At 37.7% G+C, this 72,089-nt stretch overlaps 1 protein-coding gene and 1 non-coding gene across 2 annotated transcripts; one reads left to right on the top strand and one right to left on the bottom strand.

The window, feature by feature from the left end:
* Nucleotides 1–39,264: 39,264 nt before the first annotated feature.
* Nucleotides 39,265–40,218, bottom strand: LOC127131474 (uncharacterized). Its single transcript, XM_051060394.1, has 2 exons — nt 39,637–40,218; nt 39,265–39,528 (listed from the first exon to the last, which is right to left on the bottom strand). The coding sequence occupies exons 1-2, from the start codon at nt 40,216–40,218 to the stop codon at nt 39,265–39,267; spliced, it is 846 nt and encodes a 281-aa protein (XP_050916351.1).
* A 9,911-nt stretch (nt 40,219–50,129) lies between these two features.
* LOC127133632 (small nucleolar RNA R71) lies at nt 50,130–50,236 on the top strand. Its single transcript, XR_007807585.1, has one exon. It is a non-coding gene; the product is annotated as a small nucleolar RNA R71 (small nucleolar RNA).
* The last annotated feature ends 21,853 nt before the right edge of the window (nt 50,237–72,089 follow it).

Below are 72,089 nucleotides of genomic sequence, written 5' to 3'. Positions count from 1 at the left end.
TTACTGATAATGGATCTAACTTGAACAACAAGATGATGAAAGAGCTGTGTAGCGAGTTCAAGATCGCACATCATAATTCTTCTCCCTATAGACCCAAGATGAATGGGGTTGTTGAAGCCGCTAACAAGAACATCAAGAGGATTATTTAGAAGATGGTTGTTACGTACAAAGATTGGCATGAGATGCTGCCATTTGCTTTGCTTGGCTATCGTACATTTGTCTCTACTTCAACAGGGGCAACCCCTTTCTCTCTTGTGTATGGCATGGAGGTTGTGCTCCCCGTGGAGGTTGAAATCCCATCAATGAGAGTCTTGATGGAACCCAAGTTGACTGAGGTTGAATGGGTTCAGAGTCATTATGACCAGTTGAATTTGATTGAACAGAAGAGATTAACTGCTATGTGCCATGGTCAGTTATATCAACAAAGAATGAAGAAATACTTTGATAAGAAGGTCAAGCCTCGAGTGTTCTGAGAAGGTGACCTCGTGCTCAAGAAAGTCTTGTCTTTCGCTCCCGATTCCAGGGGCAAGTGGACTCCAAACTATGAAGGTCCATATGTTGTTAAGAGAGCCTTTTCAGGCGGTGCCTTGTTGCTTACAACTATGGATGGGGAGGATTTCACTCGTTCTGTGAATTCAGATGCAGTCAAGAAATACTTCGCCTAAAAATAAAAACAGAATAGCTCGCTAAGTTGAAAACCCGAAAGGGCGACTTAGGCAAAAATGAGCGTCTCGGTGGTTTGAAAACCCGAAAGGGCGGTCCAGGCAAAAGTTAGAGACATAAAAAAAATGAATATACATATCCCGCTAGATTGAGTACCTCACCCTGGGGCAATCTAGGCAAAAATTAGGGATTTGGCAAGTAACTGCATCCTGACAAGAGTTTGTTCTACAACTGTTGTTTGTCAAAGATTCTCGCTCAGTCATCGTCAACTGAAGCTTCGAATACATTGGATTCAAACTTGGTGGAGAAATGGTCATTATGTTCAATGTAGCCCTTTTTTCCAATATATATCACCAATTTCAAATTTGTAAAGATCCATGGAGTCTCGCCATTTGCAGACTACCATTCTATTAAATAAATTTGAGCCTTTATCCAATTCTTGGCACTCTTATTTGTTTCTGTTTAACAGATGTTTGCATGTTTTAATTGATAAATATCATTGTTTTAAATGAATAAAATTTTATAAAACTATTTTTAAACAAAGTGAACATTCACAATGACTAAAAGGATAGTTGGAACGTCTTTAGTGCTCTCCCAAGGATAGCATGATTTCCAAAAAGGGTAAGACATTTGGTCATTTTCTGGCATGTTGTATCCTCTTGATCAGCTTTCAAGTTGTCTCCCCAGCAAGCGCAGAAAAGATTGATACATCATCAGCTTCCCACTAGCATTTGTGTTTTATAAATTATATGTTTGTCATCCCTTGTGTGGACTGACCTAAGATCCCTTATAGATTGATAAAAGTTGATATGCTATCTATTCACGAGGAAGTTTGTCTTTCCCCAGCAAGAGTAGGAATCTCCAGCGGAGTAAGCATGTTTTCCCTGCAGAGATATCTTTCCAGATAATTATCTCCTCAGCAGGAAGTTGCCTAGTGCAGTTGATGAAGGGCTTGAGTCCCTTTTCGTTCCCAGCATGACACGTGTTGACTAAGGATTAGTTTCTGATTCCCTCAATGATATATTTAATTCTTCACACTTCGAACCCCTTAAGTTGCTGAGAGTAGGATTGCCATCCTTTTATAATGCAGTACTTGGGCCTTGTACTTGAATTTCCTAAAATTAAGGTTAAGCAAGTTAACCTAATTTCCACACATTAGGGTGCTAACAAATTAGCTATATGTTAGGTCTCTTAATTTTAGCTCAGCTGTTAGTTTCCTGAAAAACAACCTGTGATAAATACTGAAACATAACAGAAAAACTAACTAGCCTATACTTTTGCATATGCTATCAGGGATGAATGTCATAACATTCAGTTTGACATCCAGAGAATAGGCTATATGCTTGGTCTCTTAATTTTAGCACAACTCTTAGTTTCCTGAAAATCAGCCTGAGATAAATACTGAAACATAACAGAAAAACTAACTAGCCTATACTTTAGTATCTGCTGTCAGGGATGAATGTCATAACATTCAGTTTGACATCCACTGAATCCTGTATTAGCTAATCCTGCAGCATACTACTTAAGCATGTCATGACATCAGTCAAGACATCTAAGTACCAAAAATGTTTTAACACAAAATGCAGCCAATCAAAAACATCTACAAACTCCCCCTTTGCCAAATTTTTGGCTAAAACAACTTGGCATCACAACAGAGTTCACAGCAGCAGAAAGCACACATCCAGGCAGAGAATCAAATTAGCTAATACACTTAGCAAACATAGAAGTTAAACTTCGAACAGCAGCAGCATAAGAGAAGATCAAGCAGATAGCAAACAGCAACATGACCTCTTGTTTAGGAGACCTTCAACTTCAAAGAAATTTGTTGTCCTGGGGCACAAGTGTTACTCCCCCTTTTTGTCAAAAATGTTGCCAAAGCAACACTTAAGATTACAGACCAAAAAAAAAAAATACAAGCAATTATCAGAAACACAATCTTGATTTTACTTCATAGTTTCAATCAAGAATACACACTCTTGATCTTGCTTTATAGATTTGATCAAGACGACACCCACTTGATCTTGCTTCACAGCTTTGATCAAGTAGACACACACTCTTGCTTAACAGCTTTAGAGTGACAAATTACAACCACAAATCAGATCTTCAATCATACATAGATTGCCATTAATTGTGCAATCACAAAACACCAGACATTCACAATGAATGTTCTGTGTACATGATGTCATGACATCGAGTCTGACATCCTGGTAGAATCCTGCATAATTCCATAATTCCTTTTATAACTTCCAGCAGGTACAACCATATCAGATGCCATGACTTTGTGTATGACATCTTGAAACACTCCTGCATGAGCATGTTCTTGAACTCCAGCAGGTACATAGGATATCTCATGTTCAGATAACTCGCATAACATCTTGTGAACACACTTGTTGCAAGTGAAATAACTATTATCTGTTGACCAATCAGAGCACACTTTCAGTTGTTTAATAATTTCAAATATTAAACAGCACATTCCTAACATCCTTAGTTGTTATAATTCCTCAGAAAGACATATTCCCAACTTACCCCTTAAATTTTCAAACTGAGTAGCATCCAAAGCCTTTGTAAATATGTCAGCAAGTTGTAGTTCAGTTGCCACATGTTCCAAGGTAATCACTTTGTCTTCAACCAGATCTCTTATGAAGTGATGTATAATGTCAATATGTTTGGTCCTGCTGTGTTGGATAGGATTCTTTGAAATATTGATGGCACTGAGATTGTTATAGAACAATGTCATGACATTGTGAGAGACATTGTACTCGGTCAGCATCTGTTTCATCCATACTAGTTGGGAACAACTGCTTCCAACTGCTATGTACTCAGCTTCTGCAGTGGATAATGATACACAGTTCTGTTTCTTGCTGAACCACGATATGAGATTGTTTCCCAAGAAGAAACATCCTCCTGATGTGCTTTTTCTGTCATCAGCACTCCCAGCCCAATCAGCATCACAATACCCAGATAAGATAGGCTCAGAGCCATGTGAGTATAGCATACCTTAATTACAAGTTCCATTAATATACTTGATAATCCTCTTGACTTGATTTAAGTGACTCACTTTGGGTTCTGCTTGGTATCTAGCACAGACACCAACTGCATAGGCAATATCAGGTCTAGTAGCAGTTAGATATAGTAGGCTACCTATCATGCTTTTGTACAAGTATTGATCAACACTAGAACCTCCTTCGTCTTTAGTTAACTTTAAATTAGTAGGTGCGAGAGTTCTTTTGTGACTAGCATTATCTATACCAAACTTCTTAACTATGTTCTTGGCATATTTTCTTTGGGAGAGAAACGTAGAATCTTCCATCTGGTTAACTTGTAGTCCAAGAAAATAAGTAAATTCCCCAACCAAACTCATTTTAAATTCAGATTGCATCTGGTTAACAAAATGTTTCACCATTTTATCTGACATTCCACCAAAGACAATATCATCCACATATATTTGGGCAATCATGATTTTGCCATCTTCATCCTTCACAAACAAAGTCTTATCTATCCCTCCTTTTCTGTAACCATTAGTAGTCAGAAATTCAGTCAGTCTCTCATACCAAGCTCTAGGAGCTTTCTTCAACCCATACAGAGCTTTCCTCAACTTGTACACATGTTTTGGTTGATTAGGATCACTGAACCCTTTAGGTTGTTCATCATAGACTTCTTCATTCAAGTAGCCATTTAAAAAGGCACTCTTCACATCCATTTGGAACAATATGAACTTCAGAATGCAGGCAACACCTAACAACAACCTTATTGACTCAAGTCTTGCAACAGGTGCAAAAGTCTCATCAAAATCAACCCCTTCAACTTGAGTATACCCTTGTGCCACTAGTATTGCTTTATTCCTAGTGATTACTCCTTTCTCATCAGACTTGTTCTTGTAAATCCACTTGGTACCAATGATGTTAGTCCCTTCAGGTCTTGGAACTAACTCCCATACTTCATTCCTTTTAAACTGCTCCAGTTCATCTTGCATAGCATTGATCCAATATTCATCAGTCAGAGCTTCTTTCACATTTTTAGGTTCAACCTTGGATACAAAGCAGGAATTTGAGTTATTCTCCCGTGATCTGGTATTCACACCACTATTGGGATCTCCTATGATAAGATCCTTAGGATGGTCTTTCTGAATCCTGATAGAAGGCACCTTGTTGGATGCTTCTAACTCAAGTCCAGGAGGAGTATCCTGTACATCTTCAGTCTTGACTGGTATTTCTGTTGAAGTCTCAAGGAATGTTCCAACATCCTCTATGACATTGGATTCTTCATCTTTATCATCAACAATAACATTTATGGATTCCATCAGGACATTAGTTCTGGAGTTGAAAACTCTGTATGCTCTGCTGTTAGTAGAGTATCCCAGGAATATACCCTCAGCACTTTTGGGGTCCATTTTTCTTCTCTGTTCACGATCTGTAAGAATGTAACATTTGCTTCCAAAGATATGAAAGTACTTCATAGTAGGTTTTCTGCCTTTCCATATTTCATACAGGGTGGAAGAGGTTCCCTTTCTCAAGGTAACTCTGTTGTGAACATAGCAAGCTGTATTCATAGCTTCAGCCCAAAAGTGCATAGGAAACTTCTTTGCATGAATCATAGCTCTAGCAGACTCTTGAATAGTTTTGTTCTTCCTTTCAACTACTCCATTTTGCTGAGGAGTAATAGGTGAGGAAAACTCATGACTTATTCCTTCAGATGAGCAGAAATCCTCAAACTTGGAATTTTTAAACTCCCTTCCATGGTCACTTCTTATTCTGATAACACTACTATCCTTTTCTCTTTGGAGTCTTATGCATAGATCTTTGAAGACATCCAATGCATCTTATTTTTCTCTTATGAAGCTTATCCATGTGTATCTGGAATGGTCATGAATAACCACATAAGCATATCTCTTCCCACTAAGACTTTCAACCTGCATAGGTCCCATTAAGTCCATGTGCAAAAGTTCCATAGTTTTAGATGTTGTAGGATGTCCAAGCTTAGGATGTGACATCTTGGTTTGCTTGCCAACCTGACATTCTCCACAGACTTTTCCTTCATCAATAAGCAGCTTTGGGATTCCTCTAACTGCTTCCTTGGATATGATCTTCTTCATTCCTCTTAAATGAAGATGTCCAAGTCTTCTATGCCACAGCTTCACTTCCTGTTCTTCCTTGGCTAAGAAGCACATTAAGGAGTAGTTTGAGACTTTAGGTTCCCATAGATAGTAGTTATCTTTGGATCTGGATCCTCTCATAACTTCCTTATTTTCTTCATTTTTCACAACACATTCTTCCTTAGTGAACTGTACATTGAAGACTTGATCACATATTTGGCTTATGCTGATGAGATTAGCAGTTAGTCCTTTTACTAACAACACATTATTCAGTTCTGGAACTCCAGGACTGTCCAGCTTACCAATACCTTTGATTTTTCCTTTAGCTCCATCACCAAAGGTCACATAACTGGTAGTATGAGGTTGTATATCTACCAATAAGTTATTCATCCCAGTCATATGTCTTGAGCAACCACTATCAAAATACTAGTCTTCTCTGGTAGATGCCCTTAGAGATGTGTGAGCTAATCTAGCAACCCATTGTTGTTTCTTGATGGGGGCATTATGCTTAGATGCCTTCTACTTAGGTCTGACTTGAGGGGTCTGGTTAGGATAACCATGCACCCTATAACAGAAGGGTTTTATGTGACCAAATCTACCACAGTAGTGGCATCTCCATCTTTGAAATTTCTTCTTTTTATGGTTAATCCTCCGGTTTCCATGATGTTGTGACATTGGTTGTGACTTCTGCTTGATTTTCTGAACTTCAGCCTTTGAGCTTTTGAATTCAAATGAGGATTCCTTACCAAATCCTAAACCAGACATGGTTCCTGATTTCTGTCCCACCTTTAGAATCTCTTCCAACGTGTCAGTTCCTTTATTAAGCATTCTGATGGATTTTGTCATTTGATCTAGCTTAGAGGTCAGCAAGGTTATCTCACCATTTAGACCATTTATGACTGTCAGATGCTTCTTCTTCTCAGATTCCAGCTCCTTGATGAGTTTCTTCTACTTTTCTCCTTGTATACACACTTCTGCACTTTTGACATATAACTTTTTATATGAAGCAGCAAGTTCATCAAATGTAAGTTCATCTCCACTTGAGTCATCATTAGAGGCACAGACACTAGTTAGTGCAGTGACATGTTTTGCAGATTCTCCTTCTGATTCACTCTCAGAGTCTCCATCAGACCAGGTGACAGATAGTCCCTTCTTTTGCTTCTTGAGGAAGGTAGGACATTCAGCTTTAATGTGTCCAAAACCTTCACATCCATGACACTGGATTCCCTTGCCTTGGTTGAACTTTTCTTTAGATGTTGATCTTCTACTGATGTCAGACAAAGTGTTCTTGAAATTTGGTCTACCTTTTTGATCAATCTTCTTTATGAACTTGTTGAACTGTCTTCCAAGCATGGCTATAGCTTCTGATATGCTTTCATCACCTCCAATATTTCCTTCTTCTGGATCCTCTTCAGTATTTGATACAAAAGCTATGATTTTGTTTTTCTTTTCAACATTCTCACACAAGCCCATTTCAAAAGTTTGGAGAGAACCAATAAGCTCATCAACCTTCATATTGCAGATATATTGAGCCTCTTCTATAGCAGTAACCTTCATGGCAAATTTCTTGGGCAATGATCTGAGAATCTTTCTTACAAGTTTTTCTTCAGACATTTTCTCTCCTAAGCCTCCAGAAGTGTTGGCAATTTCAAGAATATTCATGTGGAAGTCATGAGTAGTCTCATCCTCTTTCATCCTCAGATTTTCGAACTTAGTAGTCAACATCTGGAGTTTAGACATCATTACCTTGGAGGTCCTTTCATGAGTTGTTTTGAGAGTATCCCAAACTTCTTTAGCCAGTTCACAGTGATGCACCAGTCTGAAAATGTTCTTATTTATCCCATTGAACAGTGCATTCAAAGCGTTAGAGTTTCCAACGGCTAATGCCTCTTGCTCTTTCTCCCACTCTTCTTCAGGAATTTGCATAATGACTCCATCTTTACCTATCTTCTTTGGATGTTCCCATCCTTTGTTGACAGCTCTCCAGACCTTGCTATCCAGAGACCTCAAGGAAGGCTATCATATGAGGTTTCCAGTCATCATAGTTAGAACTATCCAGCATGGGTGGTCTATTTGAGAATCCTACATCCTTGTCCATGGTACTAGAAAGTAACGTCCCTAGATCTCACCCAGAAATTAACAGACAGGGTGCCTGCTCTGATGCCAATTGAAATTCTAGTAACAGACTATCGATGTCACCCTGGATGTTATGACATCTAATTATGCGCAGAAAGGTAATGTATGCAGAAGGTAAATGTAAAAGGCAGTAAATGACACAGAGAATTGTTTACCCAGTTCGGTGACAAACACACCTACGTCTGTGGGCTACCAAGCCAGGGAGTAAATCCACTATAAGAGCTATTAATTCAGGACTTAAACCACCAGTTTAATCCTATTATTTAAGACCTACCCAATGCAATTTCAATCTAAACTAAGACCTGAGTACCTACTCACTCCCCCTCAATCACAACAGTGATTACAACCTTTAATAATTTTAAAGTCAGTGGTGAAGATATACTTCAAACCAATCTTGATTGTACTTAAAAGCTCTAATCAAAAAACACAGCACTCACGCTTAAAAGCTTAGAGTGACACAATAATTACAACTCAATAAACACCTTAATCCAATGCAATCATCTAGGTGATAATTGCTTGACTCACAAGTAAAACCTAATACAAGACACAATAAATGCACATCAAGGATATATAATGATATATTTAATTCTTCACACTTCGAACCCCTTAAGTTGTTGAGAGTAGGATTGCCATCCTTTTATAATGCAGTACTTAGGCCTTGTACTTGAATTTCCTAAAATTAAGGTTAAGCAAGTTAACCTAATTTCCACACATTAGGGTGCTAACAAATAGGCTATATGTTAGGTCTCTTAGTTTTAGCTCAGCTGTTAATTTCCTGAAAAACTGCCTGAGACAAATACTGAAACATAACAGAAAAACTAACTAGCCTACACTTTAGCATATGTTGTCAGAGATGAATGTCATAACATTCAGTTTAACATCCAGAGAATAGGCTATATGCTAGGTCTCTTAATTTTAGCACAACTGTTAGTTTCCTGAAAATCAACCTGAGATAAATACTGAAACATAACAGAAAAACTAACTAGCCTATACTTTAGTATCTGCTGTCAGGGATGAATGTCATAACATTCAGTTTGACATCCACTGAATCCTGTATTAGCTAATCCTGCACCATACTACTTAAGCATGTCATGACACCAGTCAAGACATCTAAGTACAGCAAGTGTTTTAACACAAAATGCATCCAATCAAAAACATCTACAAACTCCCCCTTTGGCAAATTTTTGGCTAAAACAACTTAGCATCACAACAGAGTTCACAGCAGCAGAAAGCACACATCCAAGCAGAGAATCAAATTAGCTAATACACTTCGCAAACATAGAAGTTAAACTTCAAATAGCAGCAACACAAGAGAAGATCAAGCAGATAGCAAACAACAACATGACCTCTTGTTTAGGAGACCTTCAACTTCAAAGAAATTTGTTGTCCTGGGGTACAGGTGTTACTCCCCCTTTTTGTCAAAAATGTTGCCAAAGCAACACTTAAGATTACAGACCAAAAAATATAAAAATACAAGCAATTATCAGAAAAACAATCTTGTTTTTACTTCAGAGTTTCAATCAAGAATACACACTCTTGATCTTGCTTTACAACTTTGATCAAGACGACACCCACTTAATCTTGCTTCATAACTTTGATCAAGTAGACACACACTCTTGCTTAACAGCTTTAGAGTGACAAATTACAACCACAACTCAGATCTTCAATCATACATAGATTGCCATTAATTGTGCAATCACAAAACACCAGACATTCACAATGAATGTTCTGTGTACAGGATATCATAACATCGGGTCTGACATCCTGGTAGAATCCTGCATAATTCCATAATTCCTTTTATAACTTCCAGCAGGTACACCCATATCAGATGCCATGACTTTGTGTATGACATCTTGACACACTCCTGCATGAGCATGTTCTTGAACTCCAGCAGGTACATAGGATATCTCATGTTCAGATATCCCCCATAACATCTTGTGAACACACTTGTTGCAATTGAAATAACTATTATCTGTTGACCAATCAGAGCACACTTTCAATTGTTTAATAATTTGAAATATTAAAAAGTACATTCCTAACATCCTTAGTTGCTATAACTCACATATGATTCCCATAACCATTCTTGGATCAATTAATGGTTGTGCTCTTTACCATGAGGGTCTCAAACCCTAGATATCAATTTGATAGATCAATTGGAGATCATGCCCTACCTACAAAAGAGTTAGGCAAATGCAAAGACATATTTTTGTATTTTGGTTAGTAAAATGACAATATACAAGTATGATACAATTACATAGTTCTTGGTGATCTCTCCCAAAACAAACCCAATGAAAGAGGGGTAAGGAGGATGCCAATGTATGATCCCAATGTTAATGATTATGATGAAATTGCATGAGGGATCTTAGGGTCAAAATTGGGGTCTTACAGTCATCCAAAATACTACCCTTAATCGCTTTTAGAGACGATATACAATATCATACTCTGATAACAACATCTGCCAACGGGCAATTCTCCCAGTTAAAGTAGGCTTCTCGAAAATATGCATTTTAGGAGGAGTCTCCAATAGAATTGGTGACTCCTCTTAAAACCTACACATAGGCGTCAATTGGATTGGCTAGGGCACCTGCCCTAGCCAATCCAATTGGCGCCTCCATTCAAGTTTTAAGAGGAGTCGCCAATTCAATTGGAGACTCCTCCTAAAAGTGGGGTATTTTGGAATTTTTTTTGAAACCAGGGGTATTTTGGGAATTTCCTTGAAAAACTGAGTTATTTTTGTAAAAAAACCGCACCATGATTTTCCTAATTTCTGATTTTCTATTTTTATTTCAAAAATTCATATCTCTTTCATTTTAAATCCAAAAAATATGGAACCAATTGCATTATTTCCCTTTTTAATTCTAGTTTCTGAAAATGATTTTTAATATTATTTATTTTGTCATTTGTTATTTTTTGTGAATTTTCTCTTTTCTGGTCATTTTTAATTCATTTTAAATAGTTTCCAAAATTCAAAAAATGCAAAAATATTTTCTTAACCTCTTTGAATAATGATGAATCTATGAAAAATATTCTCATCAATTTCTTAATTTATTTGAGATTTATTTGTGATTTTAGTTCAATTAGGTTATTTTTACTCATTTTTAATTGTTTAAAATTAGTTTTTGATTTCCAAAAATGCTGAAATTTTTTGTCAAACCTTGTTTGACCTTGTTGAACTTAGGATGATCCATTTGGACTTTTCCAAGTTGATTTGAAATGGATTTGAAGTTTGACCTTTAATTGTTTATTTTAATTCAAGTATTATTTTAATTCTCAAAAATACCAAAAATATTTTATTTGTTTCTTGACTTCTAAACTTCATCTTTCTTCTGTTTACCATTGGTTGACTTTGATTCTATTCATGTTTGATCAATGTGTGTTGGATATCTCATTTGAATTTCAATTCATGTACATTCTTATTCTTCTTTTTCTTTTTCTTCTTTTCTTTTTGATCAATGAGTTAAAGATTGGTGGTTAGCCTTGACATATGAGAGGCTTAACCTTCCTTGGTTCAAATCTAATTTATCTTGATCAAAGATCAAGTGAATGGCTTTGCATTAAGGATAGGTTGCTTCTTGGTCAAGCAAAAAACCTAAATCAATACAAGATCATTCTTCTTTTCTTTTGGCATGGCAAGTTGTAGGAGCTTGGCTTACTAGTCATGGTCTCTAACTTGTGTTTGTTGCCTATATTTTTATTGACCGGCCTCAGATAGGTGTGACTACTATATGAGTCCACTTACGATTGCTTAACATAGCGCTAAATTGCCTTATGGCGCACTAACACTAACTAATGACCACTAACTTTTAATTAAAGCATTTAATTCTTGCAATTTACTTTTATGTAATTTAATATCTTGTTCATTAATTCATTTGCTTTTCCCCTTTGCTCACTTGAGCTCATGTTTATGTTAATGCAATTTGCCTTTTGCTCACTTGAGCATATTATTGTGTATATACTATTGTGCTTGTTTTGTTTTGATTGTGTGAACCTAATGCAAATGGACAAAAGGACTTAGTTTTTTAGGACCTTACCTATGCAAAAAATGGAGTCAAAGAGCAACTAGGCCTCATGCCTTTAGAATGCTTAAAGCTTGAAGATGAATTGAAAGGACCTAATTCTAAACTCCCTTTTGTCCATTCTTTATTTGTTTTGTGGAACTTTTTTATTTGTGTGTTCTTGTGCTAGGGATCCCAAACTTGCCAAGTAGAAGAACCATTGTCATGAGCATCCAAAGTGAGAGATACAAAAGCCATTGGAAGATTGCTAGGAGCTTGATTATTTGAGTGATTGCTTGAGTTATTTGCTTATTGCTTGCTAAATCTAAAGGAAAGGGAGTTACTTGGATCATCACTATGATCTAAAGAAGGGAACTCCAATGTGGTTTTATTTATATTCCTTCATCTTTGTATGCTTAGGACCTTAGCCATTCTTCTTCTTCTCTCCACTCTAACCCAAGCCAAAACTTTTGTGCAAACATTAACATTGCTTTTCAAAATTAGAAACCTAAGCACTATGCTTTTGATTTTCCAAACTTCTTTACATAACACTTATTTTGAATTGAATTCTAATTCAACTTTGACCTTTTTTTAAATATTCTTCATTGGTAAATACAACTCACTCAATTGTTTTTATGGTTTCAAAGGCCACTTCTTGCCAAAGCTTTCATAAACATTAACTATTAGGTTTGAGTTATCTTAGTGGATGATATAATACTCACCTGTATCCTTAGTGATGGACTATAAGTCTTCCATGCTTATTATAGGGTTAACCCCTCACTAGTATGTTGAAGCTCTCCTCACATGGTGGATTTGTGGTTCTAGGTTGAGTTTTCTCCCTTTGATAACAAAAGACCTTTAAGGCTTTTGACCAATTAATTCACCAACTTCTTTTGAGATTTTTACCCCGAATTACAAGGTTTTGATCCTAATCTTTTTTAAAATGGTACGTAGGCAATGGATTTATCCATTCAAACACAAAATTGTAAATAATTTGTATATTCTTCTCTCATCTCCCCAATCATGTTTGAACAAATAATTTTCACAAATACCAACCTACCTTACAACATTAGTGAAAAGGGCTCCCTTAGAGAACTAAGGATGTTTTGGGTGCTTAAAACCTTCCCATTGCATAACCAACCCCCTTACCCAGATCTCTGATATTTTTATTAGTTTTTGATTTGATAAAACTTCTCGGTTTTTGTTCGCTTTCTAACCTTTCCTTTGGATAAATAGAAGTGAGGTGGCGACTCGAATTGTATGATTTACTTTTGATTTAGTCAATAAATCTAAAGGTAACGAATACCCCGCTACAAATGGGTAACAATTTTCAATATCATGGCCGGGAGCTCCTTGATGAAAGGCGCAACGGAGTTCAAGCTTTTACAACCATGGAAGTAGTTCTGGAATTTGAGGCGGATTTCTTGGTTGAAGCAGGTTCTTGAGAACTAAAAACAGATAGAGTTTGGCATATGACATAGGAATAGGGTCGAAAGAGACCTTTTTCCTCTCGAAACTTTATTGTTATTGATTATTGTGTGTGTTGTCGTAGTTGCGGTGTTATTGACGTTGTTGTTGAACTGGGACTGATTGATTGTTTGAAAATACCAAAATAACGGATGAAACTTGGTAATGATACTGACGCGGTTGCAGATTTCTTTTGACATGAGGCCTTCTCTGCCTCCCCACCGATACTGCATTGGTTTCACATTCCTTCTTTTTGGCAAAGCTGCTTCCATACCTCTTGCTCAATGACACCTCTTCCTTACACAGACGTCCCTCTCGGACTCCTTCCTCTAACCTCATGCCCATGTTTACCATTTCGGTAAAATCACTGGGGGCACTAGAAATCATCCGCTCGTAATAAAACGAACTCAGGGTCTTAAGGAAAATCTTGGTCATCTCCTTCTCTTCCAACAGAGTATTGATCTAAGCAGCAAGCTCTCTCTACCTCTGGGCATACTCTTTGAATGTCTCTTTATCCTTCTAAGACATAGACCTCAGCTGGTATCTATCAGGCACCATGTCCATGTTGTACTTATACTACTTCACAAAAGCTTCGCCCAAATCATTGAATGTGCGAACACTTGCGCTATCTATCCCCATGTACCATCTCAAAGCGGCACCAGTCAGACTGTCTTGGAAATAGTGAATCAGTAATTGATCATTATTAGTTTGAGTTGACATTTTCCTGGCATACATAACAAGATGGCTAAGTGGGCAAGTACTTCCCTTATACTTTTCAAAGTCTGGGACTTTGAACTTCTTCGGGATCTTCACATTTGGTATTAAGCAGAGTTCAGCAGCACTTTTACCGAACAAGTCTTTTCCTCTCAAAGTTTTCAATTCCTTTCGCATATTAAGAAACTGATCCTTCATCTCGTCCATCTTCTCATAAACATCTGGACCTTCAGACGACTCAAAATGGTAGATGGTGTCTTCAACACGAGGCAAAGTATGAACAATTGGAGGCAGAACAAACATGACTGGGCTAGATGCTGACATAGAAGCAAAGATGGGTGTAAACCCTTCAGGAACAAAGTTCGGTGGCATTCCCCACGGGGATCCGGCAGGCATAGTCGCAGCAATAGGCACAGTCGAGGTAGCAACATCTGAGATGACAGTCCTTTGAGGAAGAGGAGTTGTAGGAGTTGGAGAAGACAAATTATGAGCAGCTAGAACAGACTCCATCATAGCAGTCAAAAGAGAAATCTCATCCTTCAGTTCTCTATTCTCTTGCTTTAAGTGTTTCATGATTCTCTGTTGATTGGCGCGAGTGTTGTGTCGGTGAGTGTAGCGGGGTATTCGTTACCATTAGAGATATTGACTAAATCCAAGGTAAATCATACAAGTCGAGTCGCCACTGCACTTCTATTTATCCAAAGGAATGGTTAGAAAGCGAACAAAAACCTAAAAGTTTTATCGAATCAAAAACTAGTAAAAATGTCAGAGATTTGGGTAAGGGGGTTGGTTATGCAATGGGAAGGTATTAGGCACCCAAAGCATCCTAGGTACTCCTAGGGAGCCCTTTTCACATTTGTTGCAAAGGTTGTTGTTTTTTTTTTGAAAATTTATTTGTGCAAACATGATTGAAGGGATGAGAAAAGCGTGTATGTTTATCTAATGTACTACTTACTAAAAGAAGGGTCAAAAGAAAATGACTCGCACGGACGTCGCATCCACTACATACGTATCTCATCTGAATCTGAGAATCAGAGTCTTCGTAGCTCGGCTACCTAGGGGTTAAAGAGGAGTGTGCTCACTAAGACATCGCGTCTTATGCCTACGTATCTCATCTGGGATGAAAATCAGAGCGAAACGTAGTTCGACCACCTATGGGGTAAGGGTTGTGTTTTGGGGTGAACGACGTTACTACGCAATCTACCGGATGCTCGACCTTTGGAGACTTACTCGCCTGTAGTAGAAGGAGATAATGTGTTCTTAGGAGAAGAAAAATCAATGAGTTTGGGGTGTTTAGGGATGCTTATGCAAAAAGGCAGTCCTAGATGAAGGAACCGCGCAACCTTAATTACATGCCACGAGAGGCTATACGAAACCTAAGAAATCGGTAACATGCGGGAAAAGTAAAGGGATCAAGAGATCTACCGTATGGATAAAGATCCGAAGTAACAACAATTATATAGATAAGAAACCCAAAGATCTCTCAAGCTAGCACCATCAAAGAAAGTGAGTCAGTAGAGGTAATCGGAATAAACCTCCAGGTGGTATCCCACAAATAAAGTGGAACACCAGGTAAGCCATCTCTGCAAGAGTCATATGAGCCCTCACAAAACAAAACTCAACAAACAGGTTAGAGAAACAAGATAGGGTAATCAAGAGTTGCCCCCAAATCAAAATGTAACCACATGAATCATGCCATTAAAATTCACAAAAAGCTCACAAAAAGAAACCAAGGGTAGGAGGCCTAAACCTCTCATCAAACACATGCATCAAAAGGGTATCAAATTCACCCATAATACCTCATACATTCAGAGCATTCAAATTAAAAGCATAGAGTAATAGGGATAAGGGCAAACCTGATTGGAGAGACCGATGAAATTGAATGGCACGGTTGGGTTTGCAAAGCACTCTTAGGGTTTATATGAGAGGGAATTAGTTCTTTGCCGATGAGTTCCCTTCAGTCTCTGGAGGTTGCTCTGAACTCTGTTAGCTCTTCTCTCACTATCTTTTTCCTTTCCAGGGTAATAGGAATAGAATGGCCTTTTGTTTCACTGAAACTCTGAATTTATAACCTGATTTTTGTGGACCTGTGGGCTCAAATGAGAGAGGCCCAAGTCCAAAAAATTTCTGTTATATTTTATTTATTTATTTATTCATTTTTTTTTCATTTTTCATTTTTTTTTCTTTAACACGTGGGCTTCGCCTAGCGAGCATGACAGGTCAAGAAATTCCTCTGAGCATAGGTGATTCTGGTGGCTTTTCTTGGGACTCGCTAGGCGACCCATTCTGCTCGCCTAGCGAGCATGACAGCTCATGAACAAACTTTTGCTCCTTCAAGATTAATGTTTTGACTGACGAATAGACCCCATTTGAACCTGTTGGAAGTATCTCAAGCCATTCCCTTGTATTGACTGATCATCTAAATAGAACCCACAAAGTGTCTTGGATGATACTCAAGCTTCAAACAAAAGATGTTAGTGACACATTTTTGTGCTTTTGGTTAGTAAACAAAAGTAAGAGAAACAATGATGTATAATTCAAGCATGCTTGGTGATCTCAAACCAATCACAAGGAGTCCCACCCAAAGGCAAAGGGAACCAAGATGCTAAAGATCCTTGAGGCAATGTAAATGCAATGTTATGATGCCATGAGGGATCTTAGGGTCAAAATTGGGGTCTTAGAGATGCCCCTATTTAAGGTCATTCTAGCCGGAGAAGTGAAGGTTAAAATCTTCGTCTCGACGGGGTAAAATGGGCTTAAATAATAACAAAGAGACGAATTTTGGTCCCTAAGAGACCTCATGATGCAAATGTAGGTATGAAAAATGGTAGCACTCTGTGGAGATATGTGTCCACAAAAGCAAAGAAATCAGAAACCACTGATAATCCATATGAGCAATTCACTCCATGGGACCAAGACCCTGGGGACTCTCCTGGGGATAGAAAAGGGATAAAAATGCGCGAGCAAGTCACGACTCAAAGTGTGGGGAACAGAATTCCAAAGGGAATAAATGCATTGGAAAGACTCGAGCTGACTCGAAGATGCATGTATTGGGGAATATGCCAATACAGAAAAAACTATCCACAACGGATACTTCGGATAAAATCCGGATGAAAACAATCAACTAAGGGACTTCGCTGGGGATGTCTAAAAAGACACTCTTGGGGAAGCAGCGGGACGAGGTATTACCGGTTACTGGGTAATAAGCTCAAAGAGACATGTGATCTGAACGCCAGGTATGAAGGTGAGAGTTACAACATGCTCAGGAAGAGATGAATATCCAAGACCGGTATAAGGGTGAGAGATATCAAGACTTCAAAACATCTGAGGAAGACCTAAAAGGTATATTTCAACTCAGAAACTCTGACTCCACAGGGAACAAAAAGTCATAATAGGGAGCAGAGAGGAAGGAACACCAGGGATACCGGTTACTGGGCATATAATAGGTGACCAACCAAAGCGTGAATTGGGGAACATTCCCAAAACACTCATCATCCAAAAGAGGGCTAAAAAGAAAACTCGATTACAGGACGGATATTCGACTCCACAAAGGGGATACGAATCTTACTCAACTAGGGAAGAACAAAAGGCTTCAGACCCGAGAGTGCATGAGATATACTATATATTACCGTCAGAACATAGATAATATACTCGCATGGGCGATTATCCACAATCGGTTACTGGGTTAATAAAGGATAAATCGACCGAAAAGAAAAGGGATCGGGATACCGAAACTAGGTATATAATGATGACCAATTCAGGGGAGAAACAATTGTTACCAACAACAACAAGGTAGACGAGAGATGACCCGCTGGGGATAAATTACGTAATCAGGGCAATTATCCAAGCAGATGAGGGGATATCATCACCAAATATTGGATGAAGATAACTGTCACCAATTAAAGATGAGCAAAAATAGTTACTTTGCAAAAAGGGAAGAAATAGGGTTTACAACTACCGGTATAAGGGTAGAGAAACACAGACTCTGCCGGGGATAATAATTACTAATTATTGAGTAATTATTCATTTACCACGGGGAAACAGGAAAAGAGTCTCAAGAGACCGATCTAGGATCAAACTAGATAGGCACACCAAATCAAAACTTGTCCCGGTGAGGATATAACTCAATGGGGAAAACCATCCCAGTATATGTGTTGGGAAGGAACAAAAACAATCAACATCCACGAGGATATAACCCGTTGGGGAATATGGAAGAAAGGATATACGCTTTCTGCTTTTGGAGCTGACTCTATATGGAGAGATCAGACACACACATCTGCTCGGGGAAGTATATCACTAAATAGCAGGAGACAACAAACAACGATATATGGCAAAGAATGCAACATGAATATCTGAATGTTATAATTATGCATGAATATGCGTGGTTTATGTATGATGTATGCTGACAGACAGACATATCTAACACAACCAGGTCCAAAAGTTTTCTGTTATATTTTATTTTTTTCTTTTTTTTCTTTTTTTTTCTTTTTTTTTCAATTTTTTTTCGTTTTTCTTTTTTTTTTAACACGTGGGCTTCGCCTAGCGAGCATGACAGTTCAAGAAATTCCGCTGAGCGTAGGTGATTCTGGTGGCTTTTCTTGGGACTCGTTAGGCGACCCATTCTGCTCGCCTAGCGAGCATGACAGCTCATGAACAAACTTTTTCTCCTTCAAGATTAACGTTTTGACAGACGAATAGACCCCATTTGAACCTGTTGGAAGTATCTCAAGCCATTCCCTTGTGTTGACTGATCATCTAAATAGAACCCACAAAGTGTCTTGGATGATACTCAAGCTTCAAACAAAAGATGTTAGTGACATATTTTTGTGCTTTTGGTTAGTAAACAAAAGTAAGAGAAACAATGATGTATAATTCAAGCATGCTTGGTGATCTCAAACCAATCACAAGGAGTCCCACCCAAAGGCAAAGGGAACCAAGATGCTAAAGATCCTTGAGGCAATGCAAATGCAATGTTATGATGCCATGAGGGATCTTAGGGTCAAAATTGGGGTCTTACAGTGAGTCAGCTTGGCTAAAGCACAAAAGAGCAACCGATAAGACATTTGGCAGAAGAAAACCTGTTATGCAAATGATGCATGAAAATGCAATGTTTTGTTTGTTTTTATTTTCAAGGAACATACTATTTTATTTGCAAATATATATAATAATAACAATTTGATTGACCATAAAATCTCTTTTGTTCATATAACTTGGAAGGATTACACTGAGTACAATTTTAGAAACCAAAATACAAATACAAAAGAAAAGGAAACTAATCATCCTAAGGATCCCCTAACAACAGTGTCAGATGATCTGGCTGTAGGCGCATACTTCCTTCGAATACGTCGAATCTCGGATTCGAAGGATGTCTTCATCTGATCCTTCTCGAGGACAAGCTGATCAACCATCTCCTTTCAAGAACCGGAAGGCTGAGGCATACTAGAGGAAGATGGACCCTCTGGTTCTCTCTGTCTCTTCACTACTCGGTCTTTAAGAAGTTCAATAAGCGCATCTTTTTCCTTAGACTCAAGCTGCAACTCCTCATGCTTTCGGCTCAAAGCATGGAACCGCTCTTCCCACATATCCTTCTCTTGCTTCATCTTGGCGAGTGCGTCTTCCAACTCTTCTACATCTTGGTTAGGGAGAGTTAATGGCTCATACACAACCATAAACATAGGTCTCTCACAAGCATAAGGCATCTTCAACTCCAAAGCTCTCTTCTTCACCAAAGAAGTATAAGCCTCTGAAGCTACGCAGTTGTGCGGACCAAGCTCAGATATTCCTTTCTTGTGCACATTATGCCAAGCATGTAACATCTTCTGCTTCAAATGTTTGGGATCTTTACCCTATTCATAGAAAAAACCTTCTAACTGAGTGCTATTAGGTTTGTCTCTCAAGGGGAACCCAAGTTGACGGCGAGCCAAATCAGGGTTGAAGTTGATTCTTCCTTGTGTACCAATGAGGGGCACATTATAGAATTCACCACAACTATCGATAATATCCAAGCTACTCAATGAAGAATCATACCAAACTATATCATCATTAATGAGGGAAATAAATCTTTGATACCACCATAAACATTATTTGTTCTCCATAAAAGCAGGTGCCTGAGGCAAGTGCGAAATAAACCACATGTACAAAAGAGGAACACAACACACAATAGTTCCACCGCCTTTAGAATTCTTCAAGTGAAAAGAGAAGTACATATCTTCTAACAGAGTAGGCACAGGATTCCTAATCAATAATATCCTAATGGTGTTAACATCAACAAAACCGTCAATGTTAGGGAACAAAGCCAAACCATAGATGAGCAACATAAAGATGGCTTCAAAAGCATCCACTCTACCGGCTTGAGAAAAAGCAGTAGCTTTCCCTATGAGAAACTCAGAAGTCAACCCAAACATTCCTCCTTTCTTCACCCAATGTGCCTCAATCTCATACTTCTTCAGATGAAGAGCTTCAACTATAAGATGAGATTGGGGAATCTTCTTCAATCCACTAAAAGGAACTTTGTCAGAAACAGGTATTCCCAAGAGATGGGCATACTCCTCTAACATAGGCATAAGCTTATAATCGGGAAAAGTGAAGCAACGGTACAGAGGGTCATAAAACTGAACCAACACACTCAAGAGTCCTTCAACCACATCAGCAGATAACACAAATAGAAACTTTGTACAAATGATGTTTGCAAACAAATAGAATGGGGGGATGAGAAAAGAATTCATAAATTATATCTTTGTGTTTGACAAGACCTTCGGACTTGTGCCTACGTACCAACATAAAATGAGGGATCAAAACCTCGTAGTTTGTGGTATCAATTTCAAAGTGAGTGAATTGCTTTTAACAAAATTTTAAGTTTTAACAAAGACATAAAAGGCATAAAATGGTTTGAATGAGTGTTAGTTCTTTTTGGCATTTTTGAAAATTTAAGGTCAAGTTTAGTTAAGATTGTCTACAAGTTTGTTTAAGAAAAATGAGTTTGAAAATGCAATGGCATAAGGCCAAGGTTTCTAGTTTGCAATATAGTCTAAGTTTAGAAAAAAAGACACAAGCAAAGAAGATTTTTAAAAGGGGAAGATATTTTGAGATTAAAGAAGTGGGGTGGAGATGAAGAGACTAACCCTAAGCAAAAATTTAAAAGTTGAGAGTTGAAAAGATCTGACCAGTGGGCTGCAATCCAATTGACAAGAATGTCATATTGAAACCCAAATTTCCCTTGGACTTAAGAATCAAGCAATATCAATACACAAATAGAAAGATGAAGAGAAAGACATCAAATAAAGATAGCCAAATCCAAGCATAGCAACTCAATGATATTCTTCAAAATTTCCCATGTATCAGATTACTTCAATGTTTTGTAGAATTCGATTGCTCTTGCTTGGAATCTTGCTTGATCTCACTTAGGAAGCTTGCAGAAGTAGATTGGAATGGAACAAAGGTTTTGGATCCCTGGAGTTTTGAATCTCAAAATAGTGAGATTCAAACTCAATTTTCAAAGAAAATTCTCAGGTTTCTCCTTTCAAATGTGAGGGTTTGGGGTATTGGAGCAAAGCTGACGGGCAGGGGTCTTCAATTCGGATGCTAGACGTCTCTATTTATAGCTGTAGCAAGTGATATTTGCACCTTCAAATTCAACTTCCAAATTTGGAAATGGATGATGCATGCTTGCATGGGAGTGTACAAGCCCATGAAGTCACAAAATTAGGTCAATATTCAAGTGTGAATGAGTCTGAATGCAACTTGGAATGCAAGGAAAATGTGTACAGCTGCTTGAAGTTTTGATCTTGCCAAATGACGATGCCATGTTCAAGCCATGCGCAGACCACTCAAACCTTGTCCAAAATGGACGAAATTGGACTCTTTGGAAAGGTTAGATTAAGAGGAACAACTCTTATGTTGAACATTTTTCCATTTGAAGCTTGTATCATGATGAATTTTGAGGTGGAAGTTTGGAAATTTTAACATATCAAAATAATTTCTAAGTGTCAAGCAATATGTTCACTTATTCCACCTTGGCTAACTTTTTATGTGATCTTTAAATGAGAAAAGTGTATTCATCAAAGTTGTAGCTCTTTCAAAATCCTTAAAATGGTCACAAATTTGACCTCAATTTTGATCAGATGAATTCCTCTGGTCAACGACCATCAACCAACTTGCTAGCTTGCAATTATCTTGACTTTTGGGACTCATGGGAGATCATATATGCATAAGATGATGAAATTTGAAATGTCCCTTGAAATCTTTGATCAATTGTTGAAGAAGATTGTTGAAGAAGTTACACAAGGTACCCAGATGAACTAGGGTTTCCAAGGCAACCTAATTACAAACTCTTGAAGAATTCTTGATCAAAATATCATGCAAAGATCATGGGGACTCATATATGATTCCTTAGAGCCATTGTGGATCATGTCTTGGTTGAGCTCTTAGCAATGAGGATCTTAAACCCTAAATGTGAGCTTGATAGATCAAAGATGATCATGTGCCCTACCTACAAAAGATTTAGACAAATGCAAAGACATATTTTTGGTATTTTGGTTAGTAAAGATGATAAAATACAAAGTATGATACAATCACATAATGCATGGTGATCTCTCCCAATACAAACCCAATGGATGAGGGGTAAGGAGGATGCCAAGGTGTGATCCCAATGCTAATGCATATGATGAGATAGTGATCGCAACTCTGGTAAGTCTATGTGAATCATGACTGCAAGTACACAATCATATCACATAGTTTTAAAGATTATCGAACCCACAAGGACTAATAATCGAACGTATCATGGTCTGAGGTTACTCTGTAAGTCTAAGGTGAATGATTATTCTAAGATTAGAGGGATGAAGAGAAATAACTCTAGAATAGAATAAAGATAAAGATATAAGATATAGGGGATATCGGTATGTAATACATCAAACCTCGGAGATTCGATAGATAATTGGTCTAATCTTATTGGTTAAAATATTCTTCAGTAGAAAATATTTATAGAGAGGACTTAGCCTCACACTCTCGTTTTATTGACTCCGACCATACTCCTAAACTAGAATGCTTAGCTCTCGCGGTCTCATTTTGAATTTAAAAGTACTTTTTGAATATAGATAAAGTCTAATTAATTCTAAAGCGCTCTCGATGTATTTAGGATCAATGCCTAGTTTCAGCTATCTGGTTAAAATCTCAAACTCTCGTTTTTATTGATCGTAACCTTAGTTTGTTTTGTACTCTCGTACGATTTTTTTTTTAATAAAATAAGAAACTAAAACCGGAAAAATAAGTTTTATAAAAACTAGCACCAATTATTTATTGAATCTCGTTGTTTCTACGATATTTACATACCGATCCTTAAGGGTTTAGCCGGACATAGATCCGGTGACAGACATGGCAATTGGGGAATTAAAGATACAGTAAGGCATAAATAAATCAAACAGTAAACAATACTAAACATGGATTTCAATTTAAGAACTGGAATTGAATCTTGAATCCTCGATTAAATACTTCCGGCAGGCTTTGGCAATGAATACCTTATACAATTAAATCCCAAATGTGTAAATATAATCAATCGTAATAGTCCCCGATGTGGAGAAACTATCACTTTTACAATGGTAAGAAACTGCCTAGAAAACTACAAGAAAAATAAAGCAGAACAAAAATTAATCTTAAACTGAAAACTGGAAGAAGAGAGAATGAGTTATGCGAGTCTGAATGGTCCCCTTTTTATATCCTTTTCACATTCCTCATTTGTAGCAAGAGTAGTGGAAACCATGGCTAAAAGGGTGGAGGAAAAGTAGGAAAAGTGGGGAGACTTGGTTGTGGCGGTTGCTACAACCCTAATTCCATGATGAGTGGCGAGCGCCATTCTGGTAGTAACCGCCCACCACTTTTCAAGGGTTGGTGGCTAGCGCCACCTTCCTTTTGGCCCAATGTGGCATGTAACACCCCGATAAAATATGATAATTATTTAATTTAAGTTTAATAGTATATTATGATGACAATATGAATGAGAGGGTATTATTTTTCAAAATAAAAGATAAACCCTTCAAATATATTATTATTAGTATATTTATTAATTTAATTAAATAATTGGAATATTATTGGATTATTATTATTGGAATAAAAAGTTGGAATCAGTAAAGAGTCCCATTTGGTAAAAAGGTTTTACACGTGAAAACAGAGAAGAAACTGAGAAAGGGAGAAGAAGAGGCTAGGGCTCAAGAGGAGAATTCACGATTGTTGAAGGTCAAAGAAGGATTTGCCGGATTAACTCAGGTAAGGGGGGTTTATCGTCGTTTAATGGGTATTATGGGTTAACATGTAATGGGTAGTAATAAGCCATTGAATCGACTCTAATTAGGATGATGAATGCTGCAAATTATGAACTTATGGATGAATGAAATATGGGTTTATAATTGAAGAAAATTCGTAGGAATTGGATGTAATAAGGTTAGAAATTGTGAAATTGAATGGGTATGATCTGTGTTAGATAATATGAATGAATGCTGTGTAAAAAATGGACTGTGGGAGGTTGGATTTGAGAAATCTCGTAGCAGAGAAAAACCCATAGCAGATCTGGAATTTTGGTTCCTGGTCATACGCGTATGACACTAGGCCATACGCGTATGAGGTGGCCTGGTACGCGTATGGGGTGAGGCCATACGCGTATGGATGAAGAAGATGACGATTCTAACGTAGTTTTGTCTCTGTTAGTACGCGTATGGGAGAGGTGGTACGCGTAGGATACGCGTATGAGACAGGCAATACGCGTATGGGTTGGCTAGGAAATGGGCCATACGCGTATGGGCATGAGGCATACGCGTATGGGCAGAAGTGAGATTTTTCTGAGCTGTTGTTGTGCAGTTTTTGGTCGTTTCAGCTGAGTGATGTAAATTAGCTGATGTATGATATAGTAGGGATCATTTCCTGTTGTTTTAAGCAGTATAGGTATTAGTAGAGTGTGCTAATACTGTGATTTATTATTTGGCATGATATGATATGATTCTGTGATAAATACGCTGATGATGTATGATGGTATGCATAATGCTGTGAATGTATCGGTTATGTATGCAATTGTGGATGGACTGTTTATGACTTAGAGTGTGAGCATATGTCCATTGTGGATTGTTGTTGATGTTGCATGCTAGGTGATTTAGCGTGTATAGTATGGCCTTTATGGTGGTAGCTAATTCCCATGGTGAGGAATTAGTGAGTGAGTTATTGTGGATTGTTGTTGATGTTTGCATGCTAGGTGATTTAGCGTGCATAGCATAGCCCTTGGGGTGGTAGCTAATTCTCATGGTGAGGAATTAGTGAGTGAGTCACTAGGTCTCAAATGAGTGGGACTAGTGAGCTTGGTAGCCGTATCTGGGTTTGATCACTGAGGTTGAACTATGTGTTCACGAATAGTCGGTACCGCATGCATGGAGTCTCATTGCATAATGTATGTATGGCGTATGATATGAATGGATGTATTCCAATATTATACGTGTGTTTTGTGTTGTGTTGAGTATGATTTTGAGTTGATGTTGTCGTTGCTGAATGTGTGATCTGATTAGGGTGATGAAATGTGTTAATTTACTTAGCATTACATGATATTTTATAATGCTTATTATATCGATTGAGGAACTCACCCTTACAACTATGTTTCAGGTAACGAGCAGTGATTGAGTAGAAGCTAGTGCTTGGAGTCTAGTGTAGTTCCTTAGTGGGTCATGCTCTGGTATATGTAACATCGGGACAGGATGTTTTACCTTGTTTTCATTTGGTTGTTGAATGATTTTACATGTAATGTGTTACATGGTTTTCATATCCGCTGCGAATTGTGCAATATTTTATTTTGATTAATAAATGAGCATGACAAACTATTTTGGTGAATGGTGTGAAGTGTCAAGTGTGACACCCTTAATTGCATATCTACTCTGATTTATATTTGTTGTTTTAATTAATTATTGGGGTATTTTAGAAGGGTGTTACATTAGTGGTATCAGAGCATAGTCGGTCGAGCCGAGTCGTAATTATTTTGTTCCCTGTACGTGATAGGTGTTGTGTAACCCTATCAGTACTTATTGTTTTAGCTTGTTGTGTTTTCAGAATAGAGATGGCTGGAAGAGGTAGAGACAATGCTGCGATTGCTGAGGCTCTGGGTATGCTAGCTGGAGTACTTGGAGGAAATCCGAATGTTGTGGGATTGGGAGCTGCTCGTCAACTGAGTGAGTTCCAAAAGAACAATCCTCCAATGTTCAAGGGAGCATACGATCCAGATGGTGCTCAGAAGTGGTTGAAGGAGATCGAGAGGATCTTCCGAGTGACTGAGTGTGCCGATAACCAGAAGGTCAGGTTCGGTACGCATATGCTGTCAGAGGAAGCAGATGATTGGTGGGTTGCTACCCGCACTGAGTTGGAAGCTGCTGGGAGTGATGAGATCACTTGGGCGGTGTTCAGAGAGAGATTCCTGAGGAAGTACTTTCCAGAGGATGTTAGAGGAAAGAAAGAGATAGAGTTCTTAGAATTGAAGCAGGGAAACCGGTCTGTTACTGAGTATGCTGCTAAGTTCACAGAGCTGTCGAAGTATTACACTCCCTATGATGAGGTTACTGGGAAATTTTCAAAATGTGTGAAGTTTGAGAACGGGTTACGTCCCGAGATCAAGCAGGCTATTGGGTATCAGCGGATTAGAGTGTTTTCTGACTTGGTTGACTGCTGCAGGATTTTTGAACAGGATACCAAGGCCAGAACGGAGAGCTATCAGCAGAGGGTTGATAGGAAAGGCAAGAATCAGAATGATCGTGGGAAGCCGTATGCAGCTGGCAAAGGTTTCCAGAGACAGAGTGGGATGAAGAGACCTAGTGGGGGAGACTCCAGTGCCCCTGCTAAGTGTTACAGATGTGGTCAGGCTGGACATCGTATCCATGAGTGTACCAGTACTGAGAAGAAGTGTTTCAAGTGTGGCAAAGGTGGTCACTTGGCTGCAGAGTCCCGGTTGAAGACTATGACTTGTTTCAACTGTGGAGAGGTGGGTCATATTAGCCCACAGTGTCCTAAGCCGAAGAAAGAGAACCAGTCGGGAGGCAAGGTCTTTGCTTTATCGGGTTCTGAGACTTCTGCAGATGATCGTTTGATCCGAGGTACGTGTTATATTAATGGCTTTCCTCTGGTATCTATTATTGACACAGGTGCGACTCATTCCTTTATATCTTGGGATTGTGCTGTGAAACTTAAATTAGAGATATCTGAGATGCATGGGAGTATGGTGATTGATACTCCTGCGAAGGGTTCAGTGACTACTACTTCAGTTTGTTTAAATTGTCCTTTGAGTATTTTTGGTAGAGACTTTGGAATGGACCTCGTGTGTCTTCCACTAGTGCAGATTGATGTTATCCTGGGTATGAACTGGTTGGTGTTTAACCGAGTTCATATCAACTGTTTTGATAAGACTGTAATTTTTCCTGAGATTGAGGAAGGAAAGAGTTTGTTTCTATCAGCAAGGCAGGTGAATGAGGCAGTAGCAGATGGGGCAGAGTTGTTTATGCTGTTAGCGACTTTGGAGGCTAAAGATAAACTGGTGATTTGCGATCTAGCCCTGGTGTGTGATTTTCCTGATGTGTTTCCTGAAGAAGTGAATGAATTACCGCCAGAGCGTGAAGTTGAGTTCTCGATTGATTTGGTACCTGGTACTAGGCCGATATCGATGGCTCCGTACCGTATGTCTGCTGTTGAGTTAACTGAATTGAAAAGTCAGTTGGAAGATGTGTTGGATAAGAAATTTATTCGTCCGAGTGTGTCACCGTGGGGTGCACCAGTGTTATTGGTTAAGAAGAAAGAAGGTACTATGAGGTTGTGTGTGGACTACAGGCAACTGAATAAAGTGACGATCAAGAATCGATATCCTTTGCCGAGGATTGATGATTTGATGGATCAGTTGGTTGGTGCGAGTGTGTTCAGCAAAATAGATTTGAGATCGGGGTATCATCAGATACGTGTGAAAACTGAGGATATTCAGAAGACTGCTTTCAGAACAAGGTATGGACATTACGAGTATTCTGTAATGCCTTTTGGTGTGACTAATGCGCCTGGGGTATTTATGGAGTATATGAATAGGATTTTCCATCCGTACCTAGACAAGTTTGTTGTGGTGTTTATTGACGATATTTTGGTGTATTCGAAATCTGAAGAAGAGCATGCTGAACATTTGAGAGTGGTTTTAGGAGTTTTACGAGAAAAGAAGTTATTTGCTAAACTGTCTAAGTGTGAATTTTGGTTAGAAGAGGTTAGTTTTCTTGGTCATGTGGTTTCAAGAGGTGGTGTTGCTGTTGATCCTTCTAAGATAGAAGCGGTATCTAAGTGGGAAGCTCCGAAGTCGGTTCCTGAGATAAGGAGTTTTCTTGGACTTGCAGGTTATTATAGGAAATTCATTGAGGGATTTTCTAAGTTGGCGTTACCGTTGACGATGTTGACTAGAAAGGGGCAAGCGTTTGTTTGGGACTCAAAGTGTGAAGAAGGTTTCCAAGAGTTAAAGAGGAGGTTAACTACTGCTCCTATTCTGATATTACCAAGTCCGTCGGAACCATTTGAGGTTTACTGTGATGCTTCATTGTTGGGTTTGGGTGGTGTTTTGATACAGAATAAGCAAGTTGTAGCTTATGCTTCGAGACAACTGAAGGTTCATGAGAGGAACTATCCGACACACGATTTAGAGTTGGCAGCTGTGGTATTTGTTCTGAAGTTATGAAGGCATTACTTGTACGGGTCAAGATTTGAGGTTTTCAGTGACCATAAAAGTTTAAAGTATTTGTTTGATCAGAAAGAGCTGAATATGAGACAGAGGAGATGGTTAGAGTTTCTGAAGGATTATGACTTTGGTTTGAATTACCATCCGGGTAAAGCAAACGTAGTGGCTGATGCATTGAGTCGGAAATCATTGCATATGTCTATGTTAATGGTTAAGGAATTGGATTTAATTGAGCAGTTTAGAGACTTGAGTTTGGTGTGTGAGAGTACTCACAATAGTGTTAAATTGGGAATGTTGAAGTTAACGAGTGGTATTCTGGATGAGATTAGAGAGGGTCAGAAATCCGATGTGCTTTTGGTTGATAAGTTGACTCTAGTGAATCAAGATCAAGGGGGTGAATTCAGAGTTGATGAGAATGGTATTTTGAAATTTGGTAATCGGGTGTGTATTCCGGATGTTACCGAACTTAAGAAGAGTATTCTTGAGGAAGGACATCGTAGTGGCCTGAGTATTCATCCTGGGGCTACGAAGATGTATCATGATTTGAAAAAGTTATTTTGGTGGCCGGGAATGAAAAGAGAAATTGCGAGTTTTGTTTATTCTTGTTTGACTTGTCAGAAGTCAAAGATTGAGCATCAGAAGCCATCTGGGCTAATGCAACCGTTGGCTATTCCAGAGTGGAAGTGGGATAGTATCAGTATGGATTTTGTTTCTGGTTTACCGAGGACAATTAAGAATTTTGAAGCTATTTGGGTGATTGTTGACAGATTGACAAAATCGGCTCATTTCATTCCGATCAGAATGGATTATCCGTTAGAGAGATTAGCTGAGTTGTATATTGAGAAAATTGTAAGTTTGCATGGTATTCCGTCAAGTATTGTTTCGGACAGAGATCCTAGATTTACATCGAAGTTCTGGGAAGGTTTGCAGAGGGCTTTGGGAACTAAGCTGAGATTGAGTTCTGCATATCATCCGCAGACTGATGGTCAGACTGAGAGGACGATTCAGTCACTGGAGGATCTTTTGAGGGCTTGTGTTTTGGAAAAGGGAGGTGCTTGGGATTGTTATTTACCTTTGATTGAGTTTACCTACAACAATAGTTTTCATTCGAGCATTGGTATGGCACCGTTTGAAGCTTTGTATGGTAGGAGATGTCGGACACCTTTATGTTGGTATGAGTCCGGTGAGAGTGCTGTGGTTGGACCGGAGGTTGTTCAACAAACTAAGGAAAAGATTAAGATGATTCAGGAGAACATGAGGATTGCTCAGAGTCGCCAGAAGAGTTATCACGACAAGAGGAGGAAGTCACTTGAGTTTCAAGAGGAAGATCATGTGTTTCTTCGTGTTACTCCGATAACTGGGGTTGGTCGAGCTTTGAAGTCGAAGAAGTTGACACCTCGATTTATTGGTCCTTATCAGATTTTGGAGAGGATAGGGGAGGTAGCCTACCGTATCGCTTTACCGCCGTCACTTGCGAATTTGCATGAGGTTTTTCATGTGTCTCAGTTGAGGAGGTACATTCCTGATCCGTCGCATGTGGTCCAAGTAGATGATGTACAGGTGAGAGATAACCTGACTGTTGAAACATCACCTATGAGGATAGAGGATCGAGAGTTGAAGCAGTTGCGGGGTAAAGAGATTGCTTTGGTAAAGGTAGCTTGGGGAGGATCAGCAGGTGGCAATGTGACTTGGGAACTTGAGAGTCAGATGAAGGAGTCTTATCCTGAGTTATTCGCTTGAGGTATGTTTTCGAGGACGAAAACTCTTTTAGTGGGGGAGAGTTGTAACACCCCGATAAAATATGATAATTATTTAATTTAAGTTTAATAGTATATTATGATGATAATATGAATGAGAGGGTATTATTTTTTAAAATAAAAGATAAACCCTTCATATATATTATTATTAGTATATTTATTAATTTAATTAAATAATTGGAATATTATTGGATTATTATTATTGGAATAAAAAGTTGGAATCAGTAAAGAGTCCCATTTGGTAAAAAGGTTTTACACGTGAAAACAGAGAAGAAACTGAGAAAGGGAGAAGAAGAGGCTAGGGCTCAAGAGGAGAATTCACGATTGTTGAAGGTCAAAGAAGGATTTGCCGGATTAACTCAGGTAAGGGGGGTTTATCGTCGTTTAATGGGTATTATGGGTTAATATGTAATGGGTAGTAATAAGCCATTGAATCGACTCTAATTAGGATGATGAATGCTGCAAATTATGAACTTATGGATGAATGAAATATGGGTTTATAATTGAAGAAAATTCGTAGGAATTGGATGTAATAAGGTTAGAAATTGTGAAATTGAATGAGTATGATCTGTGTTAGATAATATGAATGAATGCTGTGTAAAAATTGGACTGTGGGAGGTTGGATTTGAGAAATCTCGTAGCAGAGAAAAACCCATAGCAGATCTGAAATTTTGGTTCCTGGTCATACGCGTATGACACTAGGCCATACGCGTATGAGGTGGCCTGGTACGCGTATGGGGTGAGGCCATACGCGTATGGATGAAGAAGATGATGATTCTAACGTAGTTTTGTCTCTCTTAGTACGCGTATGGGAGAGGTGGTACGCGTAGGATACGCGTATGAGACAGGCAATACGCGTATGGGTTGGCTAGGAAATGGGCCATACGCGTATGGGCATGAGGCATACGCGTATGGGCAGAAGTGGGATTTTTCTGAGCTGTTGTTGTGCAGTTTTTGGTCGTTTCAGCTGAGTGATGTAAATTAGCTGATGTATGATATAGTAGGGATCATTTCCCGTTGTTTTGAGCAGTATAGGTATTAGTAGAGTGTGCTAATACTGTGATTTATTATTTGGCATGATATGATATGATTCTGTGATAAATACGCTGATGATGTATGATGGTATGCATAATGCTGTGAATGTATCGGTTATGTATGCAATTATGGATGGACTGTTTATGACTTAGAGTGTGAGCATATGTCCATTGTGGATTGTTGTTGATGTTGCATGCTATGTGATTTAGCGTGTATAGTATGGCCTTTATGGTGGTAGCTAATTCCCATGGTGAGGAATTAGTGAGTGAGTTATTGTGGATTGTTGTTGATGTTTGCATGCTAGGTGATTTAGCGTGCATAGCATAGCCCTTGGGGTGGTATCTAATTCCCATGGTGAGGAATTAGTGAGTGAGTCACTAGGTCTCAAATGAGTGGGACTAGTGAGCTTGGTAGTCGTATCTGGGTTTGATCGGTGAGGTTGAACTATGTGTTCACGAATAGTCGGTACCGCATGCATGGAGTCTCATTGCATAATGTATGTATGGCGTATGATATGAATGGATGTATTCCAATATTATACGTGTGTTTTGTGTTGTGTTGAGTATGATTTTGAGTTGATGTTGTCGTTGCTGAATGTGTGATCTGATTAGGGTGATGAAATGTGTTAATTTACTTAGCATTACATGATATTTTATAATGCTTATTATATCGATTGAGGAACTCACCCTTACAACTATGTTTCAGGTAACGAGCAGTGATTGAGTAGAAGCTAGTGCTTGGAGTCTAGTGTAGTTCCTTAGTGGGTCATGCTCTGGTATATGTAACATCGGGACGGGATGTTTTACCTTGTTTTCATTTGGTTGTTGAATGATTTTACATGTAATGTGTTACATGGTTTGCATATCCGCTGCGAATTGTGCAATATTTTATTTTGATTAATAAATGAGCATGACAAACAATTTTGGTGAATGGTGTGAAGTGTCAAGTGTGACACCCTTAATTGCATATCTACTCTAATTTATATTTGTTGTTTTAATTAATTATTGGGGTATTTTAGAAGGGTGTTACATGGCAGGCGCCACATCCTTTGGATAATGGGCGCCACAAGCCCATTTGCTTTGGTGGCCCATTATCCCTTTGGAAACCTTATTTTCTTCTTTTTTTTGCCTTTTTCTTTCCTTTTTTCTATTTTTCCTTTTTTCTATTTTTCCTTTTTCTTATGGTAAACCTTTTAGTCGATGAATACCTACAAATAAACATAAAATATTGTGTAATAAATAGTGTTAATCGAGTAAAAAGCAGCATAAGGCCAAAAATACGATACATTTTCACGTTATCAAATTACACCATACTTAAACCTTTGCTTGTCCTAAAGAAATGCCGCATACATGAAAAAGTTTTGTAAAGTATTTGCAGCATACATTATCAAGACTCGTGGAAAACACAGTTGCATTCGGATACTCATTCTAGTCTATAAACTTTACTTTGGTTCAAATTTGTAATAACAGGTACTCACTTCCATACTAAGGGTATCGTTAGAACATAAAGTCGCAATGTTGCAACCATAAGTCTCCCTCCTATACAAACTAATCTGAATCATGTTGTCATGCCTAAGCCTACCTTACTAAACCATCTTTTTATCCTTTTTCATTCTGGCACAATCACATTAAGCTCGTTATCCTTTCACATTCATAGCAAGATAGTTTGTTAGTGACTATGATCTCATCATTATTTCTTTCTTTCTTTTTCGCACTTTGGCTCAAATAACATTTGAAGCTCGTTATACCGTTGGGCTAAATGACCGGGTGAGGATCATCTAACTTAGAGGGAACAATGTTTTCCATACATTTTGTAATCTTTTCTTCTTTTAAGCCTGAAAATCATACACTTATTTGCATCGACTTCTTGCGTAGTGTGTGCTTAGGATGGTGTTGACTGCTAGATAAACTATTTAAGGAAATATTAAAGGATAGAATTTAAGGCTATGGCATGACAAGTACTCAAATCGATCTAATACTTGGGATATTTAAGGTGTTAAAATGATACCGATCTTATAAAGCTTTTCCAAATCTCTACAGTTCAACCTCAATTTGGTTTATACTTCAGAATTTTCAAAAGATGCATTGTATTTCTAAGTCTAGATTTTTGCAAAAATTTTGTATGGCTTAAGTAAATAGGAGAATTAGTAAACAACAGAAATCACGCATAAAGACTTGACAGCACATTGATATTTAACTTGACTGACACTTTAACAAAAATTGAAATAACCAGAAAAATTATAAAATAACAAAAAGAAATAGCAATAATATAAATCTAACTAGAAAGAGGTAAATAAAAAGCGGTAAAGCTTCCTCCCCCATACTTAAATCTTGCAGTGTCCCTAATGCAACGATATAAGATAGGAGGGAAAGGTAGAATGTGGTTTATTCTGCTACTGACGCCTTCTGCCACGTATACATGGATGTCCACTGATCAGTGCATTTTAATGAACATTCTCCTATGTTTGTTCTTAAGCATTTATTTGATTTCCTTTACTTACTTTTATGTTTTATAATGTTTTTAGATTTTAGTTTATTTTTATTGCTATTTGATTTTCGTAATTAATTTTCAGCTTTAACAGTCTACACTAAAACGATTGTAATTGGAGCTCCGGGAATCCGATTGACGCGTTCTAATAATCACCGGAACGCTAAGAGAAAGAGATACAACTTTCGTGTTGGAGTCAAAGTCAGATTCGGAGCGCTTATCTTCCAGAATTTCGTTTGAAGCTGCAACATTAGTTTTATTTTAGTTTTGGGTCGTTAGTTTTGGGCTTGGGTTATGTATTTGACCCAATTGGGTTGTAAACGGATTGCCTTGGTTTTCTCCTAATACCTAGCAGCCGAAAACAGAATTCACATTTTCTTACTATTCACGAATTATTTTTCTCACGCTTGAAAGAACCGTAATGGAGAACTAATCTATCCGGACGAATTTGCTGTATTCAGGTTCACTACTTGAGATTGTTATAATTTCAATTAGAATTCGATTCCTTCCAATAATATTATATGATTATTGTTTGCTTAATCCTATTTTCATGTATTATTGTTGCTTAAATTTGAATGATATATGTTCTTGACTTTCGATCGCAATTCAACTCTGCTTAACGGTTAAGTAGAGTTGAATTGCGATCAAAAGTCAAGAACATATATCATTCAAATTTAACCAACAATATTACATGGAAATCGAATTAAGCAAACAATTTTCATATAATATTATTGGAAGGAATAGAATTCTAATTGCAATCATAACAATCTCAAAGTAGTGAACCTGAATACAGCAAATCCATCCGGATAGATTAGTTTACCATTACGGTTCATTCAAGCGTAAGAAAAATAATTTGTGAAAATAGTAACAAAATGTGAATTCTGCTTTCTGCTACTAGGTATTAGGGGAAAACCAAGGCAATCTGTTTACAACCCAACTGGGTTAAATAGATAACCCAGATCCAAAACTAACGATCCAAAACTAAAATAAAACTAATGCTGCAGCTTCAAACGAAATTCTGGAAAATAAGTGCTCCGAATCTGACTTTGCCTCCAACACTAAAGTTGTAGCTCTTTCTCTTAGCTTTCCGGTGATTATTAGAACGCGTCAATCGGATCACCGGAGCTCTAGTTATGGTTGTTTTAGTGGAGACTATTAAAGCTGACAATTAATTACGAAAATCAAATAACAATAAAAATAAACTAAAATCTAAAAACATTATAAAACATAAAAGTAAGCAAAGGAAATCAAAGAAATGCTTAAGAACAAACATAGGAGAATGTGCATTAAAATGCAATGATCAAATTCCCTCACACTTAAAATTTTGCACTCCGAGCAAAATCAAAACTCAAGAAACACACAACATCTGTTACTCATTCCAGGCTACAAACTCTTCCTTGGTTAAGATAGCATCGATAGGTACTAATCATGCATACTAAGAATATCGTAGGAACACTAATCCACAATTATGCAGTCATAAGCCTCCTGAACACACAATCCATTCTGAATCATGTTATTATGCCGAAGCCTAACTTACTAAGTCTCCTTTTTACTCTTTTTCATTCTTGCGCAATCACATTAAGCTTGTTATCTGCACACACTCATAGTAAGGCAACCGGTTAGTGACTCTGATCCTTTTTACATGAGGTTGTGGAACAAAAATTGGTAACCCCTTATTTACCCAATTGTAGTTGTGGGGGATCAGACCGTAATCCTCCCTACCAAGTCCAGCACCAGAAACCTCTGAGCCAACCAACAATAGGTAATTATTATGTTTTATTTTTGTAGGTTCCACAACCGTTTGGTTAAGTGACCGGGTGAGGGTCACCCAACTTAGAAGGTGCATTCCCTAATTTAATTTTTTTTTTATTTTATATATTTTTTTCAAAAGAAACTTGGATCACTCACTTATTTTCATCGGCTTTCTTACGTAGAGCATGTGCGAGATGGTGCCGACTGCAAAGATAAACTACTCAAGAGCTATAAGAGAATGAAAATTCAAGGTTATGTCATGACAAGTATTCAAAACAATTTCCATACTCAGGATACTTACGGTGTTAAGACGATACCGATTTTGTGAACTTTTCCCAAGTCTCCATAACTAACCTCAGATTAATCTATAGCCTAGAACTTTCAAAAAGATGCATTTTTTTTTATAATTCAAAACAAAACAACGAAACAAAAGCAAAGAAAACAAATCAAAAAGGGAATTCCCTCCCCCACACTTAAAACAAGCATTGTCCTCAATTAAAGGACATAGTTATTGAAGTTGAGAGAAAGGAATAAGAACTCCCTGATCAAGTTGTAGTGTAGTTGGGTGCAGCTAAAGAAAGCTCATTTATACTTGGATTGTCAGGCGCTGAACTCTCATGAAATAGCTTTAGGCGCTTCCCATTGACCTTGAAAACATTTTTAGTACCTTCACTTTTAATTTCTACTGCACCATGAGGGAAAACGTTAGTAATGACAAAAGGGCCAATCCATTTGGATCGAAGTTTCCCAGTCATATGTTTAAGGCGGGAATTAAATAGTAAAACATGTTGGTCTACAGAGAATTCCTTCCTAGAAATCATCTTATCATGGAAGTGCTTAGCTTTATCTTTATAAATCCTAGAGCTTTCATAAGCCTTTAGTCTAAGCTCTTCAAGTTGTTATAATTGGAGTTTTCTTTCAATACCTGCTTGTTGCATCTCCAAATTACAACTTTTCACCTCCCAATAGGCATGTTGTTCTATCTCTACAGGAAGGTGACATGCCTTACCAAAAAAAAGTTGATAAGGAGACATCCTAATGGGTGTCTTGAAAGATGTTCTTTAAGCCCAAAGTGCGTCTTCAAGACGGCGGCTCCAGTCCTTCCTGTTTGGTTGCACCATTTTCTCTAAAACATGTTTGATCTCTCTGTTGGAGATCTCAGCTTGCCCATTTGTTTGTGGGTGATATGCAGTAGAAATTATGTGCACAACTCCATACTTACGGAGCAAAGCTTCCATGGTGCGGTTATAGAAATGAGTGCCTTGGTCACTTATGATAGCTCGCGGTATTCCAAACCTGCAAAAGATATTAGACCTGACAAAATCTGCAACAACTCTAGAATCATTAGTCTTAGTGGGGATAACTTCCACCCAATTTGAAACATAATCAACAGCAAGTAAAATGTACGAAAAACCAAATGATATAGGAAAGGGACCCATGAAGTCGATTCCCCATACATCAAATATCTCACAGAAAAGCATAGGCTGCTGAGGCACTTCACTCTTACGAGTGACATTTGTACCTGCTATCTGGAACTCTTTACAAGTGCGGTAAACCTCATAGGCATCTTTAAAAATAGTCGGCCAATAAAAACCCGAGTCTAGGACTTTTCTTGCAGTCCTTTGAGAACCAAAATGTCCGGCGACTTAGATGCATGAGAAAAATTCAAAATGGATGCAATCTCATAATCGGGGACACATCTCCTGATTACCTGATCACTACCAAACTTCCAAAGATACATATCATCCCAAACATAATATTTATCATCACTCTTGAGTTTGTGGATTTGTGTCCTGGATGCACTTGTAGGAAAAACACCAGCAACAAGATAATTAACAATATCAGCAAACCAAGGAGTAATACCATGCCCAAGTAAAAGTTGTTCATCAGGAAAGTCATCTTGGATGGGAAAAGGATCTTCATCTCTCTCTATTTTGCTCAAGTGATCAGCCACTAAGTTCTCAGCTCCACTTTTGTCTTTAATCTCTACATTAAATTCTTGGAGCAATAACATCCACCGAATCAATCTCGGTTTTGCTTCCGGCTTCTTCAACAAGTACTTTAAGGCTGCATGGTCAGAAAAAACAACAACCTTGGAACCTAGCAAGTATGATCTGAATTTATCAAGAGCAAAAACAATAGCTAGAAGTTCTTTTTCAGTGGTGGTGTAATTTGACTGTGTAGAATCTAAAGTCCTAGAAGCATAATAAATAACATGGGCAACCTTGTCAACTCTTTGTGCAAGGACAGTCCCAACAACATAATTAGAAGAATCACACATAATCTCAAAAGGGAGGGTCCAGTCAAGAGGCTGGATAATGGGAGCAGAGGTCAATGTTTTCTTCAAGAAGTCAAACACTTGTTTGCATTTGTCATCGAAACTGAAAGTGACTTCATTCTTCAACAAGTTTGACAGCGGAAGCGCTATCTTGATGAAATCCTTGATGAAACGCCTATAAAAACCTGCATGACCAAGAAAAAAACGAATCTCGCGAATGTAAGAAGGGTAAGGCAATGTAGAAATTACGTCAATCTTAGCAGGGTCAACAAAAATTACTTTTTCAGAAATTATGTGACCAAGAACAATTCCCTGCTCAACCATAAAATGACATTTCTCATAATTTAAAACAAGGTCAGTCTCGATGCATCTATCTAAAACCATATTCAAACTTTTCAAGCATGCATCAAAAGACGAACCATAAACAGTAAAGTCATCCATAAACACTTCCATGCAATTTTTAATAAACTCAGAGAAAATACTAATTATGCATCGCTGGAAACTGCCAGGAGCATTGCAAAGACCAAAAGGCATCCTCCTGGAAGAAAATGTACTGAATGGGCACGTGAAAGTGGTCTTTTCTTGATCTTCAGGTGCAATATGAATCTGAAAGTAGCCTGAAAAACCATCAAGAAAACAATAATGTGATTTACCAGCTAGCCGTTCAAGAATTTGGTCAATGAACGGCAAAGGAATGTGATCCTTTCTGGTAGCTTGGTTCAACCTCCTGTAATCAATACAAACTCTCTAGCTATTCTGAACTCTAGTGGGAACAAGTTCATTCTTTTCATTTTTCACCATTATGAGTCCAGATTTATGAGGTACAACCTACACCGGGCTTACCCATTTACTGTCAGAGATAGGATAAATGATACCTGCTTGCAAGAGTTTGGTTACCTATTTCTTTACCACATCAATAATCAAAGGATTAAGCCTCCTTTGGGGTTGCCTTACCGTTTTAGCACCGTCCTCAAGTAAAATCCTGTGCATACATATGGAAGGACTAATACTTGGGATGTAAGCTAATGTCCAACCAATTGCCTTCTTGTGCTTCTTCAAAACTTGCAAAAGTTTATTTTCCTGATCGGAATCAAGGTTAGAAGAAATAATAACAGGGAGTTTTTCATCACTCTCCAAATAAGCGTATTTCAGATTATCCGGGAGTTGTTTCATCTCTAAGGATGGGGGTTGCTCGATGGATGGGGCTTTTGGGGAGCCGGGATGTCGAAAGCATCAGTTGCATAAACAACTTCATTTACAACAACTTCACTTGTAGGAAACATGTCACCCTGTAAGGTAGCATCAATCTCAGCACATACAACACAAATGTTAGTGTCAGTACAATCAACACACGAGTATACATCATCAAATCCATGTAAGGATGAAAAATCAAGTGAAAACAATTCAGAACAAGTTTCATCAACCAAATCAGATAACAACTTAATATGAAAAACAAAGTGCTCCTCCAAGGGATGTTTCATGGCATCGAAGATGTTAAATTTTGTGACAATGTCACCAAATTCCATGGACATGGTTCGATCGTCAACATCAATTTTTATCTTCGCCGTATTCATGAGCGTTCTGCCTAAAATGATAGGAGCCCTGCTTGACTTAGTTTCTCCTTCCATGTCCAGGATGTAAAAATCTGCAGGAAAAATCAAATCGTTAACTTGAACAAGGACATCTTCCACTATACCAGCAGGGCGGACATTGCTCCTGTTCGCCAACTGAACGATTAAACCTGTATGTTGCAAAGGACCAAGACATAGGTTATTATAAATAGAAGTAGGCATAACATTAATGCCCTCTCCCAAATCAAACATGCAATTATCGAATTGCTTATCTCCGATGGTACAAGGAATAGTAAAAGTTCTCGGGTCCTTGCACTTTTGTTGCAAGATCTGAGAGATGGCTGGAACATTTTGCTCGCCTGTAACTTTTTCAGAATGGGGCTTGGGTTGAATAAAAGCAGAAATATTTCTTCCCAAGTTGACTCTCTCACCACCTTTCATTCGCCTCTTGTTTGTACACAAATCTTTCAGAAACTTTGCATACCTAGGAACCTGCTTAATGACATCAAGAAGCGGAATATTTACTGCAACTTTTCTAAAAACATCCAAGATCTCCATCTCTTTGTCTCCTTACTCAATTCTTTTATTTTTCAAAACTCTATTCTTTTATTTCTTTATTCTTTTCAGTTTCTACCACTGACATTGGCATTAGGACCTTTTGGATTCACAACTGCTTGGGCAGGAAGTTGGTTTGATCCTTGGGATTGCATGGCATTCATTGAGGTGGCAAGTTGTCCAATCTGTGTCTATAAGGTTTGAATACTAGGATTTGTTCTTTGTTAAAACTGAAGATTATTAACAGCCAGTTGTTTGACCAGGTCCCCTAATGAAGGTCCAGAGGGTGTAGAAATGGTGGCTTGAGGGGTAGCTGCTGGTTCGGTTGGCTGCTGGTTTCCATATTGAAGGTTGGGATGGTTCCTTCAATTGGGGTGGTATTTATTGGCGGACAAGTCAGGAATGTTGTTGTACCTGTTCTAATTATTGCCTTGATTGTAAAGGTTTGTCGCATAAGCTTGAGGCAACTCAGTGATCGACTCATCATGCAAAATAGGACAAGTATCGGTTGGATGCTCAGGAGAAGTACAAATACCACATAGATTTGTCGCTTGAGTCTTACCTACTGCGAACTGTTTCACTAAAGAGGTGAGCTCGCCAATTCTGGTTTCTAAAGCTTTGTTGGAGGAAACCTGAATTTCGTTCACACCCTATGCTTGGACAGAATTGTTTCTGGTTGTAAATTGTTGGGAGTTGAGGGACATATTTTCGATCAAAGCTTTGGCGGCGGCTGGAGTTTTATCGACGAGTGTTCCACCGCTAGCAACATCAAGAATATTCATATCCATTGGTAACAAACCTTCATAAAAGTACTAAATGAGCAATTGTTCAGTGATCTGGTATTGAAGATAAATAGATACTAATTTCATGAATATTTCCCAATACTCAGCAAGTGACTCATTATCCTGTCTAATATCACAAATCTCTTTTCTGATCGAGGCTGCTCTAGAGGCAGGGAAGTATCTCTCTAAGAACACTCTTTTTAGAGCATTCCAGCTTGTGATCGAATTTGGCTCAAGATAATATATTCAATCCTTTGCTGCACCCTGCAATGAAAAAGGAAAAGCTTAAAGTTTGATATGGTCTTTAGTTATTCCTTCAGGCCTCAACGGTGTAGAACATGCAACCTGGAATTCTTTGAGATGTTTATGTGGATCCTCACCTTCAAGACCATTAAACTTTGGAAACAAGTGTATCAAACTAGATTTTAGTTCAAAAGGAGTGTCAGCTTTAGGATATTCAATACACAGGCCATTATAATTCACATCAGGGGCAGCTAACTCCCTTAAAGTTCTTTGGTCAGCCATATCAAAAACAATTTCAGAATCCGAATCAAACAAGTTATGAAAGTAATCAGAATCAGAATCAGACTCAATTGTGGGTGGTGAACTATTGCTAGTCTGGCCTGCTCTACGACGTGTGTGCAAACTTCTCTCTACCTCAGGATCGAAATCAAAAAGCTCAGAACAAGAAGACCTAGTAGCCAAAACAAAAACAAACACAATGAAGGAAAACGATTAAAATAAATTCATAAAAATAAACTAACACCGAAATTAATCTAATGACTTAAAATTAGAATTTTGAGATTTTTTTTGGATTTTTTCGACTCTATGAAAACAATAAAAAATTCATTAAAAATAGAAAAAGGGTTTTTTAGCGATTTGAGGCTGGAAACCCATAACTACTTTGTAGTATGGGAAAAAAGATTGGGTGAATTTTCTACTCCTAATAGACGGAACAAATTTTCGATCGGACTCAATTTTTCCAAAAACCGAATTTTTCGACTCTAGACGTGAATTGGCCAAAACCGTGAGGAACCTATGGCCTAAACGCAAGAACACTAAACCTATGACTCTAATATTGATTAATAATCACAAGAATCCCCGGCAACAGCGCCAATTTGATCCGCTGTCGCGCGTGGATCATCTACTGTTTCCTGGTTGGTAAGGTGGCGTATAGTTATGGAGATCTTCCACACACATTGTTAGTGTTTCCGTTTCATCGATCAAGCCATACATGTTTTGTTCGGTCCTGAAGGCATAGTCGTGTTGATCATGCTGCATTTGGCGTAGGATTTGCATCATTTCAGTTTGCTGAGCTCCCATAGTTTTTAGCTATAGGTCTCGTTGAGCGTCTAATTCTCTATGCCGAGCAGTTCAACATAGACCTCCTTAAGAGTGGCTGGTGCCACATTTCTTCTTGGTCTTTGACTGGAATATGTACCTGCAACATTTTCAAATGAAGTGTGTGTGGTGTGTGGGTCAGTAACGGGAGCAGTTTGCTCCAGAATGTGATCCTCGTCGGTGTCCCCGCCAGTAGTTACATTCTCAAGAATATGCACGGGGACTTGGTTAGGCACCAGATCATTAGTATAACAATAATTATATGGGTTGCGCACATCTGTGCGATTTGGATTTGGGAGGATAAATTCTTGTAACACATTATTAGCAATTATTAAATTAAATTTACCGTCACTCCTTCGTTTTACTAGAGTTCTTTTGTGGCAAAAATGTGGCGAACAAATAAAAGAGTTCTTTTTCGTTCACCTTGTTAGAATTTGCTCGGCCAAAAATGGTGCATGCCAATATTTGGCAGAAATATCTAATACCCGGGTTTTGAATTAAAGCGGCTCTATTTCCCTCAAAACTATGGGTGACTGTACCGGTTATTACCCTCCAAATTGGTTTGAAGGCGTGCAGATCCGCTAATTGGGAAAATGTAAGGGCGTATCCGACATTAAATAAGCAAAACATGGACAGTCCCACTGGAGCAGTTTGTGTCGGGTATGGGACTAAAGATTAACGAGCTTAGGAATTCTAATGTTAGTTGAGCATAGACAGGGTCTTTGAAAGATAGAAAATAATTCAAGTTTAAAATATTGAGCATATAGTTAACATTATCTTGAATTCCTAAGGAATATAAACAGTGTTCATCGGCATACCTTGTCGATTCGATCTTTTTGGCGCTTAGAGACGTGTACGTTTCCTCTTGTAATTCACCCGACTCGCCGTTTCTGAACACTATTTCGTATTCCCTCATCTATGCCATAATGGATTTCACAATCCTTGTGTAATATAGTGAGAATGGAGCAAGAGAGGAGAGGAATATGTGAATGAAAAATGTGAATTTTTGAGGTAATGTGGGTGGTTTGTATAGAGGTGAGGTGGTTGGAAAATTAATTGGTAGATAAATAGCATTAATCATATTCAATGCCATGGTCCAAGAGATTTGAAATTGATTGAATGGCATTAAGACATTACCTTCATGCAAGGAACATCACAATAAAGGTGAGTTGAATGGACCAAAGTACACAGCCTGCACGTGCAGGCTTTTGTAGTGGCCTGCACCACTTTTGGTGTTTGTGGCGGGTGCAACTAGGGCCCTGTGGCGGGCACCACAACCCTCACATGGGCGCCACATGCAGTGTGGTTTCCCATGCGTGTGCTTTTATATTACTTTGACCATGCAATTTTTAATTTACCAATAATATAGTGTATGAGAATAATAAACATGCTACATTGGAATGGAATTTAATCGAAACATTGACGGATAAAAGAATCGGGAAGACAGGAAAAGATGAAATAATTTGTCTACTAAAATAAAAGGAAATGAAGTAATTAAATAAATCCTAATGTGTAAAAGTAAATAACAATAAAATTCCAACATGAAAATAAAATAAAATGAAAGTCAGTAAATCGGTAACTCTATAGTAAATCAGCCATTACGGCGACTGCTGGTAGGAGGAGCAAACGAGTAGAAGTGCTGGGAAATGTGATCCAGGTTCTCTGTCACTACATCCATAAAGCCTTGGAATTCCACGCGCAGGGTGCTCATCTCTCCTCTCAGATTGGCGACATCTGTCTGAACAACTTCAATGGCAGCAACATGATCGGTGAGAGGTGCAACAGGTATAACTGGGGCATGTGATTCAGCATCAGAGAGATAATTGTCATAGTGGTCTTAGCTTTGGGGAGTCTCTAGAGGAGAGGGTGGTGCATCTGGTGGTCCATCCAAACCATAGAGCCAATTGTTCCTATCACGTACACTCGTCCTAGGGCCTGGCAGTGTAAACAGGTGTACTACTTCGTGGTTGATTAGAAACTCAAACACATATGGACCTAGGTTCCTAATGATACCGGTGTTGAAGCAAAAGTCAATATTCATTAGTCAAATTCCACCTAAAGGGGTAAGCTTAATAAGCAGTTGTCTCAGTCCGATGGCATTTTCTATCATTGTCACTAAGCCTCTCACTAAGATTGGTCCATAGTCCTCTTGTGTCATACGGTATAGATTAGCTATCATGAATGTAGCAGCGTTAATAGGTCGGGCCTGTGATGCACAGTACATTATGAAAAGTTCGTCTTTAGACACAAAGGTTCTGTTTTGTTCCTTTCCAAATAAGGTGTGAGCTAGGATCTTATGGAAATAACAAATCGCAGGGTTATGGATATTCTCTGAATGCATAAGGTCTGGCTCGGGGTGGTCGTTACCTGTGATGCTACCCCATAAGAGATCTAATTAATGGTCTACTAGCCTGTATTCCTGGATGATGGTAAAGGTATCAGATCCATGAGGGCAATCTAGGAGTTCAGCCATTTCTCTGTGGGTGTAGCGGTAATCCATATTAAACAACCTAAAGGTGATTAGGCCTTTGTTAAGTCCAATACCATGGTTTGGCAGGTGCACTAGGAGCTTAGAAATTCTAAGGTCAACCTACTGTAGGAACTAAATTTTCTCTTCATAGCGAAGGTGTCCCAGCCTAGTTGGTTAATTAGGAACGTAACACTGTCTCTTATACCTAACTTGGTCATAGAGCGTCCATCTGGGTATAAGGTTATTGTCATTTCTCTCTAAAATAGAATCTCAAAACATCTCCTTTGAGCTCTGCCTCTGAAGACTATATCCATGTAATCTACTTGTTGGATTGTGATAGTCAGTAGGTAGAAAAAATTAAGTAGATAATAGCATTAAGTTAGTAATGGTCAATAATACAGAAATGTATTGATTAACTTTATGAGAAATAAATAAAGAAGAAACCAAAGAAATGAAAATTAAGAAATAGTAATAATTATAAATTTGTGATGAAATTAAATAGTTAAAGACAGAGTGTGGGTTGTCTCCCACCAAGCGCTTTGTTAATTGTCGTAAGCTCGACATAAATATGGTAGGTGATATTCTTTCGAATGAGAGTGAGGCTCTGCAAACTTAAGATTTGCAATGAAATCGTTGTTATCACCATTGTGGTAATGTTTCAGACGTTGGTCATTTACTATGAATGGTTTGCTCGTTTTTCCTTTTATCTCTATTGCTCCACTCAGAAAGATATTGGTAATTTCGAAGGGGTCGGACCATCTAGAACGAAGTTTTTCAGGAAAAAGTCTGAGGCGGGAATTAAATAGGAGTACTTTGTCGCCTTCCTTAAACTCTTTCCTTAATATGCGATTGTCGTTCCATTTTTTTGTTCTTTCTTTATAGATTCAAGCATTCTCATACGTATCTAGTCTAAGTTCTTCTAGTTCGTGGATATCTAATATTCTTTTTTCGCCTGCGGCGGTATAATTGAGATTAAGGGTCTTAATGGCCCAATAAGCTTTATGTTCTCATTCTACCGGCAGATGACATGATTTTCCATAAACTAGCTTAAAAGGTGTGGTTCCTATTGGGGTCTTATAAGCCGTCCTATATGCCCACAAGGCTTTTGGTAATTTTGAGGAGCAATCTTTCCTAGAGGTGGCAACTGTCTTTTCTAAGATTTGTTTGATTTCTCGATTCAAGACTTCTACTTGCCCACTCGTCTGTGGGTGGTAGGGTGTTGCTACGCGGTGCCGAACTCCATATTTCACTAATAACTTTTCAAAGATTCTTGAAATAAAATGGGAGCCACCATCACTGATGACAAGTCTCGGCACTCCGAATCTAGGGAAGATTATTCACTTAAAGAGTCTAATTACCATTTGTGTGTCGTTTGTTGGAGAGGAAATGGCCTCAATTCATTTTGATATGTAATCGACCACAACAAGGATGTATTTGTTACCAAAAGAAGATGGGAAAGGTCCCATAAAATCGACTCCCCAAACATCGAAGACTTCTACTTCCAAAATGCCTTTAAGAGGCATCTCGTCGTGTCTAGATATGTTGTTAGTGTGTTGACACCGATCGTAATTTGTGATCTCAATGTGGACATCTTTCCACAGAGTGGGCCAAAAGAGGCCGGCTTGCAAGATCTTAGCGCAAGTCTTCGAGGTGCTTGCATGTCCTCCATATGGAGCAAAATGACAGTTGGAAATTGCGTTTTCTACCTCATCTTCTGGGACACATCGACGAAAAGTGCCGTCGGCGCCTCTTTTGAAAAGTAGAGGCTCATCCCAATAGTAATGTTTAAGATCGTGGAAGAATTTTTTCTTTTCTTGGTAGGTCAAGTCTGGCGGAAGCACCCTAGCTGCTAAGTAGTTAACGAAGTCAGCGTACCATCGTAATGTGGTTTGGGTGTAAATTGCTTCCACTACTTCGTTTGTTTTGGTATCCTTATGGGTTAACGCATCTTTAGTTGTATTGCTTTCCAATTGGGCTATGAGTCTTTCGTACAGAAAATCATCGTTTATAGGCACTCGTTCAGGTTCAATACCTTCCATTCTTGAGAAGTTATCAACCACGACGTTTTCAGTGCCTCTTTTATCCTTGATTTCTAGGTCAAACTCTTGAAATAGTAAGATCCACCTTAGGAGTCTTGGTTTGGCGTCTTCTTTGTTCAACAGGTATCTAATTTCAGCATGATCGGTATAGATGATTATCTTTGCTCCTACTAGGTAGGAACGGAATTTATCCAGAGCGAACACTACGGCTAAAAGTTCCTTTTCTGTGGTGGCATAGTTGATCTGTGCAGGGTCTACGTTTCTACTTGCATAATATATAGCATGAAGTTTATTGTCCCTTCTTTGTCCTAAGAATGCGCCTACAGCATAATCACTAGCATCACACATGATTTCAAACGGTAATCTCCAATCGGGTGGTTGCATGATAGGTGCGGTGATAAGAGTTGTTTTCAGTTGTTCAAATTCCGCTAGGAATTTGTCATCAAAGATGAATTCTGCGTCTTTCATCAATAGACCAGTCAATGGTTTTGTGATTTTTGAGAAATCTTTAATGAATCGCCGGTAGAAACCGGCGTGTCCTAAAAAGCTCCGTATTTCTCTTACGATTTTCGAAGGCTGGAGGTTTTCTATAACTTCTATTTTGCCCTTGTCGACTTCAATCCCCTTGTTGGATACTATGTATTCGAGCATGATTCCTTGTCAGACCATGAAATGGCATTTTTCCCAGTCTAGAACTAGGTTCACTTTTACGCATCTCTTTAGTATCATTTCAAGATTCGATAAGCAACCTTCAAATCTTTGTCCGCATACGGAGAAATCGTCCATGAAGACTGCGAAAATTGCCATCATGCATCTTTGGAATGTTGTGGGAGCATTACACAGTCCGAATGGCATTTTTCGGTAGGCGAATGTACCATAGGGGCATGTGAAGGTCATTTTCTCTTGGTCGTCAGGATGAATAGGAATTTGGAAAAATCTCGAATAACCGTCTATGTAGCAGAAGTGAGAATGCTTAGCTAATCTTTCAAGCATTTGATCGATAAACGGAAAAGGAAAATGATCCTTCCGAGTGGCTTTGTTTAATTTTCTATAATCAATACACGTTCTACTTCCAGTAACCACTCTTTGTGCTATAGGTTCTCCTTTTTCATTATTCGCAACTGTGACGCCTCCCTTCTTTGGAACAACATGTACTGGGCTGACCCATTGACTATCGAATATCAGGTAGATAATACCTGCTTCTAACAACTTTTGCACTTCTTTCTTTACTACATCACTTAGAATGGGATTTATCCTTCTTTGATGTTCTCTAGAGGTCTTACTGTCTTCCTCTAGCATTATGCGATGCATGCATATGGAAGGGCTTATTCCTTTTAGATCTGAGATATTGTAGCCTAAAGTAGTTGGGTATTTTCTCAAAACATGTAGAAGCTTCTTGGTTTCTATTCGTCCTAACTCTACATTTACGATTACAGGTCGCTCAAGTTCAGTGTCTAGGAATTCGTACCTTAGATTTTTGGGTAACGTCTTAAGTTCTAGGGATGGTTTCCTTGGGCAAGGCATATGATCAGGCGTTAATGCTAGGCATTCGCTTAGGCTGTCATCTTGGTATTCCTTACTTAAATTTTCATCTTCAAAAGTAGAAGGCGTTTGGATTTTCAGTATTTCGGAGTATGATGCTTGTTCATTCTCCATTTCTCTTATGCATTCGTGAATGACATCTAGTAGACAATAGGAGTCGTCTATAGCTGGTGCCTTTAGGAATTGTGTCAAAGTAAATTCGACTTTTTCCTCACCAACTTTGAATGTTAGCTTGCCTTTCTTAACGTCTATGATAGCCCCGACTATGGCTAGGAATGGTCTTCCTAATAAGAAAGGGATGTTGAAATCCTCTTTTATATCCATGATTATAAAATCAGTAAGAATATAGAATTATCCTATGCACACCATAATGTTTTCTAGCATACCTACGGGAAATTTAACGAAACGATCTGTAAGTTGTATAAACATCCTCGTAGGTATTAGTTCTCCCATTTTTAGCCTTTCGCATAAGGACAAGGGCATTAAACTGATACTCGCTCCTAAGTCGCATAGTGCTTTGTCGATGACAAACTTTCCGATTACACATGGTATGGAGAAACTACCTGGGTCTTTCAGCTTATGAGGCATATTGTTTTGTTAGATAAGATCTTTTTGAGAAACTTAGCATATGAGGGCATTTGAGTTATGGCTTCCGTAAAGGGTATTATGATATTCAATTGTTTTAGAAGCTCTACGAATTTTTTAAATTGCCCTACACTTTTAGATTTAACAAGTCTTTGAGGATAAGGGATAAGGGGTTTAAATGGTGGTGGAGGCACATAAGGTTCTTCTTTCTCTACGGCCTCTTCAATTCTATCTTCCTCTTATTCGTCTTCCTTCTTAGTTACCTTACCTGGGTCTTGATGCATGGATGGGTTTTGAGTTCTAGGGTCGGTCGGTCCGTCTAGTTCTGTTCCACTTCGTAGTATAATAGCATTTGCATGACCTTTCGGGTTTGGTTGCGGCTGTCCAGGAAATGTGCCTGCAGGAGCAGCAGTATGTGCCTGTTGTTGAGCCACTTGTGAGATTTGAGTTTCCAACATTTTGTTGTGGGTGGCTAATGCATCTACCTTTTTTTCTAACTGTTTGATTTGCTCACTAGTGTGTATGTTTTGATTTAAGAAATCCTTATTTGTTTGGGCTTGGGTAGCTAGAAAGTTTTCCATCATTATTTCTAAGTTTGATTTCCTAGGAGCATTTTGAGTATTTGTGGCAGCTTTGTGATATCCTAGTGGTACAGCAGGTGTTTGATTAGGTGCATATAATGCATTATTGTTTGTGTATGAGAAGTTAAGATGGTTCTTCCAACCTGGGTTATAGGTATTTGAGTAGGGGTTTCCTTGAGCATAGTTCCCCTAGTCTGTGGAAGTTCCTGTCAAGAGTTGACATTATGGGGCAGTATGCCCTTGAACTCCGCATATCTTGCAGTTTGGTGCTATGGCAGCCACTGTGGCTGCTGGTGTTATGGTCAAGTTGTTTATCTTTTGAGTCAGGGCACCTACCTTGGCGTTGATGTGGTCAAGACTCCTCAATTCGTACATGCCGCCCTTCGGTTGAGGTTTCTCTACAGAGGTTCTTTCGCTTCCCCATTGGTAATGATTTTGGGCCATACTTTCAATGAGTTGATAGGCCTAGTTGTATGGTTTATCCATCAATGTGCCACCTGCGGCATCATCTATTGTCAATCTTGTATTGTACAAGAGACCGTTATAAAAACTGTGGATTATCAACCATTCTTCTAGACCGTGATGTGGGCATAACCTCAGCATGTCTTTGTATCTCTCCCAAGCTTCAAAAAGTGATTCATTATCCTTTTGTTTAAACATGTTTATTTGGGCTCTTAGCATAGCCGTCTTGCTAGGTGGTAAATATTGGGATAAGAAGACTTTCTTCAACTTGTTCCCCGTAGTGATAGAGTTGGATGGTAGAGACTGGAGCCAAGCTCTAGCTCTATCTCTTAATGAAAATGGGAAAAGATGAAGTCTTATAGCTTCTGGGCTGACACCATTCATTTTTACCATGTCGGCGTATTGCAAAAATAATGACAAGTGTAGGTTTGGGTCCTCTGTGGGACTACCTGAAAACTGGTTTTGCTGTACGGCTGACAACAATGAAGGTTTAAGCTTAAAATTGTTGGCTTCGATCGTAGGGGCAGCGATACTGCTATGAGGTTCATCTTGTGAAGGGATTGCATATACTTAAGAGGACATTTTTTCACTTGTTCGGCCATCTCTGGTTGAACAACTAATTAAGAAGTAGGAATGTTAAGGTCAGGAAGATTTAGCTTGATACGATGTTCCCGTATCAAGTCTCGTATCCGACGTTCTAATCTAAGATAATGCTCGGGTTCGTCGAGTTGTAGCTTTAATTTCTTGCCTCGAGAGCGAGTACTTGGCATACACTCGACAGATGTAGAAAGGGAAAAAGAATTGTTGCCTTAGTCTATACTGGATAACGCTAGAGTTAAGATATCGACTAAATTAGTCCCCGACAACGACACCAAAAACTTGATCGCGACTCTGGTAAGTCTATGTGAATTGTGACTGTAAGTGCACAATCCTATCGCTTGGTTTTAAAGATTATCGAACCCACAAGGACTAATAATCGAACGTATCATGGTCTGAGGTTACTATGTAAATCTAAGGCGAATGATTGTTCTAAGATTGGAGGGATGAAGAGAAATAACTATAGAATAAAATAAAGATAAAGATATAAGATATAAGGGATATCGGTAGGTAATACATCAAATCTTAGGAATTCGATAGATAGTTGGTGTAATCTTATTGGTTAAAATATTCTTCAGTAGAAATTATTTATAGAAAGTACTTAGCCTCACACTCTCGTTTTATTGACTCCGACCATACTCCTAAACCAGAATGCTTGGCTCTCGAGGTCTCATTTTGAATTTAAAAGTACTTTTTGAATATAGATAAAGTCTAATTAATCCTAAAGCGCTCTCGCTATATTTAGGATCAATGCCTAGTTTTAGCTATCTGGTTAAAATCTCAAACTCTCGTTTTTATTGACCGTAACCTTAGTTTCTTTTGTACTCTCGTATGAAAAACAGTTTGATTAAAATAAGAAACTAAAACCGGAAAAATAAGTTTTTATAAAAACTAACACCAATTATTTATTGAATCACGTTGTTTCGACGGTCTTTACATACCGATCCCTAAGGGTTTAGCCAGACATAGATCCGGTGACAGACATGGCAATTGGGGAATTAAACATACAGTGAGGCATAAATAAATAAAACAGTAAACAATAATAAACCTTGATTGCAATTTAAGAACTGGAATTTAATCTTGAATCTTCGATTAAATACTTCCGGCAAGCTTTGGTAATGAATACCTCTTACAATTGAATCCCAAATGTGTAAAAATAATAAACTGTAATAGTCCCCGATGTGGAGAAACTATCACTTTTACAATGGTAAGAAACTGCCTAGAAAACTACAAGAAAAATAAAGCAGAACAAAAATTAATCGTAAACTGAAAACTAGAAGAAGAGAGAGTGAGTTGTGCGAGTCTGAATGGTCCCCTTTTTATATCTTTTTCACATTCCTCATTTGTAGTAAGAGTAGTGGAAACCGTGGCTAAAAGGGTGGAGGAAAAGTAGGAAAAGTGGGGAGACTCCGTTGTGGCGGTTGCCACAACCCTAATTCCATGATGAGTGGCGAGCGCCATTCTTGTAGTAACCGCCTACCATTTTTCAAGGGTTGGTGGCTAGCGCCACCTTCCTTTTGGCCCAATGTGGTGGGCGCCACATCCTTTGGATAATGGGCGCCACAAGCCCATTTGCTTTGGTGGCCCATTATCCCTTTGGAAACCTCATTTTCTTCTCTTTTCTTGCCTTTTTCTTTCCGTTTTTTCTATTTTCCCTTTTTCTTGTGGTAAACCTTTTAGTCGATGAATACCTTCAAATAAACATAAAATATTGTGTAATAAATAGTGTTAATCGAGTAAAAAGCAGTGCATATAGGGCCAAAAATACGATACGTTTTTGCATTATCAGATAGCATGAGGGATATTAGGGTCAAAATTGGGGTCTTACACAAGGGATCTAATACAAAATATGATAGCTTCCTTAGCACTTTCAAATTGGGACATTTGAAACTATACTTCTTAGTTTTCCTTCGTCCATAATCCATAGTCTGAAAATATTTGCAAATAAAACCTCAGCTCCTTGAAGTTATTTTTTCGTGTGATGAATGTTATGATGCGCATGAATGCATGAATGCAACAATCACAAAAAAGGGATCACACACAAGGCAAACAAACAAAGGTCAAGGGATGAATCAAGTCATTATCAATATCAATTATCCATTTCGGTGGATTATGGTTTTCACCCTATCAACACCCAAGTTCCATTGATATTGACAAGACTTGATGGGATCAGCCAAGAATCAAGGGTTTGTTGTGAGTCACGAGCATGAAGTCAAGTTAAGAACCATCCCAAAGGAGTGTACTAAGAATAAAAACCTGTAGATCATGTTCTAAAAAGTATATAGAGTCTTAATTCCATCTATCAGATATTATATGTTTGGATGACTGACTCATCGACCCATCATATTCTCAAGAGAAACTCGTCTGAGTGTAGTATCGCGTAACAACTGTTATCAAGTCTACACCTGAAGAGTCTCCACACTACGTCCTAAATAGGCCAAGTTGGGTTAAATGTTCTACGGTCCTCAGCTTCTCGGACCCCAAATCAGAGAAAGTAATGTCGAACCACAAATAACTTGTGTGACATCCATAACTCTAAAAGGGTCTCCACTGAGTAGATGGGTCTCAAGCCAACTTGTTAAGGACTACTCCACACAAGTCGAACATGGCTATACCATCCTCATATCTTAATTGCACTAAAGTTTGGGTTAGAACTTATCTCACAACTCAGAGATCACCAAGCACAACAAGCAGATTATATCATATAAACAAATATGCAAACATCAAATATACAATTATATACACATAAAAAAGTAGGCTAAAACCACTAAGGACTACTCCCTAGCAGAGTCGCCACTTAATTTATGTAGCGGTAAATTTATGACCATTAAGCTATGGATAAACTAAACGTCAATAAAACCAGAGTCGCCACCGCAGTTTTATTGTTTCCAAAGAAAAAGGGAAAAGTACGAAAAAAATCCAAAGATAAGAAGTTTTCAAATCAAAACTAATAAAATGCCAAAGATTACAGGTAAGGGGGTTGGTTACACAGAGGGAAGGTGTTAGCACCCAAAGTGTCCTAGGTACTCCTAGGGAGCCCTTTTTTATGTGTGCATGTGTTTTAGTATAAAAGATGTTTGCAATAAATAAAGCGTGGGGATGAGTAAAGAATTCATTAATTATATTTTTGTGTTTGATAAGACCTTCAGACTTGTGCCTACGTACCAACATAAAAATGAGGGATCAAAACCTTGTAGTTCGTGGTATCGATTTCAAAGTGAGTGAATTACTTTTAATCAAAAAGTTTAAATTTAAAAGAGGCACCAATGGGCCTAAAAGAGTTTGGATGAGTGTTATTTGTTTTTGTCTTTTCAAATTTTAAGTTAATATAGTTAAGTTCATTTACAAGTTTGATTTAAGAAAAGAGTTCAAAAATGCAATGGCATAAGGCCAAGGTTTCTAATTTGCAATAAAGTTTAAGTTTAGAAATCACAAGCAAAGAAGATTTTAAAAATGGGGGAGAAATTTTGAAATTTAATAAATGGGAGGAGATGAAGAGACTAATCCTAAGCAAAAAATTAAAAGTTGAGAGTAGAAAAGATTTGACCAATGGGATGCAATCCAACAGACAAGAATGTCATATAGAAAACCAACTTTCCCTTGGACTTTGAATCAAGCAATATCAACAAGCAAATAGAAATATGAAGAGCAAGGCATCAAATAAATATAGCCACATCCAAGAAGAAACTTCACAGTCTTCTTCTTAATCTTCCCATGCATTAGATGACATACTTCTTGAATGGCTCAGAATAAGGCATTAGACATAGGTTCAAAGTAACATTTGCATCAAGACCATGTAGCAGATGAATACTTGTGGATCCCAATAATTGTATCAGATGAAAGCTCAAATCGTAAGAACTTGGTTTCAGAAATGTTGTCATTGGCCAAGTCCTTTTGCATAGGGAATGTTGCCTAATTCTAAGTCCAAAGCTCAGATCGAATCCAACAGTCCACACAAACATTTTTTAGGGTTTTTTTGTTGTTTATTATGTACTTTAAGGTCCTAAGATCACCAACACAAACAACATACACAAACAAATATATACAATAACAATATATGGCTCAAGTGGGCAAAGTGAAAATGGCATTAACATAAACAAGTTAAATGATATGTAAAATGGCAAATGAAATGGTAAATGACTTGAATTTAAATGACATAAAGTAAATGACTTGAAATTAAAAAGTTAGTCAAATGTTAGTTGATTAGATGTTAGTGATATTTTGCTTTTCAATTGTTTAAGTCATTCTTTGGAGAACACTCAACCCTCTATTCACAAGCATGGATCCTTGAACTAAGACATCTTCCAAAGGAAGGAAAAAGGGCCAAGTTTCCATAAAATACCATGAAAGGGGGGAGACTTACAATCTCACTTACTAGAATGTTATGCCTTTGGGTCAAAATTTAGTGCTATGTTAAGCAATCATAATCGGGCTTATGTAGAAGTCCCAACTATCTAAGACCGGGAAATATAAATTTTGGTGTTAATACATGTTAGAGATATGGTATAATGGACCATACTCCTAAAACATACCACACACAAAAAGAAAATGATCAAAGGATGGACCTAATCTCATCCATACTTGTATTGGTTCATCTAACATGAAGTTATTGATAAACCAACTAGCCTTAGGATATAGAGACTTCATTGGTCAATGAGAGGGATGGGACAAAATGGGATTAAAGATGAAGAGGGAGGGGAGATAAGACAAACACAAATTGGTCATGGGAGGAATTTTATCAAATTAAAATCATTCATTCATTTTGGGAGATGAAATATACATTTCATCAATCTGCTAAATCCAATTATTTTAATCCAACAAAAGTCAAATCAACCTTGACCAAGGCCCAAACACATAGTCAAACTTCACAAGTCAATAAAAATGACTCAACATAATTTCTACACAATTAAACAATTAAAAATCAAATTAAAATGCATTTAAATTGAATTATGTTTAATCAAAAACCTGAACCTATTCAAAACACCAAATAAATGACCAAGATATTTATCATAGGTCAAACAAGGTCAGAGGACGTTGGACAAAAAAAATCATAATTTTTGAAGAGTCAGAAGTATTTTTAAACAATTAAAAATATGCACAAAAACAATTAAATCATGAAAAATACCAAAATTAACCCAAAAAATAATTTTAGTTCAGAAAATGAAAGAGGTAAATATTTGAATTATTTTGGTGAAAGTCCCATATTTTTTGGATTAATAATGAAATTAATTTGAATTAAATAAAAATAAGCAATTAAATAAAATAATCAAAAATTCAAAAAAAGGAGAGCTATCTGGTCTCCCTCATTAATTGAGGTGGAAGATCAGATGGTTGGAAAAACGCGTTCCACATGTTCTTCAATCAACTGTCCCACACACATGGTAATCAATTTGGATGGATAATATTAGAAGCCATGGACCAGATCAAAGGGTTGGAACCTTGCCAACACACCACCGGAGCCCTAACTCCGGTCATCTTCTCTAGTGAGGACCACTAGACTGATCCAAGCTCAACTGAATGGAAAATGAAAAGTGGATACACTAATTTGAAGGAAAAATGCTCATGTGCACGAATCTAGCCTCAATTTTGTCCAATTCCAAAGTATATAGAAAGATACATGGATTTGAATTTTGAGGATCATGAACTGAGTTGCTTCGATTTGACCTCAAAGCAACTCAGTCTTCTTGTCTACTTTGATAGGACTACAGACAACCAAAAATCAATAAGAACGGTGGAGATTTAAGGGAGAACCGAAGAGATGAAAATTCTGAAAAATCACCTTCAATGGAGCTTCAGAATGACACGATCTTACTTTCAATTATGCTTGGCCTTGCTTTAGATGCTTGATGGAAGTGAAATAGATCAAGGAAAGGGATGGACACTTGGAGTTTCAATCTCAAAACAAATGGAGAATTGAAACTCGATTTTCAAAGAAAATCCTCAAGTTTATCCTTCAATGGTGAGGGTTTGAGGTTGTAGGTTCAAAGCTTGGGCATGAGGTCCTTAATTCTGAGCAATGAGGGTCTTATTTATAGGCCATGAGATTGATTTTTTGCACACTACCAAATTTGGCAAATTTTGAAATTCTCCCTTGCATGGATGCATGGGCGTGCACTAGGACCATGAGATGATGCATTCTGATCCATAATTCAATGTACACCATGTTGAAATCATGTTAGGAGTCCATGCAAATGTGTATGAAAAATGGAAGTTGAAATTATCCAAATGGTCCTTTAAAATACACCCATGCGCAAGTCCCTCATACTTTGGCCAAATGAGATGATATTGGACTTTTTGGAAAGGTGAGATCAAGAGGAACAACTTTAATGTTGAGCATGTTTTCATTTGAAGCTTGTATTATGATGAATTTTGAGGTGGAAGTTTGGGAAATCAAACATATTTGAAAATTTTCTAAGTCCCAAGTCAAATGTTCACTTCTTCCACCTCTAATAACTTTTTCTATGGACTTCAAATGAGAAACGTTCCTTCATAAAAGTTATAGCTCTTTCAAATTTATTAAATTTGGTTACAAATTTGACCTCATTTAGATTTGGGATGAAGGAGTTATGCATTTTAGAAGTTGAGGAAAATCACTTGTTCAATGGTATTGGCCCAAAATGACCTATAATGTTTCCTCTTGGCACATGCATTTTAAAGTTGAATTTGAACTCCCTCTAAACATAAACTTTGAAGTAGACATCTTGAATTTGATCATGAAATTTCAATGTATTTCATATCATAAAAATTGAGCAAGTTATGGTCTTGGGAAGTTGACCTCCAAACTAGGGTTCAGACAAAATGACCTGAAATCTTTCACCATAAAAAATGACTTTCCAAGCAAAACTAGATCTTTACTTAAACATGAAAGTTGTTTGGAATATCATTTTGAGTAAAGTTTCTCTTGGAATAATTTTAATATGACAAAAAAATGTAGAATATTGGGTCTAGGGAACCCCGATTTTGACCATTTGACTTTCTCTAGTCAACCACCATGAACCATCTTGCTAGCTTAACATTATCTTGACTTTTGGGACTCATGGAGGATCATATATGCATAAGATGATGGAATGTGAAGTATCTCTTGAAATATTTGATCAATTGTTGAAGAAACTTGTTGAAGTAGTCACACAAGATACCGAGATGAATTAGGGTTTCCAAGGCAAACCAACTCCTAACCTTTGATGATTTCTTGATCAAAATAACATGTGAAGATAATGGGGATCCATATATGATGCTTAGAGCCAATTTAGACCAATTCTTGATTGTTCTCCTTGCATTGAGGGTCTCAAACCCTAGATATGAGCTTGATAGAGAAAAGGTGAGCATACACACTACCTACAAAAGCAACAAACTATACATAAACATATTTTTGGTATTTTGGTTAGTAAATAATGAAAAATGAAGTATGATACAATCAAATGTGCTTGGTGATCTCTCCCAAGGTAAACCCAATGAATGAGGGGTAAGGAGGATGCCAAGATGTGATCCCAATGCTAATGCATATGATGAGATAGCATGAGGGATCTTAGGGTCAAAATTGGGGTCTTACAGCCGTCAAAGATTTATGTGATGTCATTACTGATGAATTTTGAAGCACATAGAGAAGCATTGCAGAAAGTGTTGGAACAAGCTTATGTGGAACACAATGTTACTGTGGATCAGTTTGACCATATTGTTGCCAACATCATTTCTTGTAACAACTTGAGCTTATGTGACGAAGAACTTCCTGAGGAAGGAAAGAATCACAATTTGACGCTATATATTTCGATGAATTTCCAGAAGGATGCTTTGTCTAATGTTTTGGTTGATACTGGATCATCGCTGATTGTGTTGCCAAAATCAACTCTATAAAGACTCTCTTATCAAGGCGCCCCGATGAGGTTTAATGGCGTTATTGTTAAAGCATTCGACGGTTCTCGTAAAACTGTCATTGGATAAGTGGACCTTCTAGTGAAGATAGGTCCGAGTGATTTCCAAATTACTTTCCAAGTGATGGATATCAACCCGGCATATAGCTGCTTGTTGGGAAGGCTCTGGATTCATGAAGTTGGAGTTGTAATGTCTACTCCACACTAAATGCTCAAACTTGTGAAGAACAGAAAGCTTATCATGGTTGGTGGAGAGAAGGCATTGTTGGTGAGCTATTAGTCATCTTTTACTTATGTTGATTCTGGGGAGGAAGTTCGAACGTTGTTCCAAGCTTTGTCCATTTTTGATGAATTGAAGAAAGATGGGGCACCCATGTCTTCTTTAAAGGATGCGCAAGAGGCTATTCAGGCTGGAAGTATTGATAAGTAGGTTCGTGTTGTGGAAGTCATTGAGAATAAGAATAGAGAAGGACTAGGATTTCAACAAGGGCCATTCAACGCCAATGTCAAGGTTATGCAATCAATTTTCCGCAGTGGAGGGTTCAATCATGAGGATGATCAACACTCAACTGCTATTATTGAAGACGATGATGAAGACGAGGCTTGTGACAACTTTGTGACACATGGTGAGACTTGAAACAACTGGATTGTTGTTGATGTTCCTGTTGTTATGCACCGTTCTAAGTAATTTGTTTTCATTATTTTTAAGAAAAATCATTCTCCTATGCCTAAGGAAGAAGTGAACATTGTTGGGTATTTTCCTTATTATCGTCAATGAAATACAATCTTATTGATCCACGTCTATGATGTTTTATTTTTTACTTTTTTCTATTTCAGAAAATGGTAATCACAAAAAAACATAAATAAACAATAATCTTCCCATCTGCATAATATTTGTTCACATTTCACTTCTCTAAAATCAAAACATCAAATCATTATGCAGGTTGATTCTCAAACCCGTTGAATACAATGATCCTACTCCCTCTCCAAATGTTTATTTCCCAGTGTTTGAAGCTGAGGAGGAGAATGATGATGAAGAAGTATCTAATGAGTTATCCTCTTTACTTGAGCACGAGGAAAAAGCCATTCATCCATTCGAAGAGCAAATTGAATTGGTTAACTTAGGTTCCGAGGATGATGTGAAGGAAGTCAAGATTGGGTCTCAATTGTGTCCAGAAGCTAAGAAGGGGTTGATTGATCTTCTTCGTGAATATTCTGATGTGTTTTCTTGGTCCTATTAAGATATTCGTGGTTTGGATTCTAAGATTGTGGAGCATAGATTGCCTTTGAATCCATAATGCCCGCCAGTCAAGCAGAAGTTGAGAAGATTAAAGAGGAAGTGCAGAAGTAGATTGATGATGGTTTTCTTGTTACCTCCGAGTATCCGAAGTGGGTGGCCAATATTGTGCATGTCCCTAAGAAAGATGGAAAATTCTGTATATGTGTTGATTATAGAGATTTGAATAAAGGTAGTCCTAAATATGATTTCCCTCTACCACACATTGATATGATGGTAGACAATACAACTAAATTTAAAGTCTTTTCGTTTATGGATGGATTTTCCGGTTATAATCAAATGAAGATGGCACCTGAAGATATGGAGAAGACCACATTCATTACACCCTCGGGAATATTATGTTATTGAGTGATGCCCTTCGGTTTGAAGAATGTTGGTGCAACGTACAAGAGAGCTATGGCCACTCTTTTCCATGATTTGATGCATAAAGAGATTGAGGTTTATGTTGATTATATGATTGCCAAATCTAGTGATGAAGAGGAACATGTTGAGCATTTATTGAAGTTATTCCAGCATTTGAGGAAATATAAACTCCGTTTGAATCCTAATAAGTTTACTTTTGGAGTTTGTTCTAGTAAGTTGTTGGGCTTTATTGTCAGCGAGAAGGGAATTGAGGTTGATCCTGCCAAGGTCAAGGCAATAAAAGAGATGCTTGCGCCCAAAACAGAGAAGCAAGTTAGAGGTTTTCTTGGCCGCTTTAATTATATCTCAAGATTTATATCGCATATGACTGCCACATGTGCGCCTATATTCAAGCTTCTTCAGAAAGATCAGTCTTGTGATTGGACCGAAGATTGTCAGAGAGCTTTTGATAGTATCAAAGAGTATCTGCTTGAGCCTCTGATTCTATCTCCGCCTGTTGAAGGAATACCTTTGATTATATATTTGACTGTGCTTGAAGAGATTATGGGTGGTGTTCTTGGTCATCCAGATGAATTTGGAAACAAAGAATATGCAATATACTACCTCAATAATAAGTTCACTGATTGTGAGACTCGGTATGTTATGCTTGAGAAGACATGATGTGCATTGACTTGGGTTGCTAAGCGTCTACACCAGTATATGTTGAAGCCTGCTTTAACTAGGAGGATCGTCCGTTGGCAGATGTTGTTATTAGAGTATGATATTGAATATCGATCTTAAAAAGCTATTAAGGGTAGTGTCTTGGTTGACCATTTGGCTCACCAACCTATTGAAGATTACCAGTCAGTGCAGTATGATTTTCCTAACAAAGAGATCTTGTACTTGAATATGAAAGATTATGATGAACCATTGCTTGAAGAAGGTCCATAACCTAGTTCTCCTTGGGGCATGGAATTTGATGGAGCTGTTAATTTGTATGGTAATGGCATCGGGGCAGTGATTATTACTCCTCACAACACTCATTTTCCATTTACAACTAGGTTGACCTTCAAGTGTACGAACAATATCGATGAGTATGAAGCTTGCATTATGGGGTTTGGAGAAGCCATTGATCTCAGATAAAAATATCTTGACGTCTATGGAGATTCAACTTTGGTAGTCAATCAGATCAAAGGTGAATGGGAGACGAAACAACCCGGTTTGATACCATATAGAGATTATGCAAGGAGGATTTCAACTTTCTTTACAAAGGTTGAGTTTCATCATATCCCTCGAGATGAAAACTGGATACCAGATGCTCTTGCAATGTTGGCTTCGATGATTGTGGTGACTTTTTGGAATGAGGTTCCTAAATTGAGTGTGATACGTCTTGATAGACCAGCTCATGTGTTTGCTGTTGAAGAAGTCAAAGATGAAAATCCATGGTATTATGGTATCAAATGTTTCCTCCAAAGTCAGCTTTACTCGTCTGGGGCATCTTTCAAAGATAAGAAGACTTTGAGAATATTAGCTGGCAACTTCTACCTGAATGGTGATGTGCTTTATAAGAGAAACTTCAATGTGGTTTTGCTCAGATGCGTGGATAGACCTGAAGCAGGCTTGTTGATGACTAAAGTCCATGAAGGTTCCTTTGGTACTCATTTCAATGGACACACTATGGCGAAGATGTTGATAACAGGTTACTATTGGCTGACAATGGAATCTGACTATTGCAAGTTTGTGAAGAAATGACACAAGTGTCAAATTTATGCGGATAAGATTCATGTTCCTCCGACACTATTGAACTCCATTTCCTCCCTATGGCCCTTATCTGTGTGGGAAATTTATATGGTTGGCATGATTGGTTCCAAAGCTTCGAACGAACATCATTTTATTCTAGTGGCTATTGATTACTTTACAAAGTGGGTTGAAGCAACATCATACACAAATGTGAGCAAGAAGGTTATGGTCAGGTTTATCAAGAATCAGATTATATGTCGTTATGGTGTGCCAAGTAAGATCATTATTGATAATGGATCTAACTTGAATAATAATATGGTGGAAGATATTTGAAAAGACTTCAAGATTGCACATCATAATTCTTCTCCCTACATACCCAAGATGAACGGGGTTGTTGAAGCTGCAAATAAGAATATCAAGAAGATCATCTAGAAGATGGTTGTGACATACAAAGATTGGCATGAAATGCTCCCATTTGCTTTGCATGGGTACCGTACATCCATCAGCTCTTCATCATGGGAAACCCCTTTCTCTCTTGTTTATGGCATGGAAGTTGTGCTCCCCGTGGAGGTTGAGATCCCATTGCGTGTCTTGATGGAAGCTAAGTTGACTGAAGCTGAATGGTGCAAGACTATATATGACCAACTCAATTTGATTGAAGAGAATAGATTGACTGCCATGTGTCATAGTCAGTTATATCAGCAGAGAATGAAGAAAGCATTTGATAAGAAGGTTATGCCTCATGTGTTCAGAGAAGGTGACCTCGTGCTCAAGAAGATTCTGTCTTTCAACCCTGATGCTAGGGGAAAATGGACTCCTGATTATGAAGGCCTATATGTTGTTAAGAGAGCTTTCTCTGGTGGTGCATTTTTTCTTACAACTATGGATGGTGAAGAGTTCACTCGTCCTGTGAACGCCGATGCAGTCAATAAATACTTCGTCTAAAAAGAAAAGAACAACTCGCTAAGTTAAAAACCCGGAAGGGCGACTTAAGCAAAAATAAGCGTCTCGGTGGATTGGAAACCCGAGAGGGCGATCCAGGAAAAAATTAGAGACATAAAACAAAAAATTTATCCCGGTAGATTTAGTATCCCACCTTGGGGTAATCAAGGCAAAATTAGGGATTATGGCAAGTAACTGCATCCGGCTAGTCCTAATCTTTCGAGCAGTTTTGAGCAGTCATTTGGTTCTGATTCATCATTCTCAACCGAAGACAAGCACTGTGGATTTTGATGTTGGTAGGGAGAGTAGTGATCATTGTATTCAGTGTAGCCCTTTTACATGTAAATTACCATTTTTCAAATTTTGTAAAGATCTACGGAGTCCCGCCATTCGCGAACTACCATTCTATTAAATAAAGTTGAGCTTTTATCCAATTATTTGATATTCTTATTTGTTTCTGTTTTAAAATTGAATTTTTATGATGATAATTTTGAAATAAATCAATGAATAATTATTTTTCGTAAAATAATAAAAACATTCACTTTAAGAATAATCGATTTCAGCAAGGAATGTCAATAGCAATCTAAGCACAAGTAAGTCTGAAGGTGTGAGACATTGTTAGTCTTCCCCAAGCATTTGGTTTGGTAACTTTATCCTCCCCAACAGTTTGTCGTTCATTCCCAGCATGGTTAATAAGTTATTCCCCAAGCAATCTATTATCCCCGTTTGAGATGGTGATTGGTCCCCTTTGCAATTCATCTTCCCTGGCTGAGAGTATGCATTCCCCAGTTTGTGACTTAATGATTAAACCCTGACTATCTTAGAACCTTTATTTGGTCTACAGATCCCCAATTGCATTTTTTTGTGTTGAATAACCGTGGCAGTTTCTCCCTTGTGTCACGGTCTCCCTAGTAGTTTTCCTGATTCCTCATTCAGAGTTGTACCTCTTGAAATCCCCGGAAGAGCTTCGTCTTATGATGGAAGTTCCCTTTGTTCCCGACAATGCTTGGTTCATAGCAATTTTGATTAAGTCCCCTTCAAGGTTGTCTCCCATTTGATATGGTGTTGACTTAAAATTCCCTGCAGCGTTGACTCATTTTAGGATCCTCAACAGATCCATCTTTATCCTTCAGTAGTGCTATCTTCCCCGCGAAGTTTGTCGAGAGTTGGTTAGAAACATGTTCTCCGTGTCTTTACACAGCCAGAGTTGATTTCTTATAGATGATTTATGTTCATCCCTAGCAGGGTCTCTAGTGGTTATTTCCATTTTGTTGAGATTAGCCGTTTGTTTTGTAGTGATGATTCAAATCTTCGTTATTTGTATCCTTTATGTTGTTTTGTCAGCATACCCACATACATACATATTCATGCATAAAACACAACATCGGATATTTCATTGTGCATCTTATCACATTTATTTTTCTTCTGATCCCCTGCTTTGGTGATATTATTTCCCCATGTAGATTGGTGTATCTGTCCTCCTTCAATTGTAGAGTGTTAGCCCCTTAAGCAGAAAGAGTTTATCCTTTCTCATTCCCCACTGAGTTATTTCCTCGTGGATGATTATTATTTCAGTTTCCTCCCCAGTTTATCATTTGGATGGAACCAGTCCCCCTGAGTTATATCCTCATTGGGTTGAATCTTTGATTGATCGTTTCTTTCTAGTTATTGCCTAGATAGATCTTTTGGTCCCCGAGAGTTTATTACCCAGTAACTAGTAATATTCATCTTGATGTTGAGTACTTTACCTTTACCCAGTAACTGGTAAAAGGTAATTTACCCCTTTTGTTTTCCCCAGCAGATTCGTTTTCACATTTCCCCGGCAAGTCTATCCTTGATATGTTCACCCTAACCGGTGAAGGATATTCTTCATGTTTGGGATTCTACCCAGTAAAAAGGTAACTGTAATCCCTATTTTATTCCCTAGAGATTATATCCTTGATATGTTCACTTTAACCAGTGAAGAATTTTCTCTTCTTTGCGGTCTTCTACCTAGTAACTGGTAGAAATAAAATCCTATTTTCCCCTCTGAGTCTATCCTTGATATGTTCATCCTAACCGATGATGAATATTCTTCCTTTGAGTCTATCCTTGATATGTTCACTTTAATCAGTGCCGAATACTCTCTCTTTGGTTTTCTTCCCAGTAGCAGGTAGTTGTAAATCCTATTTGATTTCCTTTCCCTAGTAGGTCATTCTTACCTAGTAACCTGTAATGAATGCGCCTTATTTTCCTCAGCAAGTCATCCTTGATATGTTTACCCTAACCGGTAACGGATATCCCTCTGTCAGAGTCTATTAGCTTCTTACCCAGTAACCGGTTGTAGAAAATATGCATATTTTACTCCCGTGCTGAAGTTTTTTTTTTCTCTAGTTGAATTTGAGATCGTATTTCTTCGCAAAATTAAATTCCCTTTTGGCTTGAGTATTTCGGTTTTGTTCTGATCCCTAGTCTGAGTCTTTCCATTGATGTATTTTCATGGAAATCCCCTCGTGTCTCCTAGCAGTTTTTTATTCAAGTCATAGCCTAGCCTATGCATAATTTTTATCCCCCAGAGTCTCTGTCTCCCTAGTGAGTTTTCCTTATGGAGTGCATTGTACTCCTGTGGACTTTTAGTCTCTCCGGATTCTTTTCCTTTGTGGCAATATATTCCCTACAAAGATTATTTTAACATTTATATCATATGCATTATAAGGTATCTTAGGGACCAAAATTTGTTTCTTGATGTTGTTATTTAAGTTCATTCTACTGAATTGATATGAAGATTTTAAGCTTCACATCCTCAACTAGAATTTCCTTAAATAGGGGCAGTTGTAAGACCCCAATTTTGACCCTAAGATCCCTCATGATATCTCATCATTTGCATTGGCTTTGGGATCTCACCTTGACATCCTGCTTGCCCCTCATTCATTGGGTTTGTTTTGGGAGAAGTCACCAGGTTTCATTTGATTGTATCATACTTTACTTTCTTTTGTTTACTAACCAAAATACCAAAATATGTCCATGTATAACTTTGTTTCTTTTGAAGGTAGTGTGTGCATCCACTTATGCCCTATCAAGCTCACGGTTAGGGTTTGAAGACCTCATGACAAGAGATCAATCAAGGAATTGTTCAAAATGGTTCTAAATATCATATAGGGATCCCCATGTTCTTTGTTTATCATTTTGATCAAGAACTCATCAAGAGTTAGAAGCTTGTTTGCCTTGGAAGCCCTAATTTATCTAGTTATCTTGTGTGACTTCCTTAGCAAGTTTCTTCAATAATTAGTCAAAGATTTCAAGGGATATTTCATTATACATCATCTTATGCATATATGATCCTCCATGATCCCTAAAGATCAAGAGAACTTCAAGTTTGCAAGTTGGTTCAAAGAGGTTGACCAGAGAAAGTCAACTGGTCAAAACTGGGGTTCCCTAGACCCTAACTCCTATAATGTTTGTCATATGAAAATGATTCCAATAGAAAAGTCACTCTTTATGACCTTAAAAAACAATTCATGTTGGCATCAAGAGATAATTTTGCTTGCAAAGACATTTTTTATGGTCAAACATTACAGGTCTTTTTGTTTGTGCCCTAGTTAGGAGGTCAACTTCTAAGCACCATACCTTGCTCAATTTTCATGATATGGAGGCCATTCAAGTTTCATGATATGGAGGCCATTCAAGTTTCATGATTAATTTCAAGATGTCTTCTCCAACTTTGATTCTTTGATAAATGTCAAAATCAACTTTCAAGGGCATGTGCCAAGAGGAAACATTATAGGTCATTTTGGGCCGTCACGATTGAACAAACAATTTTCCTCAACTTCTAAAATGCATAACTCCCTCATGACAAATCCAAATGATGTCAAATTTGTGGCCAAATTGAAGAGGAATGAAAGAGATACAACTTTAATGAGTAAACCATTTCCATTTCAAGCTCGTAACAAAGGTTATCCAAGGTGGAAAAAGTGGTCATTTGACTTTGTACTTAGAAAAATTTCAACTATGTTTGATTTCTCCCACTTCCACCGCAAAATTCATTATGATCCAAGATCTAAATGGAAAAGTGTCCAACATCAACATTGTTCCCCTTGATGTTACATTTCCAAAAACTCCAAGATCACTTCATTTGGACAAGAATTAAGGGACGTTAACATGGGTTTAATGCATGGCCCTAATTGGAAAGTTCATGATCATTTTTCAAATACACATTGCATGGCTTCATGTTAAAGTTGCAACATCATTTCAAAGTGAGTTTGGACATTTTTATATCATTTCATGGGCTTATCACACACCCATGCAAGCATGCACATCACATTACTATTTTTGGCCAAAGTTTGAAAGTGTGTGGAAAGCAATGAGCATGGCTATAAATAGATTGCCTTTGTGATCAGAATGAGGACCCCTTGGCCCAAGCTTTGAGTTGCATCTTTCCTAACCTTCATTGATAGGATAACCTTAAAGGTTTCACTTGAAATCGAGCTTCAATTCCACTTTTGTTTTGGGATTGAAACTTCAAGGATCCAAGCCTTTTGGTCATCCCTTTCATCTCCTGCAAGAAAGTAGATGCAAGCCCAAGTCAATTGAGATCTAAATCGAGCTTCATCACTGCAAACAGAAGGTGAATTTTATGAAACCTTCTCTCTTCGATTCTCTCTTAATTCTCCATTATTTAAAGTAATTTTTGGTTGGATGAAGTTCTACCAATGTAGGCAACAAGATTGAGTTACTTTGAGGTCAAATCTAAGCAACTTAGATCATGCACCTCAAACTTCAAGTCCATGTATCTTTCAATATACTTGGAATTAGGGTGAAATTGAGGCCTGATTTGAGCTCCTGAGCATTTTCTCTTTTAATTAGTGTAGTCACTTTTTATTTTAATGGTGGTTGGTGGTGGATTAGTCAGGTGAGATCCACCAGAGAAGAAGACCACAGCTAGGGCTCCGGTGGTGTGTTGACATCTTTCCAACCACTTGATCATGTTTAAACATTTTAATCCTGGCCTTTGCTTCTTATTACCATGTGTATGCACACGTTGGCTGTTGTGCATGATAGAGCACGCATTGTGGCCGTCAGATCTGCCACCTCAATTAATGAGGGAGATCTGATGGTCCTCGTTTTTACTCATTTTATTTTAATTTTTGATTTTCTGTTTAATTCCTTTATTTTGTTTAATTCATATCAATTTCATTTTTAATCCAAAAAATATGGGACTTTCACAAAAAATCTTTAAATATTTTCCTATTTCATATTTTGAATTAAAATTATTTTTTGGATCAATTTTGATATTTTTCATGAATTAAATGTTTTTGGACATATTTTTAATTTTTTAAAAATACTTCTGACTTTCCAAAAATTATGAATTTTTTTGTCTAAGGTCCTTATACCTTGTTTGACCTAGGATAAAACCCTTGGCCATTTATTTGGTGTTTTGAAGGGATTTTAGGTTTTGTCCATATTAAAATGTATTTTAATTCCCTTTTTGTGTTTTAATTGATTAAATGTTTAAAAATTATGTTGAGCCATTTTTATGGTCTTGTGATATTTGAATTTCTGTTTCGGCCTTGGTCATGGTCGATTTGACTTTTGCTTGATCAAAACCATTGAATTTAGGGGATTAATGAAATGTATATTTCATCTCCCAAAATGAATGGATGGTATTGATCAGATGAAATTCCTCTCGTGATCAATTTGCATTTCTATTTCCCCTTCCCTCTTCATCTTCATCCCTATTCTTTCCCAATCCCTCATTGGCCAATGAAATCTCTTTATGTCTAATGCTAGTTGATTCATCAATAACCTTGTGTCAGATGAATCAACATGAGCCAAAATGAAATAGGTTCTCCCCCCTTTTTCTTTTAGTGTGTGGTATCTTTTAGGAGTTTGGTTCTTTGTATCAAATCTTTAACATGCATTAACACCTATATTTTTATTGCCCAACCTCATATAGTTGCGACTTCTACATAAGTCCAATTACGATTGCTTAAGATAGAGATAAATTTGTCCTTCAAAGCATAGAATTCTAGTAAGTGAGATTGTAAGTCTCTCATTCTTCATGGCATTGTCTGGGAACTTTGTAAGACACCAATTTTGACCCTAAGATCCCTCATGTTATCTCATAATTTGCATTGACTTTGGGATCACACCTTGGCAGAGATCACCAAGCATATTTGATTGTATCATACTTTGTTTTTCATTATTTACTAACCAAAATACCAAAAAATATGTCTATGTATAGCTTTGTTTCTTTTGTAGGTAGTGTGTGCATCCACTAATGCCTCATCAAGCTCATGTTTAGGATTTGAGACCCTTAGTGTAAGGAGCTCAATCAAGGAATGATTCACATAGGTTCTAGACATCATATACGGGTCCCTATAATCTTCACTTATCATTTTGATCAAGAAATGATCAAGAGTTTGAAGCTTGTTTGCCTTGGAGGCCCTAATTCATCTAGGTATCTTGTGTGACTTCCTCAATAAGTTTCTTCAGCATTTTATCAAATATTTCAAGGGATACTTAATATTAAATCATCTTATACATATGTGATCCTCCATGAGTCCAAAAGATCAAGATAACTTAAAGATTGCAAGTTGGTTCATGGTGGTTGACCAGAGAAAGTCAATTTGTCAAAACTGGGGTTCATTAGACCCTATCTCCTACAATTTATGTCATATGAAAATCATTCCAAGAGAAAAGTTACTCCTTATGACATTACAAACAATTTTAATTTTGAGGTAAAAAGCTAATGCTTCTTGGAAAGTCATTTTTTATGATGAAATATTATAGGTCATTTTGTCTGAACCCTAATTAGGAGGTCAACTTCCAAGGATCATAACTTGCTCAATTTTTATGATATGAAGGCCATCCAAGTTTATTGATCAAATTCAAGATTTATTATCTAACTTTGATTCTTTGATAAACTTTAAATTCAGCTGGCAAGGGCATGTGCCAAGAGGAAACATTATAGGTCATTTTGGGCCATTACCATTGAACAAGAGATTTTCCTCAACTTCGAAAATGCATAACTGATTCATGCCAAATCCAAATTAGGTCAAATTAGTGACCAAATTGAATAGGTTTGAAAGAGATACAACTTTGATGAAGGAACGTTTTCTATTTGAAGCCTATAGCAAAAGTTATTCAAGGTGGAAGAAGTGAACATTTGACTTGGTACTTAGAAAATTTTCAATTATGTTTGATTTTCCAAACTTCCACCTTAAAATTCATCATAATCCATGCTTCAAATGAAAAAGTTTTCAACATGAAAGTTATTCCCCTTGATATACCTTTTCAAAAAGTCCAAAATCACTTCATTTGGCCAAGGATTGAATGACTCGCGCATGACTTTTCTTCAAGGTTCCATTTGGATGAATCTCATGATCACTTTTCAATTTCAAATGCATGGCTTCATGTCACACTTTCAGCATCACTCATGATCAACTTTGAACTTTTTAACATCACTCCATAGGCCTATCACACACCCATGCATCAATGCAAGTGAGCATTTCTATTTTTGGCATTTGAATTGAAGTGTGTGGAAATCAATTGCCTAGCCGATAAATACATTGCTCATGCTCTGAATTAAGGACACCTTGCCCAAGCTTTGATCCTGCAACCTTCCCTTCACCATTAGAGAATAAACTTGAAGGTTTTTAATTGAAAATCGAGTTTCAATTTCACTTCTATTTTGAAATTGAAACTCCTAGAATCCAAGCCATTCTTTGATCTAATTCACTTCCTGCAAGCTTATGAAGTTAAGCCAAGGCCAAGTGGAAGAAAGATCAAGTAAGCTTCAATCTCCTCGAGGGTGATTTTTCAAAAACTTTCTCTCTCAATTCTTCACCATTATCTTTGATTTTTGGTTGGCTGAAGTCCTACCAATGTAGGCAACAAGATTGAGATGCTTTGAGGTTAAATCGAAGAAACTCAATTCATGATCCTCAAAATTCAAATCCCTGTATCTTTTAATATACTTGGAATTGGAGAAAATTGAGGCTAGATTCGAGCTCCTGAGCATTTTTTCTTTAAAACCATGTCCTTATTTTCCATTTTAGTGAAGGTTAATGGTGGACCAGTCCGGTTAGGTCCCCGGAGAAGAAGATCGAAGCCCTAGCTCCGGTGGTGTGTTGGCACCCTCTCATCCCTTTGATCATGTTTAAATGTTTTAATCTCGTCCCTTTGTTCTGATTACTACATGTGTGATGCATTGACTGAAGTCCACCAAAGATAGCACGCGCGTGGCCATTAGATTTGCCGCCTCAATTAATGATGGAGATCTGATGACACTCATTTTTTCTCATTTTATTTTAATTTTTGATTTTGTATTTAATTCCTTTATTTTTTTTAATTCATATAAATTCATTTTTAATCCAAAAAATATGGGACTTTCACCAAAAATCTTTAAATATTTTCCTCTTTCATTTTTTGAATTAAAATGATTTTTTGGATCAATTTCGATATTTTTCATGAATTAAATGTTTTTGGACATATTTTTAATTGTTTTAAAATATTTCTGACTTTCCAAAAATTGTGAAATTTTTTGTCCAAGGTCTTTTGACCTTGTTTGACCTAGGATAAATCCCTTGGCCATTTATTTAGTGTTTTGAAGGGATTTTAGGTTTTGACCAAATGAAAATGTATTTTAATTCATTTTTAAATTTATTTTTAATTGATTAAATGTTTAAAAATATTGTTCAGCCATTTTTATGGTCTTGTGATTTTTGACTTTCTGTTTGGGCCTTGGTCAAGGTTGATTTGACTTTTGTTGGATCAAAACCAATGCATTTAGGAGATTGATGAAATTTACATTTCATCTCCCAAAATGAATGAATGGTTTTGATTTGATGAAACCCCTCCTATGATCAATTTGTGTTTCTATTTTCCTCTCCCTCTTCATCTTCATCCCTATTCTTCCCCATTCCCTCATTTGACCAATGAAATCTCTAATGTCTAGAGACTAATTGATTCATCAATGACCTTGTGCCAGATGAATTAATACAAGTATGATTGAGATAGGTCCCTCCCTCTTGATCTTTCTATTTTAGTGTGTGGTATGTTTAAGGAGTTTGGTTCTTCATACGAAATCTCTAACTTGCATTAAGACCTACATCTTTATTGCCTGGCCTCAGATAGTTGTGACTTCTACAAAAGTCCAACTACAAAAGTCCCATTCTTCATGGCATTGTGTGGAGACTTGACCTTTTTTCCTTTCATAAGAGCTAGTGGTATACTTGTTGAACTATCTAAGTTGGAGCTCTTCTCATGGAAGATGTCTTGGTTTAAGGATTCATACTTGTGAATGAAT

Source organism: Lathyrus oleraceus, chromosome 3, assembly GCF_024323335.1.
Source record: "Lathyrus oleraceus cultivar Zhongwan6 chromosome 3, CAAS_Psat_ZW6_1.0, whole genome shotgun sequence".
Taxonomy (NCBI): Eukaryota; Viridiplantae; Streptophyta; class Magnoliopsida; order Fabales; family Fabaceae; genus Lathyrus; species Lathyrus oleraceus.
The sequence above is the reverse complement of the archived record's forward strand: the minus strand, read 5'-3'. Positions and strand labels throughout refer to the sequence as shown.

Bases quoted from the DNA above. Each gene is read 5' to 3' on its own strand.
- LOC127131474 (XM_051060394.1), bottom strand. From the start codon at position 40,218: ATGGAGATCTTGGATGTTTTTAGAAAAGTTGCAGTAAATATTCCGCTT. The intron at 39,529-39,636 runs GTTGACGATCGA...TTTCATATTAAG, and splicing joins CGGCGAAGATAAAAATTGAT to TTGTTATCTGATTTGGTTGA.